The 71,252-nt window shown below is 40.0% G+C and overlaps 4 protein-coding genes across 5 annotated transcripts; all 4 read left to right on the forward strand.

Moving 5' to 3' along the window:
• The first annotated feature begins 17,620 nt into the window (after positions 1-17,620).
• On the forward strand, positions 17,621-39,973 carry pxb. The gene is made up of 5 exons (XM_017153722.3): positions 17,621-18,032; positions 22,998-23,395; positions 30,535-30,647; positions 35,952-36,186; positions 38,090-39,973. The coding sequence occupies exons 2-5, from the start codon at positions 23,174-23,176 to the stop codon at positions 39,425-39,427; spliced, it is 1,908 nt and encodes a 635-aa protein (XP_017009211.3). The 5' UTR covers positions 17,621-18,032; positions 22,998-23,173; the 3' UTR covers positions 39,428-39,973.
• Positions 39,974-45,114: 5,141 nt separating this feature from the next.
• Positions 45,115-46,051, forward strand: LOC108065531 (uncharacterized). Its single transcript, XM_070217465.1, has 3 exons — positions 45,115-45,309; positions 45,370-45,827; positions 45,925-46,051. Exons 1-3 carry the CDS (start codon positions 45,172-45,174, stop codon positions 46,040-46,042), a joined length of 714 nt encoding a protein of 237 aa, XP_070073566.1. The 5' UTR covers positions 45,115-45,171; the 3' UTR covers positions 46,043-46,051.
• A 1,122-nt stretch (positions 46,052-47,173) lies between these two features.
• On the forward strand, positions 47,174-48,764 carry LOC108065492 (uncharacterized). Its single transcript, XM_017153491.3, has 3 exons — positions 47,174-47,400; positions 47,824-48,260; positions 48,328-48,764. The coding sequence occupies exons 1-3, from the start codon at positions 47,281-47,283 to the stop codon at positions 48,413-48,415; spliced, it is 645 nt and encodes a 214-aa protein (XP_017008980.2). The 5' UTR covers positions 47,174-47,280; the 3' UTR covers positions 48,416-48,764.
• A 9,789-nt stretch (positions 48,765-58,553) lies between these two features.
• On the forward strand, positions 58,554-62,334 carry LOC108065735 (sodium-independent sulfate anion transporter). Of its 2 annotated transcripts, none has more exons than XM_017153869.3 (5): positions 58,554-59,133; positions 59,915-60,135; positions 60,191-60,512; positions 60,573-60,734; positions 61,296-62,334. In XM_017153869.3, the coding sequence occupies exons 1-5, from the start codon at positions 58,659-58,661 to the stop codon at positions 61,997-61,999; spliced, it is 1,884 nt and encodes a 627-aa protein (XP_017009358.2). In that variant the 5' UTR covers positions 58,554-58,658; the 3' UTR covers positions 62,000-62,334. The 2 variants fall into 2 exon arrangements, with proteins under 2 accessions (XP_017009358.2, XP_070073726.1); XM_070217625.1 differs by lacking the exon at positions 58,554-59,133 and adding an exon at positions 59,533-59,692.
• Positions 62,335-71,252: the final 8,918 nt, after the last annotated feature.

Below are 71,252 nucleotides of genomic sequence, written 5' to 3' on the forward strand. Positions count from 1 at the left end.
TGGCCAGCGTTCTTGAAAGGGAACATTTTCAAGTGCTTCAGTGTCTCAGGGATATTTCTTCTAAGCAGCATGGGTTTTTTGGATTGATTTATCAATAGGCTTAATGCAATAATTTGTTTCTAATATGTGGTTTTTAACAGAAGGCAGGTAGTCCAAGTCGGGGATTTTTCGAGAGGCCGCCAGATGGAAGAGATCCGAAATCCGATGGGTTCTCCAGCTCATGGCTTAATTCTGCATGGATTAACTTTGAGGGGAATAGAAGTTCCTGATTACACTCTTACTTCCCGATGACCTGTCTGACTTTTCAAGGCGCCTTCCATCCTAGTCAAAGCAATTAAACCCGACACCGAGATACATTTATGAGGAGCATTGTTTAGCCCTAGGGGCCACACACGTGCAGTAGGAGGAACAGAAACCCAGCCCATCCCATTTTATCCCCAAGGTGTCCAGCGTCAGTGGCGTCATCCATTGACACACACGTACGGATCCAGTAAACCCAAGTTCAGTTCCCCATGGGGAAACGCTCCCTTCGAAAGTTCCGAGGGGAAGGAAGAGCCCCCTCTATCACTCACCGACTCTCTCACTCACTCACGCTTTCATTCATTGCTTTTCATTTAGGTTTTATGCACGGTAGTCAATAGAAATAGGGGTATATTCAATATACTATATTGTATAGAACATATTTTTTTAAAGGGAAATTCCAAGCTATTTATTTTAAAAACGGATGTGTTATTAATATTATGTAAATTGTAAAGTTTCTAAATAAAATATATTAAATAATAATATATTAAAGGGTATCACTTGTTCAATATCCCCAACATTTCGTACTCACTTGTTGTTACTGTTTTCATTTCGCTTTCAAAACGTGCCCCCTTATTCCTTTTTTCCCCCTGGAGCGGCAAAAACTCGACGCACTTTTCCAGTGCGTTTTGACAAACGACTGACATTCATCAGTGTCAGGGCAGTACCATCCCCTCTCCCTCCCCCTGCTGCCCTTCACACCACCCTCCCCCCTTTCACCCACCGCATTGCGGAGCCCCAACAAATCAAAGGCGCATTCCGGCCGCACTCCTCTCGTTTTTGTGCGAGTGTCTGTCAGAGCATCTGGAGCGCATTAATCGACACATTTTGTACGAGTTGATCAGGCGGCACACAAGGGTAGCGGGGATTGGAGGGGTGGTGGGGGGTTGGGGGGTTGGAGCTCGGGGAGCCACTAAAAAAACCAACGCACATCCTGTACAAACGCTTTGAAGCCGCCCCCCCGAAAAAAATGGGAACAAAATGAAGCCGAAACAAAAATTATAAAACATTGCCGCATGAGCCGCACAAGCAACTTTTATTATAAACAAACGGGGGCAGTCCCTACAACACCCTCTCCCCTTCGATCCCCACACCCTTTGGCAAACGCGACTTGGAGCGGCAGTAAATTTTTGCATGACAAATTGCCGATAAGATCAGCGGCAAGCAGCCAGCGACAACGGCATCCCATCACTTCCACCGGCATCCAAAAAAAGAGCAAAAATTATGCGAAAGGTTTTCTTTGAATGTCCTTGAATACCCTTTCCATCATATCATATCATATCATATCATATCATACAATAATGAAGAAATAAAATATGAAATCTAAGATTTCAGAAATCCTGTTCTTAAGTGAAATATTTAATAGTCTGTAAATGAGTTTCGAGAAATACCTTAAATTAATGTTGAGTTTTTGGGCAATGATCATCAAAAAATATTATTTTACAAGGTAAGAGAGTCGATAACTTATATAAAGTGTTAAGAATGAATGAATTAAAATTTTAATCTCTATGAAAATTTTAAAAACCATTAATATTATAACAATAATATTTTGAATTGAAGTATAGAATCACTTCCTTTAATTTTTAATGGGTTATGATACCTTTATACCTTTATTTAAAAGGGTAATCCAAAACTGAAGGGCCAGAAAAACTCTCAGCGAGTGTGACGAACGATGAGTGCAAGTCGCTGCTGCCTTCACTTCTTGGGCTATCTATCTATCTCTTTCCCCTCCCCTGTACCTGTCTCTTTCTCTTTCTGCGAGTGCTTTGTCGTGACGTCGTGTGCTGTGTGGGGGCTTTTGATGCCGGTGTTTCTGCTGCGTGGTGCGGTTGTTGTTGCCCAATGCAAACAATTTTGCAGCAGCTTGTTGAAGTGCTGTGGTTAAAAGTCTATTAAAAAGTAAGGAAATTAAAAACCAACAATATCCGAAAATTGTTTATATATATTTCAATATTAACTGTGGCAATATCAATATGCATTTTTCTTACATGATATTAAAATAAATAAATATTAATTTTTTTATAACTTTGGATAGGATAAAAACTTTTTAAACAATTTTTTTCTCAAGAAGATACAAGTTCATTTAAATTGTAATCGAAAATTGACCCACTGTGCTGCAAGTACCGCCTATCGGAGAGCTACGTAACCGTTTTATGCCCTGGGCAGGCGATGCAAAAGAAGGGAGCTCGACTCCGAAGACAAGACGCAACCCAAGCGAGTCGCGATTTGCAATTCCCTTTAACGATCGCTCATTTAACGCGTTTGCTGTGCATCGTGGTTTTTGATGAAGACATTGAGCCCCTCTTTTCCGCGCCTCTGCCCCCCGCAACTTATGCAGGCAAATTGAGACATTAAAAACGCCAGTTTCGCTCGTTTCTTCGGGCTTCGTGATGATCTTCGTGTGGCCAGGAAATTTCACGGTATCAAAAGAGGAAAAAATAATATGTAGAGGGGGAAAACCTGAGTGAACGGAAGAAGGAAAGCAGAAACGAAGGGAAATTTAATTAAGGGCGTTTGCATTTCATTTGTTTTCATCGACGCGAGATCCGCGCGGAGTGTATGCCACATCCAGCTGCATCTTATCAGTGGACAGTGGCGGTTGCATCATTCAGGGCCATCCCGACATCCTCAGCCACGTCCACATTCACATCCACATCATAATCATCATCAGTTGGTCATCAATATGCTATCAATGTTTACGCATACATTTAAAATGTATATTAAGTTACGCCACCCTCGATTACACTGGAAGAAGTTATTCAGTTGGTAATTAGTTAGAAAATAAATGAGTAATTAATAGTCACAATGTGTAATCTTTAATTAATTATAAATATTTAATTCTAATTTTAATAGAACAAATTCTAATTTAGAGATTATAGGGATTTTCCTTATATTTTTATAATATTTTTCTCTGTGTCTTTAAAAACAAACTCCCCTTCTTGTCAGCCGCCCGCAGATCTCGCCTTGGTCCTCTCTTTCGCAGGGCTAGACATTAACAAATGATATTTGATTATGAGACAAATTGTATGATGCGCCGACAATGTGTGGATCTTGCCTCTCTTTCGCTGCACATATCCCCGTCTCTATCGCTTATCACTGGCCTATCTGCTCATCCTCGTTCTCCCAGCCTCCTGGGGATCATCAGACACTAGATGTTTGCTTTTAATTAGGCAGCGTGAAGTGATAGACGGGGGGATGGGAAGCCGCGTTAACGAGAATTTATGGGAAATTATTTTTTGTTGTTAATTTTTAATATTTCCCTGATACCAGCCAGCGCTTTTCCAAACCAAACACCCCTCGACCATCTTTTGTTTGTCGTAGTTTTCGTTTTGTTTGTTATCGCATTAGGAAGGCGACGGGGGCGTTTGCTGCTTGGCTTTGCAATTAAATCAATTAACGGCGGCCTGGGTCAAATGCTTGCAACTTGTTCTCGTTGTGGTTTCGAGTGGGTTTTGTGCAACTGAATTGATATTAATGCTGGATTAATATCGCAATAAATCACAAATAAAGTGCTATAAATGCGCAGATACAATAAAACAGTGGGTATCTTTTGAAAACGATGATCAATAAATTAATGGCTTTAAAATGAAGAGTTTGGTTCATCTTGTTCAATGTAAATCATTTTCAAATTGGTGTAACATTTCCGTATAAGTTTCTGTGAAACGATCGATAAAATCAGCAATTTCTAGGAAATGATTTGTTCTACCTTAAAAATTGCATTTAGGCAACCTTCCTGTGATATACAACCCAATCGGTTCACCATTAAACTCCAGAACTGTGTGACTAACGCGAATTTGGCTAACCATAGACATAGAGCCATATGGAACGGGGATATATCGCCAGGGACTTGACCTTGTCACCTCTGGAGAGGTCGGTGGAAAACCGTAACCAAATCGGAAACCAACTACCCAGCTGACAGCCACGCCATATGATATCATACTGTTTTAACCGTCGATAATTTGTTTATGCTCGGTCATACCGGCAAAAGATGGTTCCAGGTTCCAGAAACCAGAATTCCTTCAAGGCTGCAGTTTAGCAGCATCCCAAGGTCGTAAATGTGCAAGGGCAATACGAATTGGCAACTAACTGGGCTCATAGAAACCGAGGACAACCTCATACTGTGCCTAGGTCCGATGGATTTACGATCTTCGCCACGTCATAAACCATTTGGGTTCTTTTGCGACGAGGCCAAGCAGCAACGATGACAAAGACCATAAAAATCAATTACGACACGTTTGTCTCTCAACTTTGACATGACCATAGAGTCTTGTATTTTCCACTCCGTTTCTTTTCTTTGCCTTTCCTACGACTTCGACTTCATCTTCATTTTCATCTTTGACTGCGACTCTGACACTGAGGATTTTATGACAACTCATCATAGCGTGACATGGCTCGGCATATAGCGTATAGCCCGTCTATAATTAGCCATTAAAGCGTGCATTGTGATCGGGGATTCAGCGATTCGGGGAGGAAGAGATCTCCTGCTTTCCGTTCTATCGAAGATCTTGTGTGATTAGAGCGGATTGTAAACCCAGAATTGGAATTGTGGCAGTCGGAAATTTTAAAGTCACTTTCGGCAGAGAGAAAAAAGGATTTAACTAAACGATTGTTACTTAAATTTAATTTTGAAATATTGTTTTAGTTTAAAAATATATATCATATCAGTGGTGGAATATATTAAAATATTTTTTTATTTATAAAATATTTTTCTCAGTGTCTTATCTTTTTGCTCATGTCATGTGCTGCAATGAGGGCCAAGTTGGGGTTGGGTTGGGTCGACCATCGACGTTAAGGTTGTGTTGCGTGCTGAAGATTGCCTTGGAAATTCTTCACGCCACCATTATCTTGGCATCGACAAGTTCACAACTCAATTGGCGATAGTTCTTTTCTCGGACGGTTTAGCCATGCTGGATTAAGTTACCAGACTCCGTTTGAGTTTCGGTTCTCCACGGTTTCCTTTTTTTGGCCAATATCCTGGTGAGCAGCGGGTCAGCGACTCTAATTTGCAGCTAATGACGTCGGTCGACCGTCGATAATTGAGTGTGAACATTTTCCCAGGTACCCGACGCGGTCAAGGACATTTTAAAATATACGTATTTCCGAGTTCCCGAAAATTTCCCGCTGTTTTAGGCCAGCCCTCAAAAACTCTCAGAAAAGTTGTTAAAAATCATTCTCGGCCATTAATTCGTTGCGGTAACAAGGTCAAAACGTTTTTAACTCACCCACAACTGCTGTTCCGCTGCACTCGAGGTCTTAATTTCATAAATCCTGCGCCATAAAGTTATATTTAAACATTTTCGAAAATCAAACTAAATCCCAGGGATTCCCGAGGCCCCTTTGGGAGCCAAATGTTTATGGCTAATGCTGCCTCCATCGTTGGAAGCAGGGGCTTTGGCTTCGGCAGCCCCCAAAGGGTTGTAATTACCAGTCATAAAAAGCGACCTGACCGAGAGAGTCGACTGAAGCATGCTTTTGGCATTTTGCGCCTCGACTGCGTCAAAAATTTCCAAATATTCTGACACGGTCATGGAGAGAACACGAGGAGTAAGTGTGGTGCACTGAACGAAATAGAAACCATTTGCATCTCTTACTTGTTAGGGATTTATTTGAAGTTTATTTAACATTTGGTTAAACCTTATGTTTATAGGTAAATAATTTTCCCTCTCCTTAATTTGTATTTTATAATCCATAAGTAGTTTAATTGATAGAAAATTAGTATGTTTAGAATCCGTTTGCATTTTATACTTGTTTACGTTTTATCAATAATTTTTATTCAACCTTTAGTTAAGCCTCTGTTAGTTTAATCTTCTCTAATTGAAGTCTTATGAGACACTCTAATATTACTACTTGATGTACTTTAGAATATACTATTTGTTTTGTTTTAAAGATATTTTTTGTACTCCTTTACCATTTTGTATATACCTAGACTAAACAAGAATTTTTTCCAGTTTATAGTACTAGCTCACCTTGCAACTTCTCGTCAACGTTGCTGGTTAGCATTGGCCCCCTTTCCGCTCCAGGATGCTTTAATCAAATTATGCTACTGTAGTGAACAGCGGTGGCCTTGCAAGCGGCATTTTCCGCTTTTCGCGGGCCAAACATTTTTGCCAGCGCGGACATCAATTTTAATTATTTGAAGGAGCGCAGGTTTTGCATTTCACACGACCCAGGTTAGGGCAGTGGTTTTGGAGGTTTTGAAGGTTTTGGAGCTTTTCGGTGGTTATTCCAACCAAGCTCACCGAAATCTGCTCAAAGGGATTCCCTCGGAGTGCCGGGAGATTTCCCAGGGAAACGAAGAGGGCTTCTAAGGCTGCCGCCAGCCTTATAAATAGTTTTGAGGTAACAATTGTTTGTTTGTTTCGCAGTCAAGCATAAACATTTTGTGACAAACAATCAAACAAACGGGCTAGAGATTCGGCAACAATCCGGCCTTTGATGTTGGATCGGGTCCTCTGCTGATTTCTGGCGAAAATCTTCGGCCTCAGAGGAGCCGCCGTTTGCCGACGATATGGATGTGACTTGGTTTCATGTTTAATTGTGCCAATTTCACAATGAAGTTTTCGGCGACTTGTGTCCCTTTGTGCACTCGCCTGTGAAAGTGTCCTTTGAGGTTTGGTTTCGGTTTTATCCCTACCTGTTTGCCCACCTTTCTGGGCCTCAGATAAACGCCGCCTTTGGTCGAGATAGTAGGATGATGATGATGTCCCACAATGACATACAATGTCTCAATCGAATGCCGGTCGGTCTTTGCTGTCTTTGACCCCAGAATAGAGTTGTCTGGCTGGCGGCAGGTTAAAGGATTACCTGCTTATGTGCGGACCGGCTCCCAAGTCAGCACTTTTTCTATCCGACTATCATTTGTCAGGGGCCCAAGCAGCCAAGTCGCCTGTCACCTCCGCTGCTGTGGTGACACCATAATTTCTCGGCTAACTCTGAATTGTGGCCTTAATTGTTTGACTGACTTGTGGAAATGGGTAACAAAATCAATGCAAGTTGCCCGCCGATTGTCTACTGACCTTTGAGCCCAGCCGACAAAGCCGATCGATCAGTTGGATGCCGTTTAATGGGCTACTTTAGGGCCCGCAAAGGATTAGAGATGGGGATGCGGAAGGAGCAGGAGGAGCATTATCCCAGTCACATTGCCGATAAGGTTGCCTAATGAGAAGCACAGGCAGAGACACCTTTGTTCTCAGACCCAAGAAAATTAAGGTGATAATCAGACTCGAGCCGAGGACAATTAGGTGGCAAATCAATCGCTTATAATTCAAGGATTATTTTGTTTGGCATTTAGTAGAGCAAATGGGGAGAAAATTGATTGGATTATTGGGAAGATTAGGATTTTGTAGGGGGATATTTCAAAGGAATTTGAGAATTACGTAGGGAGAAGGTGGTATATATTTTGAAAGGGATTTAAAATATGAAAATATTTTATTTTATTTAGTATTTATTCTTAATATTTTCTATGATATTTGGATCTTCTATTAACAGTTATATTTCTGTCTAAATAAATTACCAAGTATTCAAAGAAGTGAGTTCCCAACGAGTAAATTGCATCAAAGCAATATCAATTACCAGCTTTAATTCCATTTCATTCAAAGCAATTAACCCACCAAGGAAATGCGATTCCTTTTCCCCGAGAGACTTTCCCTTTCATATATTTGGCTCCCCTTTTTTTCAGGGGGAAAAGGAAAACTCTTTGTGCGATACTGTCTCAATTTGACACTTTGCAACTTTATTTCGCATTGCCAACTCAACTCAACTCGAGTCCACCCCCCTTTTGGCCCACCTTGCACCCCTTTTTTTCGGGCGGTGCACACTCCATTTGCCGGTACAATGTAAAGTGCCGTTGGAAAAATGTTCGAAATTTAATTAAACTACGCTACTTGAAGAGTGTTTGCCTTGGCACTTGGAAAAGCCCGTTTTCCCCGTACCCGCTTTTCCAGCTGTCAGTTTTCCGCCCGCTCCACCTCGGCAGCTGTTAAGTGAGCGTTGCCAATTTCTGCATGCGTCACTCAAAAAGCAGCAAAAGCAACACCAACAGCAACACCAACAGCCAGCCAACAACTCAACTCTTTTTTTCCGCAACCCAGCCCCCGGATTTTTCCCTCTTTTAGCCAATTTGCCGCGCTTTTGTTGTCCAATGCGACAGAAGTGGCAATTTCTAATTAAATTATTCAGTTTTTTTTGGCCCCGCCAGCGAAAAAGAGACGTTTTGAGGGGGGTCGAAGGGGCGGGGACATCGCTGCGGGTGGTCCAACTTCAATAGCCGGTTTCTCACTTGCATTTGAGAGACAGTCCAGCTGTTTGCCAAGTTTCCTTATTTTTTTAATTTGGCGCTCCTCAAATTTTTATGAAATGGCTTCGTGAATATTTTTTTCGATTGCCTTCTTCTGTTTGAAATTCTCAAGTTTTCTTCGTTGGTTTTTAAGTTTTGAAGGAATTTTTGTATTCTTTGCTTAAATTTTGGGTAATATTAAAAAAAAATTTAGCAAATTTGGGATTGTAAGACTTTAATTAAACTTATAAAGTACAGTACTAAATTTTCTCTCAATGCTTGAAAAATAAACAAAAATAAACCTAGAAGTTTAGAGAGCTTGCTACGGAAACCATCATTATATCCTAATTAGATTGAAATATCTAACAATTTCCACCGCAAGCCGTTTACTGCAAAAAATAGACCAAAGAAACTTTTCTTATCGCATTGCCAAATAAAGGAAAAGCGAAAAAAGTGGAAAAAAGTAAGGAAAATTAAATTCAAAGGAGGAGTAAAGTAGAGGCTAAGGGTAGAAATGGCGAAATAAAATTGCAGACGCAGTTTGAAATTGAACAACAAAAATGCATTTAGAAAATATGAAAGGGAAAGAAGGGGAAAAGGGAGCCAAAAAATAAAAGGGAGGAATTCGAGGCAGAAATGGCAGATAGACAGGCAAACTCTGGGAGGAAAATCGAGAAGGGGCGACTGAAAACCCACTGCCAGTTGTCAGATGTTGGGCCCGAAAAGTGTTTTCCACTTCTACTGTTGCTGTTGTCTCGCCCTGGTGCGAATATTTCCGTTTCCGCATTTGCCAAATATGTTTGCCTTGCTCCCTGCCACGCCCCTTCCCGTTCACCGCCCCTTTCGCTCTGATGAGACAACAAACACTCGCACTTTCAAACTTGCTTCCCCGGGATCTCTGGATTTGAGGCACAAACTTTTATGGCCATGCATCGCACATAAATGAAAGGTTTTTTTTTCTAGCCCGATCCTGGGTGCTTGTAAAATGTTGCCAAAGTGTCTTGCAAATGGTCATGTCGAAGTCCCAAGCGGAGGGGAGTTTTATGTTAGTTGCAGTTCAGCCCCAGGGTCAGCGGTCAATGGGAGTGAGTGAAATCAAAGCTTTTGTCAGGCAAAACAAGAAGACTGGGTTGCGGAAAATAATCGAGTGGAGTGAGGACAAGATTGGGTAGTGGGAAAGTGGTTTTTAATGCGGCTTAATGTGGCTTAGAATAAAATTAAATAGTTAGGACTCTAATCTACCATTTTAAATATTTAGATTGCATGAAAGCATGTGGAGAATATATAGAAATACTTCATCTAGACTAATAAAATAACGCCTCAAAAAAATGGGAGGTAGCTACCGCAGCCAAGAGGGCTTGATACAAAAATTTAAACAAAATTTTATCTAACTAAAAATGTAGGGGAGTGTAGGGTAATTTGACGAGTAGGGTAATGTGACGAACTCGTCGAATCTCATATATGACGTCACGACAAAAATTCCAAATAAATGTAGTCGTCTCCCCTTATCGTGTCGACAATGTATTTACAGTAATATTAATAAGAAGTCCCGTAATTTGTTCGTGAGGTAATTTTCGCTAAAAATGTGGTGCTCAAACTAGCAAACCCATTCAATTTACTTGTGTTTCAGCAGTGCCAGAGCAAAGATGAGTGGAAAATAAAATCAGGCAAATATATGCACGTATACATGAGATCTTTATCAACAGTTTTTGGTACCTCGCGTTTTTTTCTTTTGCGCCGTTTGAGAGTGACGCCGTTTTTGCTCCAAGTCTACCTTGTAGGGTATCGTGACGAACTTTTTGTAGGGTATTGTGACGAACTTTTTTTATTCAAGAATTTTAACTGTTATCGTTGATTATTTGTAAAAAAAATATAATAATACCAGATAACATTTACTGCTGCAGTTTTATTGTTGTTTTTAATAGTGACGTCAGTTTAATTTAATTTAAATAAAAATGTGCACTTTGACCATTTTTTTTTTGTAAGTTTGGGTATTACCTTATTACTTCTTTCTTTTCCTTATCGAAAATAACCTTTCCGTAAATAATATATAAAAAAATGTATTTTTTTGTTTGTAAAAAGGATGGTTTACACCAAACGCTGTGGGATTTGGCTACGTTGAAATTTCGAATCCAAATTTTTTTAGAAATATGCTCAGTAAATGTAAGCAACTTTCTGCGTTTACACTTTTAAAAAATATTGATTTTTGGAGAAGTTACATTAAAGAACAAATCGTTCGTCACATTACCCTACAACTTTTGAAAGTGAAAAAAAAGTAGGGTTAACGCCAAACGCTGTGGGATTTAGCTGCATTGGAATTTCGAATTTCGAATTTTACAGGGATATGCTCAGTAGATGTAAGCAACTTTCTGCGTTTACACTTTTGAAAAATATTGATTTTTACAAAAGTTACATTCAAAAAACGAATCGTTCGTCACCTTACCCTACACTCCCCTACCTAAGAGATGAACAAGAACTTTGTTTGTCATTTAAATTAACTAATTAATCATTTATCATATAATTTTATAGCCCCGTACATTAGAAGTATATCTAATAAAACCTGGCCAACTTGTAATGCTTCCTTTTAATGGCAAAATGCACTTTTAAGTGCGCTCTAATCCATCCAATTGATGGCAAACTTCGCTGATGTCGTCACATATATCTTTCTTGGCCATCTACCGCTTCTCCCTCTTACTGGGTAATAATTCTTCGTTCCTCCCTCACCGATTGCACTTCAATTACACGGCTGCTCCACCTTATAAATTCTTAACACTTCCTTCTTCTGCACAGGTCAAGTCAAGGTGGAGAGTCTTACCACACCCACTTCCACTTACACTTCCACTTCCGACTCATCCGCCACTCACGCCCCCAACTTAACTGGCCGCTCCATTGAGGCTTAATCGTTTAATTGCCTGGCATAATTACGAAATGCAGCTCATCATCAGATTTCAGCTTGATTTCTTTTCACTCCCTCTTTTCTCAGGCTTCCTTTCCCGGCTCTTTTTTCTCCTTTCCACGGCAAAGTGGCTCGGATTGCAAATTGACCCCACAAACTCCATCCACACCCCCCGAAAAAGTCATTGAGCTAAATTGTCCTGCCGCCTGGGGGCTTCGCTTTGTGATAGAAGAGCAGCTGCCGGAAAAGGAGCAGGAAAAGTCCGAGGTTCATAACTCACGTCGATCGGAAAAAAGGGGGGACAGCTTATCTAACTGCAACAACTATAATTTGCTTTCAATTGATTTTGCTGGCACTTTTTCCTCTCCTCAGCACATTTCTCTTCATTGATTTCCTTCGTTTTTCCTTCGGACATTTTCATAAATCGTTGTCATCCCCTGGTGTTTTCTTTTTTTTTGCCAAGGGTGGGGCTTTGACACTTGTTACAGTGTGGCCAACCCACACCAGATTTTCTCTGGCCAGGACAAATGTGCATTAACGCCTTTGACCTGCATTTCCCGGCTTTCCGTTTTGGGGGTGGCTTTTCCTTTCCTTCTTCTCGAGGGGGAGTGATTGAATTTTGGTTGTTTTCGCAAATATCCTTCTGCCTTGTAATGCACAGCCGACAGCTGCTTTTTCTTCATTAGCCAAGTCAACCCTCGGCCTGGATGCTAGATTCCATTTCCCCCCATTCAAATGGAACCCCCAGACCAACCAACGTCTTTTGTTATTCCTTTCGGTGGTGATTTTGAGGCGACCTTTTAAATTAGTTTACATGGCTGCTTGTAATGGGTTTTATTCTGGGCCTGCTTCACTCGGTTGGGTGGCAACTCTGGGCGCCTTACTGTAATTTCATATGTCTCAGCCACAGGCGGTCTTTTTTCGAGGGGGTGGACTAAAGGCCAATGAACTGTAACTAGTTTTGTGGGCAAGTGGCCAGTTGGTGTGGCATTATCTTACGGGTAGAGGTAAACAGGGGCTGCTTTTGTTATGGCTCTTCAATAATTTGTTGTGTCTCATATTCATTACATGCCCTGCAGCCCCAAACGGATGTTAATGAGGGATCAACTTTAACTGAAGATTAGATAGTATAGCATTTCAATCGATTTATCTGATTATAACTACTAATGAGGGGTTACCAAGGTGATAACTTAAATCTATAAATATTTAATAAAATATATTAAAGTGCCAATAAAATTATAAAAGAAATTTAAAATTAAATTCCCGATTCTTAACTGCAACTCCCAATAGATCGGGCTCTTAGCACTTCCACAGCCCCCATAAACTGCTGCTTTCTGGATTTCTTTCCAGCCAAGTTCGCCATAAATACCAACTACTTACAGGACATAAAACACACCTCTGTGTGTGCCTGACCCCGAACAATTTATGGCCGCCACGATAGCAGAGGCGCAGCACAAAGGGGCCTTTTCGGGGGCCGAGTGGCCAGTGTAATTATCAACGGCATTAACACCTTTAATTACGGCCAACTGCAGTGTGGAATGTGGGCCAAAAAGCAGGCTGGGGAAATGGGAAAAGTGGGTGGCTAAAAGTGGACCAGCTGAGTATGCAAATCACTCCCCCACCCACTCCCACTCGCATTAAGGTCGCAGATCGGGCGAAACAATAAGGAAGCGCCAGTGCCCCACATGGATATTAGAATAATGCAACAAAAGCGTATCAAGGATATGCATGCAAATGCTGCCAGCGGCAAGAAGAAAAACCATTGGCAAATATGCTGAAAACTGGACACAGTTGGAGAGATTTCTGGCCCGACTGCGAAAATCCCCTCGACGGCCCCCACACAAAGGTGACACAGTTGGGCGCTGATTTATGAGCCCCATATATATCTGCAATATATAGGGAACACACAACTATATAGGATATAGGTGTGTGTCTATCTATGCGAAGGCGCAGAGGAAAAAAAAGATTTCCAACAGCCTATGAAAAAATATAAAATCCATAAAACTAAATAAAAATTAATATAAATTATTCTATATAAAAAAGGTACATTTCATTCTACAAAAAAAAATATTACTTTTATTTTTCTAAAATTTGTTCTTCCAAATACCTCGAAATATTTTCTCAGTGTGCTTATTCTGCGTGTGTTTTCCGCTTTTGGTGACTTTGCATATTCCACTTGGGCGGAAATTTATTAGAAGAGGTCGAAAAACTGTAAAGTCATGTGCCGAAGGACGTGCAGGACACACTTGCACACCTCCAGTCGGCAACCTGTCCACCTCCCCCCTCCCACTTCCCTTTACCGATCCCGATCCTTGCCGCACCGCATATATATCTCGGCGCTCTTTGTATCTTCCTGCCACTCATGCATATGCAAATTGCACTGGCTGGCCATGTGACCCAGTTTGATTGTGGGCGTGTGGCCTCCGCCCCCTGCCTAGCCACCCCCTCGTCCTTGCCCCCCAAACACCCACAATTCGTGCCTCGTTTTGTTTGCGTATTTTTCCCCATTTTGTCGCTGGAGCCTGCCGTTTCGCATTGTCGATTGTTTTTGCCTGTTGATGTTTTTGCATGACAAACAAAAATTATAATTGCACTTGAAATTGGCACAATGGGCTGGGAGGAGGGTGCCTTTGTGTTATCTCACACGGGAATTGTGCGAAATCATTGGAGAGATTATTTCAGAGTTTCATTTCCATACTAGCAATAAACAGAATATGTAGAACCTTGAACTACATAGATTGGGAAAACTCAGAACATGAAGGTCAGACTGTTTGTGAATGATAACGATAAGATGTAAATTTACCCAGATATACTAAGGTAGTTCGTTATCTTAAGGCTAAAATTTAAAGCTTCAAAAATATTATGATAAAATTCCTCTCTGATAAATCTTCAAAACTAAATGATTTTAAACTTATAAATTGGTATAAAGAATAGTTTCAAATTCTTGACTATATTGCAATGAAACCATTTACAGGAATTCAGGAATATTATTTCCAGGATTTTGTGGAAAAATAATATTTTTTCTAGACCTAATGAAGTTGTTGCAATAAATGTCCAATAAATTTGTGTCATGCCCTCCTTGAACAGCTGTAAAATAAACAAGATCTGAATCGAAGAGGAGAAGGGGATGGAATGCTGGATGTCCAGCCCAATCATTAACAGGACCTCCGTTCTCTACCATGGAAACTCGGGTCCAAACCCAATCTATAAGTATTTATGCAGATGGTTTTGGGCGCTCAGTAAAAATATTGGCTGGCTTGCTTTTTCCACACACAGATTTTAATATTCACATGCGTGTGTAGGTGTTTTTGTGTTTCGGTTTTTGTCGAACAGATTTTTTCCTTTTGCCGTTTTGGACCGTATCACTTTGACAAACATGCAGATTATCCCGGAATTATTAATTATTGTATCTGCAAACACGAGCCCGGCCGTCAGCTGTCCTGTATCCTGAATATCCGTGTTTGAATTTTCGGGCGAGGGAGCTGCCATATAAAAGAGCATTTGGTATTATGAATTTTTGGCAACGGGGCAGAACGGGATGACTAATTGGTAAACCACGTGAGATTTGTTAACTCGGATTTGGAATTTAAATTAGAATTTAGACAAACTACAGAGTAATATGATTTATTTACTTTTAATGTTTTAAAACGATTTTACTTTAATATATTTGATATTAAATATAACTATTTTCTTGGGTTGTTTTATGATTTATTTTATTCCTTTAATTTCACTTATTCCTAGCAAAATAACTCTCTTTTTGCACACAACGAAATGTTTCCCAAGTTTTTGTGCATGAAATACTTTGGAAAACTATTGTACTCACGAGATACTTTTCAGCACTCGCATTTTCGTCCCAAAGATAAATCTAAGCTTATGAGATTTTGGGATCTTCTGCAAAATGTTTGTTTCGGTTGCAACTAAAGATATTCTTGTGCATTTTGCATGTACTTTCCAACCGCTCTACTTTTGTATCTTTGGTCTTGGCCATTTCTCAAGAATGCCGGCAGCCAAAAGATACTTTTCAGTTTTTATCTTTTTGCGGCTGCTGCCGGGAAAGTTCTTGGAGTTTTCCGAATGTGAGTGTGGTCGCCATTTTGCAGTCCCCTTTCGTCGGTCAATCACTTAATGCGCCTTTAATTGTGGCCCCCAAGTTGCAGGGAATGAGCCGCTAATGTGTTTCGGTTGGGTCCCCGGGAAAAAGGCAAAGGCAAACATATCACTTGACGCGCCTAATGAGTCTGGGAGGGGGTGGTGCTACCACTGTGGGGGATTTCCAGGGGGGTGGGTTTTTCCGGGGGGCAGATATTACCGTTAGCGACTTTGACTAAGCTGCGCCACCAACATTTGTTGCTGCTGCTGTCGACAACTAACTATTTATAAAGAATTTCCCTCCGTTCTGTAAACAACTTGTGGATGCACTGGAAGGAAATATGTGTGAAAAGTACAAAATGGTTTAATATGTTAGTTTATTTTTGATCTTGAAAATATATATATAATCTAAATATTAAATATAATCTTATGAGTTAGGTACTAGAATTTAAAAATAGAAATAATGGTATTGGCAAAATGAAAAATTTTCTTTATAAATACAATTAAATAAAGTTAAAATATATTTTTGAAATATTTTAAAAAATTTTATTTCTATCTCTGTAGACCATCTTAAAGATGGACCCCCACTTTTTCCTCCCCCACTTCATTTTTCCATCCTCTTTCAGCAACTGGCACAATGGAATTGCATTGAAAACAAACAGTTAAGAATGTTTATAAACAAAACACAGAAAAAATGCGGTGGGTGGAAGGCAGAAAGGGGCGGGGCTGGGGCTGGGGCCAAAGTGGCGCAGAAGGTGAAAGTATAGCGTTGAATGTAAACAGTAAGTGGAGGTGCGAAAAAAATGCGTAAACAAAAATTGCATTGCATGTGCAACTTGCAACATGTTGCTAAGCCAACGGCAACATCAACAAAATATTGGTGAGAGTAAGAGAGAGCACAGAGAGGGTGGTGGGAGAGCAGGAGTTCATTTTCGAACTTCGAATTTCGAAGAGAGTTTTTCTTTCTCGCGAGTGTGATATGAAAAATAACATTGAATTTTCATGCCGGCTGCTGTTGTTGTTTTTGCAGATTTTACATGCAGCTGAAAAACAGCAACAAAGAAGAAAAAACCAGGGAAATGCTGAAAAGCGCTACCTCCCCTCCTTTTTAACACTCACCCCACTCCCACCAGACATTGACCTTGATAGTGGTCGTTGTTGTTGTTGCTGTTCTTCGGTTGATTGAATGGCAAAAATGTTGTTGTTGTTCTTTTTGGCTACCGATAAATACTGATTATAATGGAACCCGATATGGCTTTATTTAATAATACTAATGATACTAGAATGATGCACCTTTAAATGGGCAGGTGTGGTAATTGATATCTCGATGAATCATGAGAAACCATTTGTTAAATCTGTTTTAAATATTGTTATTTCTCAAGTAATGAAAAAAAGAGTTTATAATGATTATAGTGATCATACAAACATTATGTGTTACAATATTTTTATTATGGGCTGGGTTTTTCTGAGATACGATTATGGTGCTTATCATTTTATTGTTTGTCATTTTATCACAGCTAAGAAACTACCTTTTAATGGAATTTTCCATAATTATTGTAATGGGTTGGTTTGTTTGGTTAAAAAAAAACGACTGTAAACGTTTTTGAGAATTTCCAAGCCAATCACGAGTTCAATGGCAGCAGCAATGCAATGTTGTCAAAAATTAAACATTCTTTACGTAAAAATTCTAGCTGAGCCATTGTAATTTAATATAAATATTTGTAAGCAACATTTTAAATATATTTTGTTGTATGTTTATTTTTTTGGCAGTCGTCGGCAGCAACATCAACAATTTCCCAGCGCCAGCGAATGGCGACTGCAACGAAAACCTGCGAAAAAGCCGATTAGAATGAAGAGCCAGAATGCGTTCATCCGCTCTCTCGTTTCTCCCACATTCTCTCGGGAAACCCGGGGAGAAGTTCATTTTCCCCGAACTCTCTACTCTCTCGCCTCGGCTTCGAGCAACCGAAGTTGCTGGCGTGCTGTTGCTGCTGCCGCTGCAGATGTTGCTAGTTGCTGCTGTTGCCGCCGACGAACTCAGTCGCTCGCGACGAATTTGGAATTCAGTTTTTGACTCGCCGTCACTGAAAACGGACGTGAGCGTCTCGCGTGTTGTCCCAAAAATCGAACTGAAAATTCTGAACGGAATACGAGACCTTTTTTCAAGTTATGTGAAACACTAGCGGATTATACCAAACAAAATACAAGAATACCAGCGAATATCTAATACAACCCAAGCAATCGATTCGCGCGCCGTGCAAAGCAAATAAATGTTTTGAAATATAATACCACAAATATTCTGTGTTCAGTGATACACCACAAAAAGTTATCAAAAAGCAAACCGAAATTTCAAAAGCAATACATTGGAATAATTGGCTCGAATCTGATTTGATTACCTAGCAAAAGACAAGCAGAAACAGTTGAACAAATCACTTGACAAATATCCGTTGGAGTATAAAAGCAGAAAAGCGGGTAAGTGGGCAGGAAAATGGAAAAATCAAACCTGGATTTGCCGCAGAGAAATTGAAAACTTTTACGCAGCGGATTACTTGGCGATTTGGGTTGAGCTTTTCTGTAGGCGCTGGTAAATCTTCTTAGCGAAGATCAACGGAATTTCCCTTTGATTAGGGAGTTACCACATTAAAATATGTTTAGAGTTGCGTTTTCTAATCTTCAAAGTGCGGTGACTAATTGAAATGGAACGAAGAAAAGCATTCAAGAGGAAGTCAGGCAGTAAAAAATAAGATTTATGGGAGGAAGTTGGGAGAACCGCGGACGTGGAGAATTATTCAAATAAGCAAGTGAAGGATTATATCTGATTCCAAACAAAATTCTTAGAAAGCGTGCGATGTGTCTCTATCAAACAGATATGTTTATCCATATAGAGTTTCGAGTGATAAGTGATTTTTGTGGAACTATCCAACCAGATATCAGTTGTTGGCTTTGCGGCTACCCATTCGGCTCCAAGAGAATATGTAAACAAATCATCTCTGGGTTTCGCTGGGGCTGCGGCCTATCTTGGGGTCTTCAAAGCGAAGAAACCGCCAGAGACCCCAGAAAATAAAAGGGAAAAAGAAGAGAGAGACCTTTAATTATAACCAAATACCAGTTGAGGCGACACCTTTGTTTGCCTGTGTTTTTCCATTCTGTAAATTTGTTTAAATTATTAGCAAACGCCGAGCAACAAGTGCACTAAAGCGAAGTTCATTATTTTTCCCCGATTCTCTGACGCTGTGTAAATCCTTTGGTAAATAAGTATCCCCCGCCTGTCGGCGGCGTAACTCATAAATTCACGCAAAATAAAATTTATGTATGTTTTTCGACTGGAGTCGGGGGAAAACCGATGCCGGACAAGAAGATGTACGAAAGATCGCGATAAGATCTGGTCTTAAATGAGTTGTTAAACGGGAATCGTGCCCGCCATGGATATAAATAATAATAACAACTCAATCTGGAGTGGCGTGGGTAGCTTGAAAAGTCCCCGGACAAGTGAACTAACTCTTTATGCGGTCACAAAGGTTCTCAACTTGGAATCGAAATCGGTATCGTGTGAATGGGAATGAAAACCTTTCTACCTGTTTGGCAAATTGAATTTTAATTCGGAATTGAGTTGTACACATGTCGGCCCTTTTTCACAGGATTTCCGCTTGCTGTTTAGCCTTTTTTTCGAATGAAATCCCTGGGCTAATTAGTATGCCGAACGAGTGCCCATGAAATTTACAAGCCAACTGGCTTTCCTACGTAGTTGAAACATAAATTTCACAAAAGTGTCGTCTGCTCTAAGGCACTGAAAGAAATAAATTTATCATAGTTATTTTCTTTCTGTATTAAAGAAGCATCAAAGAGCCAAGTTCATTGAATCGGGCAACTTATGGCATATGCCTAAGCTACTTACAAGGTAAACTCCAGACCCAGACTCAAACGGAAAGTATCTTATGCAAATAGGTCTTTATATGGGGGACAGAAATAAAACATTGGCAGAAGAATATTAAGCAGTAAGAAATTGTAAACACAAAGCAAAATATTTGTTATACGCTTGTAAATTTATCGCGGCAGAAAAGTCCAGGGAAAAGCGAAAGGAAAAGGAAAAAGCCGGCTGGCTGGGGGAAATTCGGGAGGCTGTTTTTCACGCTCAGCTGCCCGGCGGCCGAGGAAGAGGAGCTGGCAAAAAGGAGCCGAGCCGAGAATAACAAAAAAAAACTTTATCGCAGTGCTCGCAGGACATGAATTCTCCCCTCGTCCTGCTTCGTCCTTAATGCTGAGTGACATTGATGTGACATGCCGTCATCTTGCCCTCCCCCCACCAACTTTGCTTTATTTAAAAGTTTTTCTTTCGCTTTTTTTTTCGCTTAACGCCTCGGGGGCGTGGCAAGTTTTGTTTGGTTAGTAGAGCACACACACCTTGTGGAAAACAACGCCCCCGGGGGATCGCCGGTCGGGAAGCCAGGGACCCTTGGCCCTGGCAAATAATAAATGATATGTAAACTAAGTCAAAAGTTGCCGTAGGTTGGGTAAATCACAACTTACGGGGGACAAAGCCGAGCCCACATCGCAGTAATTTGTGCGTGTGGCCAAAGCCCGAAGGCATTTTCCAGAGATTAAAGAAGAAAAACTAGGAAAAGCCGGCTTTAATGTAATTTAAAGATGTGATGAAAAATTCTATCTTTAAATCCCTGATATTCTCATTAAATTTTTCTATCGGATAAAATAGCAGTAATAAAATCTAAGAAAGTTTTATGAACTAGTTTTAGATAGGACTTATCTTGAGCACATAAAACCCTCAAATAGATTTGCTCTCACAGATTTTGCAACCATTATTTCCGAGGATAATTCCGACTGTCTGCCACATTTGTTCCACTTACGAGTCCGACAATCCCCCGCTGCGATATCAATGCCCTAACTATAACGTCTCAATATGCGAGCCACAAAAAAAACGAGAACCAAGAGATACAAATTCTTACCTGAGCCGAGTTTTTCCAGCCAAGGCCCAGACAACTACGACGCACCCATATCAATTTCCTCTATGCGACCCAAAACGAATTAAAATTACACATTGACTGGCGGTCAAAAAAAAAATAAAAAGAGAGAGAGGTAGTTATATACCCTATAGACAGTAGGGATTTCGGAGATCCTTTGCCTCGAATCCGAAGGCCTGTCGCCAATGCCCGGAGAACATTTATCATTCGAGCTAATAAATGCGTTTCCCTTACCTGACCGACACGAACCCAATTCCAATTGAGTCATATACCATAGTATAGCTACCCCCGATATGAGGCCTGACTTTTGGGCTGTGTCCATCTAATTTTACTTTTTCCTTTCTCTTTTTTTACTATAACAATTTCCCAATCAAACAATTCAATTATGGGAGTGTATAAATTTCAGCCAGCTGTTCTTGTTCTTGTACTTGAACCGCAATTGTCTTTTGTCAAGTACTGGAAGAAGTTCTCCCGAAATAAATCAACGAGGAGTTGGAAGTGCGGAAAGTGAAAGGAGAAATGGGAGAAATGGCATTTTCTATTTTATATCGTAGGGAGAAATGGAAAACCCTTTAATTGGGCTTGAAGTGTTTGAGTTATGATGAGGAGGGGCATTCAGAAATTCACAATCTCAGAGTCCCAAAACCAAATCGATGGCCAGACAGCTGTCCTCTAAGTATGCCCAGGCTTTAAGGCAATTAACCCAAGTGTGCCCAGGCTTTAAGACAATTATCTAAGTGCTTTTAACCCCCAGCCTTTGATTCCGATGGCGGATCCATCCGTTCTTATCGAAACGAGTTGCCCACGCTAATTGCCCCCCGCCCTCGAGCACCTGATTCGGTTGGGACTTTGATTTCCATTACGCTTCCTTTTGAGCCTGTCCATAACATTTCCGTTTTACGCTTCAGTTAAGTCCGTTTCTTGGCTGAAAAGGAAGAGGGATACGGATAGGGATGGCATCCCAACCAGTCGACTTAATCTCAAAACAAATCGATTTCGTTGACTGTCTGTCTTCTCCTAAGGGTTCCCTCTTTTTCAACACGATTTATTTCATTATTCTCGGCCTTTGCTGCTTTTTTTAAGTTTTTGTCTGCTCAAGTTAATCACCCAGGCCAGACAATTCAATCGATTTGCTGAGGAGAGCCAGCCGAAAACTAAAGCTTTAAGTTTTCTTGAAACCCAATCTTGTCTTTGGAGATTTCTTGTCCCGCTTTTATTTCGGTCTTACTTTTATTTTCGTCCGATTTCTTTTGTTATTTATTAGTTTGGTCTGCGCTGAAGCTGGACTCTTCAATTCAATTCAATTTTCTTTACAACATTTCATCTTTGACATGTTTTGTGTGTCCGTCCAGCCGTCTGTATGTCATTGTGTGTTTATATATCCCAGAGTTCCTCCGCTGCCTCCTCAGCCCCTCTCCTCCCCGCGTTTCCTTCTCCGGGCCGTTGTCGTCTTCGTTTTTAATATCTTTTAATCTCCAATGTCAACAGCGGCTTACATTTGATTGCAAGACAACACACACACAGATACTGTATACTGTGTATATATTTTTTTCAAGATCTTATCAGGCTGCAGTGCCTCGAATCGAGACTCTCTTCGCCGTTTTCCTCTCGAGAACTGTCAGCTAATTAAACGAAACCAACTGGCAACATATGTTGGGTATGAGAAAGGGAGTCGGAATCGGAATAAGAATCCAGATTCGATTCAGAGTCGGGAATCAGAATCACAGAACCAACCTTGGACTTGGACTACCCCACACAACAGCTGGGGAATTCTTAAGCAACTGTCAGTGCAACTGAGAGACAAGTCCCACAAACAGCAGCCATACTTATATCCACCATATATCATCTACCTACTGCGCCTTATAGCATATCCGATTGCCGCGCAGGACCATCAATCATCGGTCCTAACTCAATCGAAACCCCGAAAACCTTAACGCCGAAAAAGGTTTCACCAAGTCAACCGTTTTTTCTCAATTATTTTGTCAGCATATGTGTGAAGAAAAAACACAACCGCAGCGAACAAAAAAATGAAAGGATAATAATAATAAAAGTATTGAAAATAGAAACAAGGAGCACACACGCTGGAAAAACTCGGGGTAAAACAATTGCCAGTGAGTCGACGGAAATCGGGGTGCAAAGGGATAAAAATAGCAGCGCTCGCCAGAGCAAAGTAAATAAAAATAAATAGCAAAAAATGGAAACGCATTAGGGAAAATCAATAAAAATTAACATTTGGCCACAGCGAGAAGGTCGCTTTTCCGGGGGGTGGTTAGGTGGAGGATTTTATTTTTTTTCGGGATTTAGCGGACAGTCGTGCAGGATCAGGCCAATTGAAGATAGGGAACCAGAGTTACGTGCCCGAACATCCATGTGTGAGATAATTAGCACACAAAAGGAGACAAGGCCACATGCTGAGTACTTTTCAACTAACCAGAGTCCTTTTCTCTATTCCTTTTCACAGCTACAAGGCCGCCAATGAAGGCTGTCCAGATGACAGCGATCGGGCAGCGAATTTGACACGCATCCAAAACTTCAAAGCGATACGAAACCGAAGAGGGGAAACCCTACATATAGATAATCCCCCAGCAAACCCCGAAGATCGAAACCATCCCCTCCAGTCGAAATCTCCCGAATTCAATGTGGAAAATGCTGGATATGATGGAACTGTCCGAGGCCGAGCTCTTCATGTTCGACTGCGACGACTGCTCGGGCACGCCCCTTGCCCCGCCGCCCCAGTTCTTCATCCCCCCGCCCCCAAGGCCGCCGGCTCTGGCCGAATTCACGGTGGTGCCGCAGGATTGCAACGAGGAGCAACTGGCCCAGCAACAATGGGAGAGCGATGTCTGCCAGGCAATGCCGGTGAGTTGAAAATTCCATCTAAAAATCTCAGTTTCACACTTGGAAAATTAGCATTGCATACTCTTAGACAGCTTTTTAGGTGATTTCCAATCCAATAATCCTGAAAATCACTTTATAAATTAGCATAGCATACTTTTAGACACCTTTTTCAGTGATTTAAAAACTCTCTACAACATTTTCCTTAGAACTGAGATTTTATCCCTGACCTTAGGTGACGAATCTCTTCCCTCAGTGCAGCTTAGGCTGATTATAATTTCGAGGGCGTTGCAAATGGGATTTTCCCAACCCAACCCCCTATGGGTGGATGATTATGCAACCCTCTCCGCACTTTGCCATAATGAGGCCTGCATTTTGGCACAGCTGTTGGGATTTTCCCCCGGACTGTTGATTTTCTGCTTCCCGAAACGAGTAGCAAGTGATTTGGCTTTTTGTGAGAGGTGTCAGAATTGTATGTTGCCTTATTGAATTATGTGCTCTATGCATATTACAACAAACAAAAGCCTTCGTGTTCGATTCTCAAGTGGTGGGTTGAGCCGAAAAGGTAGGCGTGGCCGGGGGGCGTTGATTATGAGCTGGTAGTACTGAGCATAAATGTTGACAGTTGAGTAGGCACTCCAAAAATCGCAGCAATTGATTTATTGACATAGGAAAATTGCGACACCTGAGGGAAAATCTGTTCGATTTGTGGTCTGATACGATAATTGGTGGATTAATATTATTGAAAACCTTTTCTTATATCTAGAATCCTTTAAACAACAGTCCACCTTAAACTTAAGTGAACTCTTCAACCTCTTTAAGGCCATTTAATTTTAAGTTAGCCACCCAAACAAAACATACCGAAAGGACTCGATGAAAAATTGCCAACATGCCACGCCCACTCGAACACACAACGCCCACATTTCGGGTGCCGGTCGGGAACCGCAAGGAATCACTTTAAAGCAAAGTGAAACAAATTTCTTTTCGTTTCAAGTCCTTTTGGCCTCCAGTTGCCGGAGCAACAGCTGTTGCTCCTGCCCTCATCATTATAAGGACGACTAAGGACATCCCCTTGGACAGTTACAGCTACAGAAATTACAATAACAATGAAAAGTTAAGCGGCAAAAAGGACAACAAAAAGCATTTTTCGGCCGCCAGTCGTCCGTCGGCAACATATGGCCCACAAAATCAACCCTCAACTTTAAAAGGTTGTCAGCGGTTGCAAAGCAACAGAAACAGAAAAAAGTAGAATCAGAAAAAATAGATATTTCTATATAATTTTTTGTGCTGCCAACAAAAACAGGCAAATAGATAATTTTTCATGTGGAAAAACTGTAACTCGGCACTCGTCTAATCTGGGGCAAGTGTTTGTTTAGGTTCTCTGTGGTAAAACAAAGATCAAATTCCACATATCAACACCGCCAGCGGTCATTGATAAAATTTCACGTGCCCCAAAAGTAGAAAAAAAACTCCAACCCCCGAATCTTTTTCCAGCTCCAAGTCGAGTGTTTTCCACTTAATTTCCAACATGATAAATTTAAATAAATATAACCGAAAACGAAAACGAAACGGGGACAAAAGTATCCATATAAGCGGGATCTGTGTGTGGTCCCCCGTCATCTTAGAGCATTTTCTGTGTGGGCACTTGAGGCTGTCGCCCCGTTGATTTATGCTGACAAATCAAACGTTAATGTTAACATGCAGTTTATGTCGGAAACTGTATCTCACGGTCCTAAAGTATTCCAAAATCCAAAACCCAACTGAGAGATTATTTTAGATATTAAATCGTTGCGATGGAGAATTGCAATTCCCCCTAAATCGCAGGTAAACACATTAAAATCTCGGCGAAATCAGCTTAAAATCAATTTCGAGCAAGCGAATCAATTTAATGGATTAGCGTTGACGAATAAAATTCAATGGCGGAAAGCTCTCTCGCCCATCAAATTGATAAGTTTAACGGGAATTGTGCCAATTTGGGGGTGTGCGTGTGTCAACTGGGAGAAGGGAGAGCTTGAAAAAATTCGGAAAAGCAAGGAAAAGCGAGGAAAAACCTTTAAAAGGCAAGCGGAAGTGGCATCCTCGCCAGACATGCGAAATTAAATTTCCAGCGAGTGTGTGTGCGAGCCAAGGAGCAAAAATACTTGACAAGCAGCTTCTGATTTGCTCCAATGGGCGTGGCAGCAAATAATCCTTTTTCCAGCTTTCGCTTCCTTCTTCCTTGAGATGTATATGTATTTCAGGAGAAGCGAAGAGAAGCTCTCCTTTAAGCAGACGAGAAACTGTTGAAGACGATGACAAGGGGAGAGTTTCGGGGGGCGAAGGACATCCAGACTTGGGTGTGTAGCAAATAGCATGACATTGATATCAAATGTCGTGAGAATGCGAAATTCCTTAGCTGTTCATCCTACATATATATATTAGAGCCCTGCATGAATCATTCAATTTTTGTTTTATCATAGTATGCCATGAAATTTCTGATTTGTTTATTCAATTCTATGTGAAATAAATTGAATGTTATTCTAATTCATTTAGAAATGAATGAATTGAATGAATTATTTTATGAATTTTTTGAATTTTCCAGATTTTTTTTGTGCTTTCTTTTGAGAACAAAAAGTGGAAAATTTTTAACAAATCAATGTTAACAGCATAGTAAATAAAATTCATGCAGATTTAGTCACAAAATTATGGCCCTTTCTTCTTCAAAATAAATTGTCGTTTGAATTATTTCGGAATTCATGCCATTCATTCATTCAATTCTATTAAACTCAAAATTCAAATTCTTTCAATTCTATTAAACTCAAAATTCTAATTAATTCATTCATATAAAAGAAAAAATTCAAAATAATTCATTGAATCCATTCATGCAGGGCTCTAATATATATACCTATATATAGCTAAATTTTGTTGCCTTTGGCTTTTGTTGTAGTCTGCTTTTGGGCGCTTTGGCTTTTGGTTTCCCAGGAATGGGATTTCGGGTGAGTGGGTGGTGTTGGCTTAGAATGACAAGGCCGTTGTTGCTGTTATTGTTGCCGCTGTTTAGTGTTGATGTTGTTTACAGTTGACATAGCCAGACACAGCTGCAGACAGTCGCAAAAATCGGGAAAGTAGGGGAAAGTCGGGGAAAGGGAACCGAATGAAAAATATTTGTGTGCACAAAAATTGAATTTTCATGCGAGTATAAATATCTTTTTGCTCGAATAAATAAGATATATTTTTTGGATGCAGAAGGAAAAGGTCTTTTCCCTTTTACTCAATCACTTGAACTCTAGATTAGCCAATTTAAATTCGAAAAAAATCTATATTTAAAGAAATTCCCAACCCTTTTCGATTTCGAGTAACCCCACTGCATTTTCCATTTTCTTTTGCACCATTATCGGCGCCATCTTAGCCGCATCGGCCCAACAAGTTTCGCAACTCATTACACCCTCCGAACATCTTATGGGAATGGGGCTCAATCACGAGCTGTTTCCAAACAATTGCACTGCCAAGTGGTTACCGAGAACCCCGGAGAAAAAGAGGAGGAGGCTATCCACCAGGTCGATTCTCGATATGCACGTGCAATGAAATCGAAGTTGGGGTGCTAAAAAAAAAGAAGAAAAACAGAAACAGAAAGGGGAAAAATAAAGGAGCCAGCCACACATGCATCGTATGTTCGGAAAACTTTTGCCATGTTATCAAAGCAGCCTTTGTTGCTGTTGCTGTTGCAAAATAGTTTTCATCCTGCAAGTGGCACGTGCTTGTTGCTGGCTTTTCCTTTTGTCGTGTTTTGATGGTGAAAACTTTTGTGTTTTTCTCATCAGGCACGAAAATGAAAACGCGCTAGTCGTTGACTTTGCGAGCGAGAAAAGTTGTTAACTTTAAAGTTTTCCCGTGAGCGGTGAGAACTTTTCTTCAGGTGCTTCTGGTAGTGGTAGTGGAATTCATTTTGACGACTGATTTTGATGACTTGCCAAACGGTCCCCCCATTTTCTACATTGTTGTTTGAGCTTTTTTATGCACTTTGGCCACACTTAAAAATTGGGTCAAAGGCAGGCATTTCACTTTATGGCCTACTAAAGCCGCCTGCTGCCTGCTTTCTGTTCGCCCTTGAGCCTGGTGATTTCTCATGATTAAAAAGTTGCCACAAGGCCGGGAAAACATTCGCACACTCCTCCCGCACAGCGAACAAGGAAAACTCGCACGCATAAAAGTAAACAACATCTTGCAGCTTTGCGTTTGCTGCGTTAATCTCACTTTGCCTTATTCCCGCTTTTTATTATTATTATTTTTTCGGGTGGGTGTAAACTTTAAGCCATAATTTTATATTCCGCCCCACCCGAAAGCACCGAAAGACCCGGAAACTCGCCGACTAATGGCTTTTGTTGTCTGCAACTTGAAGGAGGGCTTAATTATTTTATCGGCCAAGTTGTTCTGGAGGCACTGAGAGAAAATAACCATATTTTGACCTAATAATCGTAAATAAATAGAAGAAGGAGATGGCTTACTTATCAATATTTATTTTGAATACGTATTGAATTAGCCTATTTTTTCCAAGTGCCTACTGTTTGTATTTCCCTTTATTCTGTATTCCCTAGACATAAATCGTTCAAACTCTTATCGTTATCTTGTGTTTACATTGCCTACTCCTTTTTTCCCTGCCTTTCTTTATTTAATTTAATTTATGGAATGCCCAGGGGCCAGGGAGAGAGTGTGTGTTGTTTAGCGAGGGGTGAGCGGTTATTATAAGCGGCCTAGATGGAAAGCCTTCAATCATACCGGTGGCACTGCTTATCTGAGCAAACAGCAACTCTACTTCTGTTGTTATCGATAATGCGACTCTGTTTGCCTTATTTCTGTGTATTTCTCTTTTTATCTCAGGGCTAATCCGTGGGGCAGCTGGAAGCGTTTCGGTGGCAATCAACAACTGTCGCAATGCGCACAGTTATTGCCCCCGCCACTGCCACTCATTTATTTGTTTGGCCCCAAAATGAGCATTACAAATAGGTAAACGCCTTTTGCTAGCTCCACACAGTAACACATGTATGTATTTTAGATTTATCGATTATCAACGCACAAGCACGCAGGCATAGTCACACACAATGCAGTTCAAAGTTGACTGGAAAATGTGTGAAGCGTACGAAATGAAAGAGGGAAATGTTTCCAAGGCGAGACAAAAGGAAATTGTTTCATTTTCTTTTCACCGACCACGAAAAAAAATTGAATGACGCAAGTGTGATTTCTATAAATTCAATTGGGAATATGTGAAGAAAAAGAGGGGTGAACTTATATTATTGTAGGGGAATAATTGTGGCATTATCGTATTTATGAAAATTTTGTAAAGAATAAAAAAAAAATATTATATTTTAAATATTTATTTATAGTAATATAATTTTTTTATTATTCAAAATTTTTCTTTATTTTTCCACATACCTTAAATATTTCGTTGTTTTGCTCCGCCCTTGGCAATTCCCCCAGCACTCTAACAATGCTCCACATTCAACCGAAATGATATGATCGAAGCCCAAAAGAAAAAGACAGAGGGAAAATCTCGTGTCAGGTCTCATTAATCAATTTGATTACGAGCATTCGGGCAGTTCCCCCGCCAGATTTCGAGCTTTTGGCGTTGCACTGCGCACACATGCCAGGCATAATTGTTTAATTTATTATTATTTGTCTCTGAATGGGTTTCCAAATACAAATTTCTTAATTTTTATTTGTGTGTGTTTGGCTTGGCTCGGTGATAAGCGATCCAAATGGGGATTTCGCCCCGCATCTCCCCCTTTTTTCGATAATTTAAACAATTTCGCCATGTGGAAGGCGGCTGTTGGATGTCAATATTTTAATGGCTTATCTCTGGGGGCTAGAAATGGAAATGCTCTCTTGTAATTTCTGTTTGTTTACGCTCTCAATCCGCGTGTATTTGTTGCTCTCAATGAAATATGAATAATATTTATATTTGCCCCGAGCGCATGATTAATTACTCACTAGCTGATAAGCGTTTGAATCGCTTTGTGAGTGAGTAGCAGCGAGTGCTTCCGCATTTTGCCGCAAACTGTGCCACTCGTATTTGTGTTTGATGTGCGCAAATAAATCAGAAAATCGGAAAGTTGGAAAAATGCTTTTAATAAATTAGTAAATGCACAAAATGCATTACGAATTAAAGAGTAACCTACATTCGAAAACAAAGAGAGCCAGTTAAACACAAACAAACAGCCGGCGAAATTATTTGCACAGCTGTCAAAGTTTGACCCCAATTTCCATGTGTTTGGCGAAGCTGCATCCTCTCTCTCTCTCTTTCTCCTTTGCTGTCTCACTCGCTCACAAAAAAATATTTTCCATGTTTTTGAGTGATTTATGTACGCTTGTGTGTGTGCCCCACGACAGGTGCATTTGTGAAGACTTTTCCACACTTCTTCGTCTTTTGTTTTGGCTTTTTCCAGTTTGACTCTCGGGTCAAACGCCCAACGAAACTGAAATAAAATGGGAAATAAATAAAAATACTTAATGAAAAATATTTTTGAAATTTAGGCTGGAAAAAAGACGGTTTATCTTCTTGTGACAGTGACAGGTGAGAGGCGGAAACCCGATAGGCAGAGTTGTCAGTCGAAAGAGATTAGAAAAATGTTGGGAAATAAAAATGTTGTTAAAAAATAAATTAAGATTTTTTGGCATATTCCAAAGAAAGATTTTTCAGGAAAAAAGTACCCCGCAACTTATCAATCTTTATTCACTTTTCGTATCAACTGATTTCCCTTATTTATCCACGACTTCATCATTTATTTGGCAACTTTTTTGCATGCCCAAGCATAAATTCAAAGGCAAATTGCCCGCCTTATCCCCATTCAGCTGACCTTAATTTCCTGGGTCTGGTCAAAAGAAAAAAAATAAACAAAAAGAGGGAAAAAGGTAAAACGCCCACACTTCGCAGTCTGAATTTGAGGAAAAGCCAAAGTAACCGAAAGGTTAACAGCCCAAGTCGCGTGCGCTGCGCTTTTGTTTGCATTTCGTTAGGCATATTTACGAAAATATTTTCCTCCTGCCAATGGTTTTCCTTTTGGCCTCTTGTTTATATGCAAAATGGCTTTGTGTTTGAGTTGAGCGTTGATTTACTCACATTTAACTTTTACTTTTACTCTTAGACCCCCCAAACTAAGACCTCTGTTTTCCCCTCTTTATCTTTGCAGATCTTGGATGCCAGCCTGTACAGCAGTCAGTCGTTAGCCACATCGGCCATGATAGCCGTGTTCTCGCTGCTCTTGGTCTTGATTGTCCTCATCTCGTCGCTGTTCGTTTGGAAGTAAGTACACTTGAAAATATTAATATTATTATTGAAAAGAAGGGATCAAAAACAGGTTTTAATTTATGTTTTTTAATCACATTAAATGTAGATTATTCGGTGCTATATATTTTTAAATTTTTAAAAATAGTTCTCCTTCGATAGCAATATTTTTTTCCCGGTGTCCTAAGCAATGACTCAATTACTTGGCCTGGCCCACACACACACCGCACTTTTCCCTCCGACAAACGCCTTGTGTGGCTTTGTCTTGACTATTGCAGCGGCTTGTCCCCTTCTGGCAACTATTTTTTCTTGCTTTTCTTCTCTTTACTTTGCCGCAGTGGAAGCTGCAGACTTTTGAGGCTTTAAAGGAGGCGTTAACCATTGCCTGCAACAACATGTTGCTCTTTTGCCTTTATGATTTATGTGGCTCCGAACCGCAGGAAAAAAGTTTCCAGTGGTAGATAGCTGAGATGCGATAAAGAGGCGGAGTTCCTGCATTTCATAGAGATTTTTCGGCTTGCTGAGGGGCCAAAGAACGGGTTAAAGTTTTTAAATTTTTTAAATTTAATCCCAAGAAGAACTAAAATAATTAAATTTCAATGGTAAAAAGAACCAGTAAATATTTTGGCACCCCCTAAAAAACTTAATCAACTCAGGCAGCAGTTCAGAGGATAATAAATTCTCTGCCAGCAGTGGCAAATAAAATTCAGTGCAGGTGAACGCAGGTAAAAACGCGGTGGCCAAAAGTGTTGGGCCGCAAAAATGTTCACGCCATATGAAAAATGCAAGCAATGCATAAACATTATAAAACTATATCAAAAATGTATGTAAACATGCGAGAAAAAATGTGGAAAAATAGAAGAAAATAAGCGGGAGAAATAAAAACCCATTTGCTAAAGCTGTCGAAGGAGAAAGAGACGGGTGAAGAGTAAAAGAAAGAGAGGGGAAAAACGCGTTGGCAAACGAAAATTAATGTAGACTACTTTTGAGCGGAGCCACACTGACCTATATGGCAATGCGAGTGTGTGTGTGCGGGTGCACTTAAAACCGAAACTAAATTAAATTGAAATTTTAAATAAATGTTGCTGCAGTCGCAAGGCTACAAGAAAAAAGCACGTGAGAAATGGTTCAGGCACACACACAAATCAACTTTTAGTTGGTTTGGAAAAAAACACAACCCCAACATACACACACAAGTAAAGATATAAAACAATTTACTTTTACAGTCTCCGCAAAAAAAAACACTCGAAAAAAACTCAGTGAGATTGCAAACGAAATGAAATCTGCTGCAGAAATAAACCACAAAAGAGGAGCAGAAAAAAGGGGGCGAATGAAACAAGCTCTGGACATTGTTTGCATGTAATGCAGTGTGGAAACACAGGGGCAGGAAAAGCAGGAAAAGCTGGGAAAGCTGCAAAAGATTTTTGCACGCACAGCAGAGTAGAAAAGAGAGGAGGCTAGATAATGGCTATGGGCAAGGCCACAGCTTTACACATATATATCGCTTTTTTTTTTTTGCCTGCCTACCCCAGTCTTTAAAGGGTTAAAGCTGAACTAAGAGGATGTGTGGGATCTCTAAAGGATATACAACAATATAACCGAAGGTCCCCTCATTAACATCAACAAGTGTTGAAGTAGCAGGCTCCCCGGAAAACCCAAGGCTGTCCCGAAAATCGATTTTCCTTTCAACAACAATACGCAACTTGTTCGGAAATATTCATGGGTCTATGGGAAAAACGAGGGGAGGAGTTATGGCTACAAGCGATTTTCATACATATTCATTAAAGTTTGCTGACCGCACGCACGCACAGTGGGCGGAAAATGGTTGGGAAAATGGGTGGGAGAATGTTGTTGTTGTGCTTCATCATTTTTGAGGTTGTTCCTGGCCATAACAAAGGCAGCAAAAAAAACAGGACAAACGGGCATCTTTATTACATAGTTATCTATGCATGCATGTGTGTGGGTGTAGCTGCTTTAAGTGTTCAACCCCCCCAACCACCCAAAAGATGTGTCTGTGTTCGTGCCATTTTTGTGGCATTTATGATGTGGCACATTATTTTTGCTTTTATGTGCTGCGTGTCCTGGACCCACGAAAGGAATAGCAAAAGAAACACATAACTATGAAAAGCCATAAATAAAATAGCAACTAATTTTATTTATATTTCTGTTCGAGCCTCAAACAAATCAAATAATCACAACGCAATCACTGCAAGAAAAAGTCTGCGGCTTTGTCATACGGAATTCTTGATCCGCCCGCTTTGTGGCCTTTAAATTCTTCATAAATAATTAATTAAAATGCCCCGACAGATTGCCCCCAACCGATTATCATATAAAATTCAAACCATAAATTGCATTTATTATGATGCATTCAGCCCTTTTTCTTTTTTTTTCCCCGATTTCCACCCCGCTCCATTTCCGCTGGTAATTACCTTAATTATTTTAATAAACCGCCAGAGTGTTTTCAGCACTCTCCGATTGCCACACACTTTGCTGCAAATGTTTGCATATTGGAACTTTATTAATTACACGAGATGCGAGTGCCGTGCCACACCAAAAACCATATGCAACATGTGTGCGTAAAGTGACATAAAATGATGGAAAAAATCTGAAGCCCTTGTTATTAAAATTGTTAACATTGTCGTCAGTTAATAATATTTCAATAAATGTATATGCTTAATTTGTACACAAATATTTCGCCCCTGGTTGAATATTTAACAAATTTAAGGCCGCAGCAAAGTCAAGGCCTCGGCAGAATGTTCATTCATTTTAAATGAGCGGGAAAACCCTGGCAACCACGAGAAGTAAAAGTTATGGCAGCATTAACATTGTTGACTGTTAAATAAATAAAATCAATTTTACCTGACGGCGGACTTTTTCTGGAGTTGAACACGTAAGCTTGTTGCTATCAAGTATGCAATAACAATCACAATTCCATCATATTAAGGAAGCGTAGGTTGTCTTGGCAATTTCCCTTTTAATCAAATGCAACCGGGGTCTTCCAGAGTTGCCACGTTACTGTGTGACTCATGCCGTTTAAACAGCTGTTCCTTCCTCTTTTGGCTGCTTTTGGTAATTTGATGCCCAGTCGAGTCTTGCCCTGCGGTTTTGTCTTTGCGGTCAGTTTGTTTGTTGGCTGGCTGGTCAACTGCAGTGAAATTATGCAATGGTCATTCCGAAGGGGATTCAAGGGGGTTTCGAGGGGTCAGGCAGACCACCAGAGTGGCGGTGTCGGTTTTGTGGCCGAAGTAAGCAGTCAAATAGCATTTACTTTGACTGCAGTTCAAACGAAATTATTGCCTGGGAAAATGCATTCATTAAGTGTGGTGAACAAAAAATGCAGGAAATTAGTTGGACTGAAAAGCGGGTTTCAAACCACTTTGTTAATATTTTTTTACATTTATTGATTTTAAAAACAAGCCTATCCAATTTCTTTTCCTCAATTTGCATATGTGCTCTGCCATTTCTTTTACTGCTAGAATCTCTTTTTCTGCAATTTCCATATCAAAGTCTTAACACGCCCGCTTCTTGCATCCAACTCCCCCATTTCCCAATGCCATGGGAATATTTGTAGTACTTCTCCTCATTCTTTTTCCCAGTTCTCTTCGGCTTTGTTCCCTTTGTAGTTTTACTTTTTTACGTGCCGGGCTTTAGTCTTTGCAACCCCCAAAAGTGCGAATCTGCAGACCAGGAACTTTAGTTCAGAGTTCATAAATAAAAGATTCACTTCTTGCCAGGCAGTAACTCCCTCACACGCACACAGTAGCAAATAACATTGTTGCCCCTTTGGTTTCGTTGGCTACTTTTTATTGTAAATTGCTTATGCCAGAAGGAGAGACCTGTGTCTGTGTTCCAGCCCCCCAAAGGTATTTCCTATTTGGCATTTCGCATTTGGCTTAAGCTCCGCTTCAACTTCAACTTCCACCCCTTTCGGTTTGCATATATCGAGCATACAAATGGTTTACTTTCTTGCCAAATTGTACGACGCTCTGGGGGATGCCCCCGGTTCCTTTGGCCTCTCTTTACGGCCAGTTGGCCATAACGCTTAGAAATCAAACAAGCCTCTCAAAGGGTTAGGCCACCCCTCCTTTTCGCCTTTCGCATTCATTCTTGATTTCGTTTTTACGCCTCGTAAGTGAAATGAAATGAAATCAAGTGGAATGGGATATCAAGGGGCAGGGACAAAAGTCGAGTGCGGAGTGCCTTGGCTTGTGGCATGCCACATTATTTAATTTACTTTTAAGAATATTCCAGCAGGCAGACAGTTGGCAAGACGTTCTACATCCTCATCCTTGTCTTACTCTCACCCGAAAGTCAACAAGCTGCTCTTGAGCAGGCTAACATGAAATGTGAGAGGCGCGTGTGTGTGTGTGCTATCCTGCAGGGAATCTGGGATATAGCTCTTGCCACACACAGTTTGCCACTCATCCAATAAAGACTTGAAGTATTTAATCCGAAAATGCCTGAGAAGCTCTCTTTTTAATTAGATCAATTCCAGTTTACCTTCAAAATTATAATACTTTGAATCTTTAAGGTAATAGTTAAAATTTTCTTTTTTATTATATTAGGTTAAACCAAATTCGTATATATTCTCTGGTTTTCTCCAGGCCAAACCCCTAAAAGTAGGCAAGCATTTTTAATGTCTTCCCACAATCAGTTTCCACGTGTGCGTCTGTGTTTGTGTTGGCTGGGAGTTTTTACGAGCGACTTCCGTTTTGACATCGCAACATGTTTACCTACAAGACATTACAAGGATGTCGGGCTCATCCTTCCATTTACCATTTGCCAGTTACGTGGCGTGCCGTCAATTTAATTTCACATTTTTCATTATGCTTATGGCTGCTCGGGCTGCTCAAGGCTGTCTGTTTTCTTTGCCAGGGGCAACACTTAATTATGTTCATTATTTTCATGGCACGCGGTTGTCGCTCCTTGGGAATCCCCCGGCTCATCAACATTCTGACATCGTCGACAAAGCATTGAACTCATTTAAATTGAATTTTCTGCTGTGTGTGCGCTGCTTTGGCATTCTTTATTAATCAAATTGTTTTTTGGGAAAAGCTTGGCCCTTGGCTTGTTTACCTGACATTTATCAAGGCTGCTCCAACGCCCAGTTGGTCATTACAAATCGATTTATCTTGGGCTGAGGCCAAGAACTTATGGCTCTATTAGCCTGTGGGTGGGAAGGTGCAAAGGCAGCGCTAAATGTTTGCCAAAGCCGAGTAACATCATCATCATCATCATCAGTCTTGTTTAGCTAGCTAGTCTTGAAGTACCTGGCCACCTACATATTTATTAATCTCCTTTCTTCCTCTATTTTCCTTGCAGAAACAAGCGGAAGGTGCAGAATCTGCTGCCCTGCAAGACGCCCACTCGAGGACCTTTAAACGGAGCCATGCCCTTGGGCGGCGGAACTCTGGGATCGGCGCACCATCATCACCATCACGGGATGTACGAGGATCCCGATGCGCACTTGGGCCACCACAGACCCCTGGTGATGCATCGGCATCATCATCACCAGCAGCTGGCCCACCATCATCACTATCAGCAGCATCACTCCGAGGTTAGTAGAGACATCTTCACATCCTTCTCATGGGATCTATATCCCTATCCTTTCCCACCCTCACTTCATTCAACTCACCAAAACATTACGACAATCGCTGTCAAAACATTGCGCAGTCATTGTCTCGAGTTCAGGTTACTGGTTATTCGACTGCTTTTGATCCTGTCACATGCAATTCAATTGTAAGACGAAACCACGCTTCCTTCTCACCAAGCCAAGGATATCCCTTTCTGCATATTATTCATTTATGTCTATGGCTCTTTATGCCCATTGTACGCCTCAATTTACACTTGAACTTGACATGGCACATATATATATATATAATATACGAAGATATGCGACATATCCTGTGTAGTATCCTACCCCCAGTCAGCTTAATTTCAGATCCTTTGTGTGCCTAAATATTTTACGACTCTGACGCCTCGAAGGCTTTTTCTTTTTCTTTTTTTTTTTCTGACCCAAAACGTGTTTTCTTTATGGGCTCACCCTCGGTTTTATTCCATTTTTTCATATTTATACCCGTTACTCGTAGAGTAAAAGGGTATACTAGATTCGTGCAAAAGTATGTAACAGCTAGAAGGAAGCGTTTCCGACCCCATAAAGTATATATATTCTTGATCAGGGTCACTAGCCGAGTCGATCTAGCCATGTCCGTCTGTCCGTCTGTCTGTCTGTCTGTCTGTCTGTCTGTCTGTCTGTCCGTCTGTCCGTCTGTATGAACGCTGAGATCTCAGAAACTACAAAAGCTAGAAGGTTGAGATTTCCCACACATATTCTTTGGCTTCCTACGCAGCGCAAGTTTATTTTAGCCGAGCGCCACGCCCCCTCTAACGCCCACAATCGCCCACTAACGATTTTAAAATGGGTCCTGCGCCCACATCTTTAAAGATTTCCGAGAAGTATAAATGCAATTTTGTTGTGTATATTTATACCTATCGAAATGTAGAAGACATTTTTCAAATCGGACAATTCATTAAAAAGTTATACGCAATCAAAAATTATATATCTATCTCCCTCGCACTCCCTTTAGCTGAGTTACGATTATTAGTCGGGACACCAACCCGACACAGCGTTCGCACTCCCTTTAGCTGAGTGACGGGTATTAGATAGTCGGGACAACAACCCGACTATAGCGTTCTCTCTTGTTTATGTTCGAGTTTTGCGCTTTTGGAGGGACATCCCAGCCCCATGAAGTGTGTGTTTATTTTATTGTCTGATAAACAGCTCCTTTAGGGTGCTTAATACGAACTGGCGGCTTAAGTATATCCCAGTTCAATTAGTTTTTATACTTAATCCTTTTCATTCTGCTTAGCATTCATTTCCCGCCACAATTTCCCATTAGTTGGGTATTTGCCCTAGTTTTTAAAGCTCAATTGGTGGAAGCAGCGAAGAACCCTTCAACTTTTACTCTTAATACTTTAACTGGGGCATTCTTACTTCCTCGTTGTTTTTTTTCTTACGCATTTTTAACTTCTTCTCCTCTTTTTTTTTGCCTTTGTCAGCTTTGTTCTGTTTCAACAACTGCTTATGCTGCTCGGCTGCCTTCCCTTCTTGCTTCTTACTGCTCGAACTTGCCCCTTTTTCTCCTGGCCTGTCACATTTCAAAGTGCTGCCCCAGGGTACGTGGCAGTAAAGCGGCTTACCAGGAAAAAGAAAAACCTTTTCCCTTCCCGCAAAGGGGGTTGCAAATTGCACACGGCGCATAAAAACGGCATAGTAATGAGTTTAAAATTTTACAAAAATTTATTTCTGATTTCTTAAAATTATAATAACAGTTTTTTCTGCTGTGCATTCCAAGAAAGCGAAAGTAGGGCCAACCCTTTAACCACCCCCTTATTTTTACTTCTCCCTCTTTAACTTTTCCTTACAATAACTAACTAATTTATTTTTCTTTTTCTTACAGCTGCTCCAAGGCAAAAGCATTCACTACCCCAGCGGCTATCCTATGACGCGTTCGCCACCCTTTTTGGTCAGCTCCTCGCCAGGACCCGATCCCTATCGCTCCAACGACAATGTCTACGAGGAACTGGGACCGGGACGCGTTGACTCCGATGGCGAATCGGAGCCGCCACTGCATTCCGATGATGACTTCGCCGAGGACGAACTGTCGCTGCCGGGCGAATGCAGTTTCCAGAAGGAGAACAATCTGCCAGCTGGCGCCGGTGCCACGCCCTATCACGAGAGGGCGGCTGGTAGCAGCACAGGAGCATCGGGAGGAGCAATGGCACCCACCACATCCTCCAATCTGCCCACCCAAGAGCGACACAGTGTCCTCAGCAGCGGCTCCTCCTCCGGTCAGGATGCCTCCACGGCCACCGCCTCCTCGGCCAGCAACAATAATCACGAGTTGGCTTCGTCGGGACCCAGCAGCAATCGTCGCACTGCTCGCACGCGACGTTCTCAGGATCACAATCAGGATCAGGATCTCAACAACAGCACCTCCACGGCGGACATAGCTGACCTGGCACCGCTCTACGACAACCGCAGCAATCTCATGTCCCTGGGCTACATGGCTCGCTCTACGGCTCCTCAGTTCTACAATACCCTGGAGCACGAGGTGGAGCGTAGGAATAGGATTAACGCACAGCTTAGTAAAGCCCCAGCTCCTCCGCTCTCCACAATTTACAGGGAACGCATTCGCTATCCCACGAATGCCAGCCAGCAGTATCCTTCGAGTGCAGCCAGTGGTTTAATGGCAGCCACCATGAGGGCGAGGACTCAACCCAGGGTACTGGATCGTCGATTGGCACCGCATCAGCATCAGCACCACCGCATCCATGCCGCTCCCATGGCCCAGGAGCCATCCTACTGCTATGCGGAGCCCATGTACAATGCGAACTATTACTACGAAAGTGCTGGGGGAGCCCGGCCCTATGCCTCCACCCTTTTGCCCTCTGCCGCCGCCGATTACCGTCATCCCTATGGGGACTCGAGCTTTGGTTCCGATTCGGGATATAGTCACCATACGCCGGCCAGCTCGATTGGTCGACAGGATTACGACCTGGCCGAGCCACAAGTGGTAAACCAGCCGCCAAAACCCAGCAAACTGAGTTCCGCCCTGAACTTCAGTTGGAATCGCAACTCTAGGGTTAAGGGATCGACTCCTGGTGGAGCTATTGCGAAAACCTCGGGAAATAGCAGCAATAGTAGTGCCACCAGTCCCAACAACAACAGCAGTGCCTGCTCCACCGTCACCTCTCAGCTGGAGAACAACAATGCTGCCAGTCTCTCGCCGGCGTAGATAAACCAATAAAATATATATCCTATATATCCTTGTAAATAGGGGTTACAGAAAACTCAAGAACCCTGTACAGTTAGTCATATCTCCTAAGCTAAGCATACTGAATATCAAAACTGTCCTGCGTGTACATCGTCAAAGCAATAGCTATTTAACCTATGAATACTAAAAACTCGATGCAGAGAGCCCAAAGTTTCTTGGTAGGACTATCAAAATGGGATTGCCATACCAATACCACCAGGTTTTAGCTCTGTTTCAAAAGCAAAAACTTGTCGCAAAGCAAAGAACTTATAGGTCATAAGTGTTTTTCCAATGTGATTGCCAAATTCTACAATATAACGCTAAACTAAACTAAAAACTGCGAAACTAATTTATAATCTAGTTATATTAAACCTATGTCCACAATGTACTCTTAAGTTTAACGTTAGTTTTGTTTGTTATTTTAGTTTTTAAGTGGAGTATAAGAAGAGAGAAGAGCTGCTAAAGAAAAAAACGTTGAACAGAAGGTCAACAAAAATATACCAAAACATTATAAAAATCAAATCGAAATCTATGAAGTGGTTTTTTATTTTTCAAATTTTTATGTTTTCTTTTGGGTTGTGTTTGAATTTCTTTTAAAGAAAATTTCTGGACGAGTGCTCTTTAACAGAACAGAATCCTTTCCATTATTAAAAGGGGAGTAACAGAAATATTTTTCAACCAAAAAACGTTCTAACGTATTTGAAGATATTTCAGTGACACACCCATATACTTCATTTTAAATTATGTAGCGCACTTTTAGGCGCCTCAGGAAATTCAAAGACAATATTTCATTTTTGTGTGCATACTTTTTGGAGCAACTGTAAATGTAACATGCTTAACAGTTGTGTTTTCCTCAGTTAATTAACAGAGCATATAAACTTTACTCACATTTTATTGATTTAATAAATTTAAAAATTCTTTCGGAGCAGCATTTATATGTTAACGTTAATATTTTATTGCAGTGTTGATTTATCTTCGTTTTTGTTAAAAATAAATTGCAGTATTGCATTTAACCGCAGCCTTTGATCAAACGACAACCAAAGGCTCTAAAAAGACTGTTTACATATAAAAGAACAACATATTTTACTTATTACCGAAACAATAATAAACTGTATAAACTAAATACTAGTTGGTAGAGCTTTGTAAACTATATCTTGATGAAGAATCCAAGCAAGAAGCGAATGAGAAAATCAGATAAAACACCCATTAGGTATGTCGAGTGAACCATTTTAGCGGGTGCCCTTGTCAATGAATCCCCGCGATATAGAGAACACTTCCTAGGTTGTATCAGAACTGTAAATAGCAGAAGGGGATCATTGCCTCCCCCTGCCACTTAGCCGGTAAAAACCAAAAATATCCACTAATAGTCTCCCCAATCCTCCCTCCCATTTCCCATTTTCCCCCAGCGATGTGTGAGAGGAAGCGAAATGTTAAATTTTCTTATATGAGCACAATGCAATGTATCCTATAAACCGTAGTCTATACATACATACATATTCGTACGTAGAGTACACATAGCTTAGAATCGAAAATGAAAACATGAACCCATGATGATAAGCTTATATTGATAAGAGCCGATTCCTAGACCTCCCCTCCCACGAGTAGCAACTTAAAAGGATAAAAACTTAGCCTAGATTAACTTCTTCAGCCATCAGCCATATGATATGCAATAATTGCTTTAGATCAAGTTCAAGTCGTTGTGATTTTTGGAAAGCCGCCTATAAAAATCGAGGTCTCTACAAACAATATAAGGCGTATATACATAGATATGAATATGGAACAGACCCAGATAAATAAAATGCAGTAGCACAATCATCGAGCGAGTGACAACAAAAACGAACAGCAGCTTACAAGGACTAATACTAATCCTAAAAATTAACTAGATATATGGTTCTCAACTTATTATTTCCGAAAACCAACTGACAAATTGCAAAGTAGTGTTTCCATTCCCATTCAATATTCCTTAATTTTTTCCGAATGGTTTCCATCGTTAACAGACTCAATTTCCTTACTTTTCTTATTTGAATCTTACATATCAACGATCGTATTTATGTAATATAGCACACCTGGTTTCTAATACTATCAATATCAGTACAAACACTATATTAAAGACAACTTTTATCCTAAACTTAAACCTTCCAAACCGAAACTCGATTAGAACTTATTCTCCATCGCAAGTTGTACATACGGACGTCAATAAGAAACTTTTGCTGTAGTTCTTCCAAAAAAAAGCAAACAATAAATGTAAAATGTTAAAGAAAGTCTATGAAAACCTATGTAAGGCATCAAATTAAATTGAATTAATTTGTATTGTGTGTAAATAACTGTTTTCCTGTTAAGTTACTAAGAAATTTTGGATAGCATATCAAGCCAATGACTCCATTTAAAGATCTTTCGTATACCAACTAAATCATTTTCTACAACTGCTTAGATTTTATAAGAACTATGGAGGGAATCTTTTCATTTAAATGCAAAGGAAAAACCAAAAATAGGAGCGATTTAATCGAATTTATAATGTTTAATAGCAGTTAGTCGAGGTAAACAGAAATCCCAGTGGTAAAAACCCTAACATCAATATAAATATCAATTAAATTAACAAAATGATTAGTAATTAATTATGCCCCAACAGCTAGTTAGTTTATACATTTTTTGTAAAACCAATTAAACAATTAGTTTCACCTTTGTCTATAAGCAGATATGGATAATAATTAAAAGGATGAAAAAGAAAAACCAAAAAACAAATCAAATTATGAAATATAAAAAACCGGGCGTTTTATTTTCTACATTTAAGCGGGGGTGGGTATTTTAATTGAAATGACCACAAAGTGTAGTATTTATGTAGGAATGGAAAAAATGTTTATGTCGTGAGAAAGGTGATAAAGGGGTTAAATGGAATGGTGATGTCTATAAAGAGTCTAAAAAATATAAATGAATTATTACTTTTTAGAGATTGTTTCCTTCATTTTTCTCAGTGCACTAAAACACTTTCCCTGCTCCTTTCTCCAAATGCGACACCATCTCAAGAGGAGGCGTAAATCTGCATCAAATTAAATATGCGCGCGTGTGTTCCGAGGAGAAAAGGGGGCTCAAAATGCGGATGAGGGGCCGGGTTTGTTTTAGCGCTTGTGCATGCAGTTAATGTGCTTATTTTAAAATTTAAATTGGCTTGCGCAGTGCGCACTTGAGTAGGAACTCCACAAAAGAGTGCGATGAAGGGGGGATATATGTAGCAAGTAGCATGTGTGTGCGCACTCCTTACAGGATTCGCTTTAATAGAAAGTTTGCACTGCTCTTTCTTTTTCTTGGGGTTTTGCATAAAGCTCATGGTGTAATTAACAGTCACTTGCAGTGGCAGCAATGGGGAGCCTGTGCCAGGGATATATACATTCCCTCACATACGCCTGCAATAAGATAAACAACCTAATTATTTTCGCAGGGCGAACGAGCTGCACTTTTGCTGCGGTTCCAAAAAGCCGGAAAAGGAAAAGGGAAAGCAGCCACATCTCATCGTCAAGTGTGTTTGCTGTTGAAAGCTACAAGGCTTCAGCGAAAATGATGTAATTAAATGCAGTTTGCCTGGAGATTTATAACAAGCTCAATCAAACTAATCAGGTGAAGAAGGAAGTTAGTTAACCGCATACTAAAATAATGTCATGTTTATTTCGAGCTTTCTTCGGGTCTATTGTCAGACCTAAACACGTGTCGTCACTTAAATGAACCCACACAATAGATTTAAGTAGCTGAATTATTTTCAGCTGAACTGAAGCCACTTAATTGGCGGTGAGCCATGATATCAACAAGGTTCAAGTTCACCTTCAAATTTATGATAGAACTGACCTAGCCAACACAGAAAAACCAGAGCTATTGTAAGAGCCATTGAACTATAGAGTAAACTAAATATACGAAAAAGTAGAGTATTCAAAATAGAAATATTTTAAAATTTTGAAAAATTAATTTATTTTATTGCAGAAACTCATTCATAAGCAAAGTCAAAAATGCATAAATGTTTGTTTTTAAAAGTGACAATATAAAATTAGAAAAGTTAAAAGTTGGAGTCAAAAAGTTAAACGAAAAATTAATAACTGCATGAGAATTTTATTGTTTGTCTTTCTAAAAAAACATTTAACTAGCACTGCACTATTGAGTGCGATGGCAATTAGCTCGGTCTCCTGGAAGCCTCAACTCTATTTTGCGTTAATCAAAAGTTTCAGTGTTCTCTCAGCAGTATTCTATCCCCAGAACAGAACTGAACCCCTCACCTTTTAACAGCAAACTCCAAAAGTTATGCTGGCAGTTGTGCCGGAGAGCGTTTTGTCATTCATTACAAATTTTCACACATGGCCCAATTAAATTATTTAGCCCCATACACACACACTCGCTCTCTCTCACCCCGAATAGTTTTAATTAAATAATAGATACAAGCTACCTAGGATACCAACTCTGGTTGTGGGCGTGGCACCATTCTGCCAGCTGCTTTTTTCCTCATTTGGTAGTCAACTTTTGGCAGTTGGCAAAAGTTTGCCGGGATAAAACGACTCCCGAGACAAAAGCCTATGGCCGAGTTACGGCGAATGTGTGTCAACTGTACTCCAAAATGTTCGTTTTCGACACACGCAGGCAAACTAGTGCTATCATCTTCCCCTCTCTTTCGCCCAACTATCCCTTACTCTTTCTCGGGGAGCTTGTAAGACATTTAAAATTAATGTGCTATGGAGGCGTTTGAGAGCTTACAAGACAAGTCGAAGACAACTCGAGGACATGCAGCCGTTAACATAATCGCTCGAGCTTAGAGCACACGTATGCCCACCCACTACATGGCGCTTTTCAACACTGTTCGAAGAAGTGGAAAGTTGACAGTATCAGCACAGAGAATAAATCATACAAAGGCTGTAGAGATTCTTGGCACATTTTGAGGTGGGTCAACTTTAAAGAACAGCTAAAAAAAAGTACCTAAGGTTTCGACAATATGGGTCAGTGTTGAACAATGAATTGAAAAGCGAGCAATCTTTCAGTTACTCACCGCTTGAAGTGGTGTAAAGTAAAGAGTTCCCTTAACAAGGCAGTTTCATTCAAGAGATTTTCTTGCTAAAAATTGAACAATGACCTGAAATGTGAACAAGTGCATTTGTTTGCTAAACACTCAAGGTGTTGTATGTCACAAAGCTCTTATCGCTATCTATCTGACCGCAAGATATCGCAGGCACATGTTAGGTAATTATCATTTGCCGGGGGTTACTAGTAATTGCGTCCTACAGTAGCCATAAGTGTAATAGACTCCTAGATACATTCACCAGTGCAACAGAGTCACAAATCATGTGACTTACGAGCTATAAAAACGGGACTATCCATAAATTAAAAAAGGGTAGGTATATTGGTTTAGGCATTTACATGTCATTTAAACACAGATAATTATCTGTGTTTTCCAATGATTCATCATTTTTATTATATCTTGCTTAAATTAACAAAGGGATTAGAAAGTAATTTGGTTCTGGAAAAACACAATAAAATATGTAAATGTTTTCCGATGAGTAAGACATGTAAATGCAAAAGTGCAGCCCTGGACATACATTCTTATAATTTATTTATCGTGATCACGCAGTCATTAGATATCATTTGATTGATTACCGACTTAGGTCAGATAATTACCTGATGACCAATGGTTATATGTTCACGGCTTCAGTTCTTGATCTGCGGCCGAGTCACAAGCAACCCACCCATTCGCCATTATGTCAGCTAGGACTTATGCCTTGGGCCTCCTTTGCCTCTTGGTTTTTCTTCAAGGAAGTTTTACAGCCCAAGCCCAGGCTGGCGATTATGTGGAACTGTGTAATTTGACCGAAAGCATCGCTGTGGATCTTAGTTTGGTGAGGGAACTACAAAATTGAGGTTATTTTCTAAAGGTTAATGGGAAATTTTCCTAATAGTTCTCTGGCATTTGGTGGGAGGTGGCTCGTCAGCCGGCTGGAGGAGACTTTTGCACTGAGGTAAACATAACAGTGCTGGCAAATGAAACCCAGGATAATGTCCTGATCGACACCACCTACGCCGTATCGCCCGATTACCCATGGGTGAATCAAACCATGAATGCCACCCTCACAGTGGTGAATAATTCCGCGGCCGTGGATGGCTTTAATTTTACCTACTGGAATCCTCCTGGCTACACTCCTTATGCTGTGTACAAGGTTCTCTACACTGACTACTCCGATGTTACCCTACTTTGTGGCTACACAAATCAGACCGATAATAGCACCTCCTTCGGCATTATCCTCACCAGGGATCGTACCCCCACCACCGATGCTTTAAATAAACTTGAGAGCATGGCCTTTGGTCTGTCCTCGAACTTTTTGAATGGCACCATGTCGACAATAACTCAGGGAGGAACGTAAGTGAATGTTGAAATGTGATAAATAATAAAAAATATTTATTTAATATTTCAATTGATAATATTCATTCATATTTATTTCCAACTTATCTTATAGTTTTTTTCCTTCCAGATGCTATGCACCATCCGCAGCCAACCCGTTTGCCATTATCTCCATGATGTTGATTGCCATGGCCTTGATTCTGGCCATTTTTGCTGACCGTCAAATAAATTAGTTAGCACTAAAAAAAAGAAGTTAATTTCAATTTGCTTTGTATCAAATTTTAAATTCAGAGATCAAATAAATAAAAATCCATTCATATTGATTTTTATGATTTCTAAATTTCATTTTTAATGACTCATAGAAAAATCTTTGCTAAAATATAAAATGATTCCATATCTGCTGAACCTTTCTTAACATTGAAAAAATACATTTCTCTACCAGGTTGCTTATTAAAAATGTTTCTTTATCGCCATTCGGCCTTCTTTCGTCTCTGATTCTGTTTTTTTTATGCATTCTTGTTATTGTTTTCATTAGTGACTCATTGTCTGTCGGCGATAAAGCAATTTAATCCAGAACTGAAGACGTTTCCTCCCTATATGTATATTTTTATTGGGGTGATAGATCACTAAAATGTTTAGATAAAACTCCGCGAGGAAGACTTCAATTAATTTAATACATGTTTCTGGTATCTACGAGTAATGATAAGACCACTTACCTTGTTTACGGCATGGCATTGCCGAGTGTAAGAAATGACTAATGGGAAATAGTACAACCGCTCTCAGAAGGGAAGAAGAGTTCGATAAAACCACAGAAAAGTTTCTGATATCTATAAAGCACAGAACTGACTAGTCTAAATATGAATAATGGATGAGTATATAATCAATGAAACAATAAGCATAATTATAATATTCGTAATAATATTCTCAATGAAACAATAAACATTATTATAATATAATAAAATTCGAACAAAAAAAAAACTAAAAACTTTAACTATCTTTGCTGCAATCAAAGCGGAAGTTTAGATGCAGACCAATTAAATGGCGACTGATTTTTTAATTTCTGGCCAGGAGAATCATTTCCCGGAAAATGATGGCAAAGAGCTTTGCAGCTAAGACAACCTATTGACCAATGTGCAGGGGAGTTTTTCGAAGGTGCAAGAACAAGAGCGGAAAGCAATAACTATTCTGGGCCCAGCAATCAGAGTCCCGGGGGATTAGTCATTCCACGGTAGGCGATAACAGACGTCAGATGTACGTAAATCGGTGACAGAGCCCGGGCGCCTCCACAAGTGCAGGCCCGTCGATAATGGCTGCGAAAATACGGGAAAAAGATACCCGCCTATAAAAGCCAGTTGCGGATGCGAAGCCAGTTCAGTTGAACGACGCACTCACAGCGAACCGATCGCAGGACCGGAACCAAAAAGCGGAATATACCTTACAGATAAAAGTTACAAAACCACCCAGTGACATCATGTGCAAGAGTGTGATTATTTTCCTGGCCATCGTGGCCTGCATTTCGATGGCTCTAGCCCAAACTGCAACCCCACAAACCTGTGCCCAAGCCCCTAGCATTAGCTTCAACAATACGGAAGTGAGTGAAGAAATATCATTAGTATTATAGTACTATTAGTATAAGAAATGGTACTAAAAAATCACTTTGGATATCGGCAATCTAAACTGAAATATTATTTCCTAAATAATATTTTAATACATTATAGCTCTGCTAAAAGGATAACTGATGTTCCCAATAGATTTTATTTTTTAAACGAAAACAAAATAACCTGTCTTTATTTTATTTATGCTTTTTTATTTTATTTTGTTATTACCAAATTGCTCAAATTTAATAACTTTCTAATCTTGTAGTTAATTTTTTATATAAATAATTTAAATTTTAACTGAATTGATAGTTAAAATATTTTTGAGTAGAAATATTTCATATGTTTTCCGATTTACCATTGATAGGTGAAGCAAAGTCTTAGTTCCTTTATAAAAATATCCTCTTCTTAATTTCCAGCTGACTGGCAGGTGGATCGAGTTGGCCCGCAATCCAGCCTCGAATGTGGCCTGCATCACCCTGAACGTGGCTATCTGGAACAACTCGAATGTGCTGGTCAATGTCAGCCATTCCAGCAACAACCTCTCCACCTTGGTGGACGTCTATGAAACGGCGAACATCACTCTATCTGCGAGCAACAACCTGGTCGGCTACAATGTGTCCTTGGTGAATGGCCAGAAGAACGAGTATGTGTACGTCAAGCTGCTGAGCTATGTGAACTCCACGTACCTCGTGGGATGCAGCTACACGGATGCGAACAACGCATCGACCAGTGCTGGATTTATTCTGGGCAGATCGAATTACACAACCCAGGGCATTAACAAAGCCAACAATGATGCCTCCACGAGCTTTACCAACTTCCAGAACAACACCTACGGCAATGTCACGCAGTTGGAGTGAGTTAGCCCCCAAAAGTCCCTTAAAAAAAATACACTAATTTTGTAATTTATCCAAATGTTTCAGTTGTCGTGCCAGTTCTGCCGGACAGACTGTGCCCCTGACCCTGATTTCTGGCTTCCTCGCCTTCGTCCTGCTGCTGATCAAGGCCTAAGAAAAGGGGAGATGTAACCTACTTACCATCCATAGAAAAAAAAGAAGAAAAATAACCAAACCAAAACCCAAACACTTGCCTAAGTTATTGCGTCATTCTCTTTATTTAGTTTTTAGTTGACTTTAACGGCCAAACGATGTCAATAAAAGTAAACCGAAGTGGGTGAGGGCCCGTAAAAAGAAGTCCCACTCAAAAGAACAAAACTCGATAAAGGTGTAGAGACAGCAGACGAAAATCAGGTGTCTCAATACTCCGCTGCAATCAGCGCTTTAATTTGCTGGCAACTTGTTCGAAGGTATGCGTGATAAGATAAACGTAAGCGATAGCGAAATATATGACTGTGCCACCATTTATTTTTGTTCTTTTTTTTCCTTGCCTCGCTAATATCTAACAAGCAGCTCATAAATCAATCAATGGCCGCGTGTTCACAGGCAAAAATATCCGATACGTTTTGCCACTGATTAATTGATTGACAAATCACTTCACTTCACTCTACCGTTTGCAGTTGGCTAATTACCCTGGTTTAGGGGCAGTTGTGTATTTTTATCGCTTGTCGGTGGGATTTATCTATTTGCTTTCATGGCCCAATGAGGTGATTTTGAGATACTGGAACTGCAGGCACAACTGCGATTGGTTTGTAATAATGATGATTACTCGATTAGCATGTAGAACCTATAAAACTAGTGCCGACTGACAATTATTTTGACACTCTTATTACTTTGCCCTTGGGAACGTACAATAAAAGCAGGCGTAAAAAATTATCTTGTGTTCAGTATAAACAAACAAAAAGACAGCGCATTTCAAATTGATAAGATGAAACATTAAGTAAACCAACCATTTATAAAACCATCTTTGACTTGTCGTTGGTACTTACGAGTATTGATAAGAATGTTTTTTATAAAGATAAAAAATGTCTGGCCATTAATGCGGGCTTACATAAATAATATATTACACAATTTTTCTTTATCAATATATGTATCTTCTTTGGGATTTCATATCGAAAATTATTTTACTGTAGGTAGAAATATGAATAAATATTTATTTCCTTCGTCAAGGGGCCCTCAATCTATTCATATCCAAAACAATTTCCTCTCGAACTCACCACTCTTACAAGGCACTTGGTCAGTTGTTGGAAAAGTTGTCAAACTACAATGAAAGAAAACACCGAAATCCAGCAGACACTTAATTGTCAAGAAAATAGAAAAAGATAGAAGAAAAGCCAGTTGGAACAGCAGGAGAAGACAACTCAGTTAACGCACATACTCGATTCAATACGATTCTGTGATTTGTTTGCCACCCCGCTGCCGCCGCCGAAAACGAAAAGAAAACACTTAGAGTCCTGGCCAAGTCTCAAATCAGATACAAAATCCCCGGGAGCTTCTGCCTCTTACACACTTATCGAGCTTCTGACTGGCTGTTGCTGATTTCTTGTTTATTTATTCAGCTCCAACCCAATCAGCCCACCCACACACATCCTCATCCGATCCTGATGCAAACAAACCCACACGAATGTAAACACAAGGCCACTAAATCACTGAACACTCTCAGCTTTGGCATTTACACCACCATCACCCACCCCACCCATCCGAAGGACTTTCTGCTCCTCATCCTTATGATCCTGCGACTTCTTTTGTTGCTGCGCTTGACCCGCGGCTCCTGTCCCTTTGGCCCCTCTGCCCCTTTGCTCCTCCTCAAGGGTTTGTTTATGTTTATTTGTTGGCACAATTTGGTTACATTGTTTGCTTACAATCTACTCATTGTTTGCAGGGTTCGTTGTTGTTCTTGAAATCAAGTTTACATCGATTAAGTAGCAGTAAAATCTGTTGCCAAGAACAACACAAAAAGGGCTTACCCCGAAAAGGGGGCCAAGGAACCTAGAAATTTGTATAAAAGTTTAAGAAATTTTTCTAGATTTTAATAGAAATTGTAATATAATTTTAAAAAAAATTTAAGAAATCTTAAAGAAGAAAAATATTACTTACCTTGCATAACTACCAATTTATTTCCATATTTAACCATCACACCATGAAATACCTGTGAATAAAGCTTGGCATTCTTGCACCTAGCAGAGGTATTCATGACATTCATCCCCGGCCAAACAAACAGCCAGACAATAATTATACACTCTCAAGTGGCTAATCATCCAAGAAGCCGGACTCAGCTCAGCTCAAGCCAGACCAAAGTCAACCGCAACAAAGTCCGGGGCCATAGAGCTCCTGGTCAAATGGCAGACAAACAAAGGACGCCTCCAATCAATGCTAATAGCAATCGTCCTGCAATATCCTCAAAGTGCTTAGAAAACCGAAAGCCAAGAACCACACACATTCGGAATGTGGGGGGAAAAGGGGGAGTGACGGAGTGGGTGAAAAGGACGAACCAAAGGAGCTGGAGCAGACAAAACTATTAATTAATTTCCCAGTCACTGCAGGCCATCGACTTTGGGATAGGAACCTACCGCATGCCGTTGACATTTCAGTCAATTCTCAGTTCTCGCAACTGATTCCAATCTCATGGCAAAAGGTGTGCGGCAGGCTAACGAATTTGCCAAATGGCGTAAGACGTAAGAGGAGTTTTTATTTGGAGTTAAGGGAAGGGAAAATTTGCTTAGACATTCATTCAACTTGTTCTTGTGTAATTGCTGAGGGGTGGCTGGGGATTTTACTGTTATCATATAAATTGAAATCTTAGCCAAGTTTGTGGCACTCAAGTCTCAAGTATTTCACAGTGGCAATCGTCACTCAAGTGTCGCTTCTCCTAAGCTACTCAGTAACACTGAGAGAAATATTGGGGGCCCTTAGAAGAACACATAGCCAATTAATATTATTTTAGAATAAAAACCTAATAAAATGGTATTAATTCCCCATTTATATTTGTGTCTAAATCATTCTGAAATGATTTTCTTTGTTTAGATATTTTCAAAACCGTAGGAGAATTCATTTTCTTTCACTGCATTTATTTATGCTAATTTACTCATACCCATAAAAAGTTTATTTTATTTTAAAATCTTCTTTAATCATTTAATTTTACTAACAATATAATTTCTTTCACTGCCTCATCTACCCTGCGAATCCTCAATTTATGCTGATCTCTGGCCTTTCGCCTAAGCGCTTTCACATTTGCATAGATTTCCCAAAACTCGGCAACAAAAACATGATTTGATTTCCACATCCACAGCTGATAATACTTCTCAATATGCGTATATATGCATACATATATGTGTTTATGCGGTGCCACAGGTGGGGGTAATTGAATGGAGGTCCTCCGTCATTTACATTCAATTAACAGTTGTAGGCCAGAGCGAATTGCCATCTATGAGATACTTGTATGCCTGGGCATTAATACTTGACCATCCATAAATATTCATGGACAACAGCAGAGTCGTAGAGTAAAAGGGGTTCCAGAAAGTAAAAGATGCCTGAGAACCTAGGAAAATAGGTTATCTACACCTTTATTATAGCTCATGTGCTTAAAATAAAAATTATCTAATTTTAAATGAACGTCTGATAAGTTTGTAGTCATAATAAAATTCGAACGATAACAAATTTACCACGAAATAATTATAAATATTTGTCAATAGTCAATTCATCAATATTGATTCACTAAAAACCGCCCATTAATCATAAATAATTATCGTGATAACATTAATAAAATTCTCAATATCTCTGTCCCTTTGGAATGCCGCCCCTGGGCAATTTACATTTGGGCCTAATTTATGCCACATGAACTTGGGCTTTTGTGTAATGGAACTGTGTTTTGTCTTTAGTTGACTTTGGGCTAATGCATAAGATAATTACTGTTCCAGAGAAAGTGTCGTACGGATTACATATTCATCAGCCTTTGATGAGTACTGATGAAGCTCGAGTTATGAGCAAGGGGAATTAAAGATGAGCCAGTGATATTTATAGTAATAGGGTTGAGCGGCTTCAGAAAAAATTTCTGAAGTTTTCACTCCAGCCGTTGCATTTTTCTGATCCATTCCCATCTTACTCCAGCCAATGCCGCCTACTACATACTTGTAGTCTTAAAGACAGGCGTTTAATAGCGGGCCTACTTTTCGTGAACGACTTAATTATTGGTAACATTGATAGTCCTTTCCTATTGAGTTTAATTACCTTTAATGCCCCAGCCAGGAATCTCCGTACCATGGTCCCTTTTTTTGAAAGTGCTGCTAGAACCAATTATGCTCGGAATGAGCCACTTTTAAGGGCTTTGCGTTTATTTAACTCCCTACCAGCCAGCATCCGGTTATGTTGGGGATCCAAGAAGGATATGCTTAGGCAATCACTTAGGGAATATTTTTTATGTAGTTCTTAGTCTTAGTTTTAAGTTTATACTTACTAGCCAGATAAGGATTTAATCCATTGGCGGAATAAATAAATAAATATATGTAAGGAAATTCATATCCTAAATAGGTATATTCAAACTTGTTACTTGACGAGTTATTTCTAGTTTTATATTTTAGTTTGTACATATTTTGTAAAGATATATATTATTTACAGAATGAGTAACCCACCTTAGCTTAACTCCTGACAGACATTATCAACCCTCTCGCAAATCCTGCTATCACACTTCGTTTTCTTAAACGGCGAACGTGTGAATCCCCTTTTGACAGCTCGTCACATCTGCAATTAAAGCAATTAATTAAGTTGGTCTACCTCAACCCACCTCAGCCGCAAAACTCGAACTGTAAAGGAAAACGATAGCCGGGCGAACAAGAGCATTCACCTTCATTCAACCCATCCCAGAGGCATTATTTTAAATGCCAATTACAGTTGGAGCTGGAGCAATGGGTATAGGTATGGGTTTTGGGATATAGAAAGAGTGTGCTGGCGCAAATTGCTGCAAATCCATGGCGGATGGCCACCATTCCAGTCGATTTCGAGCCATTTCGTCTCTATGCGAGTGGGCCGGAGTGTGTTTGTTGGCACAGGCATTATTCGTAACGAGCGACATGATCATAAAAATAAACGCAAAATATAACACAAAACGCAAACACAATAATGGCCTGGGAGTGCCTTAGTTTTTATTTTTACACCTGTTTACAAACAAAGCAACAAAGCAAAGGCAAATGGAGGACGGAGGACGAGCAAATTTGACTGCTCCAGCACGCACACAATTAAATTTCCGGTACAACACCTACATGGGAATCCCCCGAAAAACCCTCCAAAGCCCTCGAAACCCCCTTAAAATACACTTTGATTTCCGTGCCGCAACTTTCTGTCTGTGTGTGTGTGTATGAGTTAGTGTGTGTGCAGCGTGTTTGAGCCATTAAAATTACGCCTAACGGAGTTGCAAACGCACCCAAACTCACAGAGAAAAATACACTGAAAAAATCAGAAGAATTAAATATCTTTAATACTAGATAATAAGCAACTTTAATAAAAATTTGTACGAATTTTTGTTTTTTTTTAATCACAAAATAATGATTTATTGATGATTCTTTTAAAAAATTTGAGTGAACGTTTCAAAAACTATATTTATTCCAATTATATTTTTTGTATATTATTTTTAAAAAAAGCCATTTAATTCCGTTATTTATTTTTCAGTGCACAAATAGGAGACGTAAAAATGTACTAGGCTCACGCGGCGTATGAGTATTTTTCTGACTCACTCTAGCTGCTCCAACACGTTTCATTTGAAATCCATGGCACGTTTGCTCCAACAACACCACCAGCACCCGGAGACACGGAGCAATTTTCAATATTCCCGACGCCCGGTGGGCGGCAGGCAGGTGGGCGAGGGTAGGTGGGCGTGGCAGTTGGCGGATATAATGCGGCGACGACAATGCCTGAGTTGCTGTCAAAATTGGCAAAAATCGACGAGGCCTCGCGTTGCGCTAACTAAAAATCAAAGGCATCTCGGCCCAGCACTTCGATTCCTTGGAGGGCAGCTACGTGTGTGGGCCATAATATTTATGCTGCTGCACAAACACCCTAGCACTCCCCTGCAAACTTAGGAGGCACACTCGTACGCACACGTTGCGTATACGTAATATTTGCTCGGGATTATTACAGGCTGGCACTTGAGACGCGCACACGTCGCAGCCCCAATAAAAATTTATATATGTTTATGTATGTGCCTGCACTTAATAATAAAATTTCGTTTAATTTCGAGTTTTGAATTTCATTTTTATGATTCCTTTCGTTTTTTTCCCATTTTGCCCCGCTTATTTATTTTCCCCGCCAGGTGTTCGCCGTAACGTGATAAAATTTTAATTATATTTGCTGCCAAGTAGATTGGATATTTATTTTGTTGCTACTCATTGTAATTTGATTTTTTAGGTTTCTTACCTTGTTTATTTGGTTGCTGCTCATTGTAATTTGATTTTTTAAATGATTGTTCTTTTGTATTTAAACCAAACTGGAAGCTGGTTTTAAATAATAAATTAATGGGTTGCAAGCATACATGGAATAGCCTAGAAAGTTCAAATACTATCTTTAACTTTCTTATTATTAATTTAAAATAAATATTTCCTATTAAATGCTTATCTACCGAAAATATTATTAACAATCATCACTCTCATTTTTGATTTTCCCAAACAAATAAATACAAAACAAGAGAGAACGCTATAGTCGGGTTGGTGTCCCGACTATCTAATACCCGTCACTCCGCTAAAGGGAGTGCGAACGCTGTGTCGGGTTGGTGTCCCGACTAATAATCGTAACTCAGCTAAAGGGAGTGCGAGGGAGATAGATATATGTTGACAATTTATAAATCGTATAACTTTTTAATGAATGGTCCGATTTGAAAAATGTCTTCTACATTTCGATAGGTATAAATATACACAACAAAATTGCATTTATATTTCTCGGAAATCTTTAAAGATGTGGGCGCAGGACCCATTTTAAAATCGTTAGTGGGCGATTGTGGGCGTTAGAGGGGGCGTGGCGCTCGGCTAAAATAAACTTGCGCTGCGTAGGAAGCCAAAGAATATGTGTGGGAAATCTCAACCTTCTAGCTTTTGTAGTTTCTGAGATCTCAGCGTTCATACAGACGGACAGACGGACAGACGGACAGACGGACAGACGGACATGGCTAAATCGACTCGGCTAGTGACCCTGATCAAGAATATATATACTTTATGGGGTCGGAAACGCTTCCTTCTAGCTGTTACATACTTTTGCACGAATCTAGTATACCCTTTTACTCTACGAGTAACGGGTATAAATATTAATTAAAAACTGTTCCGGTCCACTTTAATTAGCAATAACTTAAGGCCAGCGCATATCTTTCCAGAAATGCATTTCAGGCTTATAAATTTCATTAGGGAAGAGCGAAAACCTTTTGACATTGATGTCGGCTTAGTCTGTCTAAGGACTTCGCTGGACAGACAGACTTGTCTGCTGCTCTCTGTTTTCTGTTTTGTGTCTGATGTTTGTTTATCTCCCTTTTGGCTTTGCCTAATGGACGCCTGCCAACAGCTGGCAGGACACTTTGAGCAACTCGACATCTCCTTTCTGCTGCCAGTGGAAACGAGTGGAAACATTGTATTCGAGTCAGGTGCGTTGTGAATTTTGCTGCAACAGTCATTATAATAATGCCACAACGAAGTGTGCTCGGAAATAATAATCAAGTTGGTCGGGAAGAGTAAGGATGGTGGATGGGTGGCTTGCGAGCACAGCTGCTGGCACTTGATGGTTTCGTGTAGGTTGTAGACCAGCCAAGGCACTTAAAATTTCATTTAAATATGGACTCCTCGTTGAATGTGCAATCGTGCATTGTTGCACTTCTACCGTTGCAAGTGCAATAATCGCCTCAAATAATAACTTTAAGTGCATAATTTTATAAAGTTCTTGCTGGCCCCGTAATAGCTATTCTTGCCGCTGAAAGTACGTGAGTACATTTACCGAGAACCATTTTAAATTTGAGTCAAGGCAACGCAAATAAATACCTTTATGTTTTTAGTGTTTTGCGTTGCAAATTTTAAGGGTACACACAAAAAAACACGCCGGGATCAAATCGATATGCGCATGGTTAATACCGATTTCTATCTCTCGGATTCTCGGAGATTCTCTGACTTCAGAAAAGGGAACAATAAGCAATATGGCGACATAAATTACGTGAATAGGGATAGCGCTTAGAGTTACATGAATAGGAGAAAGACATATTTTATTTCAAGTCAAAATTGATACCAAATAAAATTAAATCGATCATCATTTTATTCCAAGGTTTTTTTTCGGTGTAGTTATCCGCAGTTTAATCATTGGATCTAATAGCCCGAAATCATCGAAACCTAATCCATTTTGAACACAAATTTAGCGTCTGAAAATCCCTTGTGTCTGGCAGTTGCCATAACATTCGATTAGTTCGGCTGCCTGTCTGTTTCGAGTTAGTGATTTCGGGGTTTCCTTACCCCACCGCATTTGGATTTAATTGATTTTGTGCTGCCATTGCTGCAATTCAGCCAGCAAAAGTCGACCCTCTACATAAATTCAAAACTTTTTACGCAAACGCATTTAGCGCTAATTGTTCGCCTGTATAAAGTATCCTTTTTCAATCGTTTGCATAACAAATCGCGAACCCAAATGGCGAATGAGTGAGTGTAAACTGTTCGCCGGACGACAATTTATTTAAATATTTCTGACACGCACTGCACAAATGGCCGGTTCTGATTAAAAACAGATTTGTTCAGATTGGTTTTATAATAACCTTGCCGCACAGACAATTGACGTTGTCAGGCTGTAACAGTAACAGTCGAGCTATGAATTGCAAATTGGTTCTGTAATCGCTAACAGACTTTATTTTAAATTATTTTATTTTTCCACAGACGATGGATGGTTTTCCACTTATTACAGGAATAATTTTCTTTGAAAATATATGTTTTAAACGTTCTAAATCAAAATACAAAAGAAGCGTAATTTAAAATATATTTTTCAATTTAATATTCGTTGTTCTGTTATAGAAAACTTATGACACACAACAAATGTGAACAAGTTTAAAGTCAATCAAACTTTTTTATTTTCATTTACATTAAAATTATGCTGGCATTTATTTGCCTTACCATTTCTTGGTGTCGCCCGACGCTTTGATAAAAATAATTTGCATACAACAATTTTTCTCGCTTCGCTTTCCGGAAAAGTTTGCCTTTTTACATTTGCATAACTCAACATCTAGACAAACAGAACTGGAAGGAGAGTGAAACCTAAGTGATAACATTAAAAGGGAAAGTCACGAAAAGCAAATATGAATCATTCGCCATGTGTGGCAAATGCGATGAAACAAACATTTTCGGGGCAAAGTAAAAATAATTTGCAAGAATAAATAATTATGCACGGAATTAAGGGGAAAGTTTGGTAGATAAACATTAATGGGATCCTGAAGCAAAGAGGAAGAATTTCCCAGTCTTTAAAAAAAATAAACATATTCAGTAACCGGAACTGAAATTAACAACAAGATAAATTCACTAGGAACTTTTTATGAATTAGTGTAAAATTAATTTGATATTTATTAACAAAATATAAATTAACCTGGGTTTTATCAAATTTATTCATTATCGCTTTTGCTATAGCTACACATTTATTTAACCTGATATATGGAGCCTACATAACTCAATCGGCAAATAAACAATTCACGTGCTAACATCTTCGCGATATCGTCAATTGTTATACTTTTTAGCACTTTTTTCTTAAATAAATATTAGCTTATTGTGATTTGTTTGAAATGCGTCTAGATGTGTTTTAAAGATCTGACAAGACTTGTATGGGCTATAAACCCCTTTTGAAAAGTAAGATTAAAGTCTTAGAAAATAAATAATTTCGAGTATCCTTTGTTTTTACACAATACACCCCGTCTTGACCCACTGGGTTAATAAACTATCCAAGTGTTAACACCTTCGCGATATCGTCAATTGTTACACGTCGAACGAGCAGACTTTTTGGCACATTTTTCCAGCGTCTAATCAAGATATTATCCAATTAACAGGTCCGAGATAATTGAGATGGCGTCAAAATGAACAATCCAACAAGGGGGTTTGAACTAGATATATTTTATTACAGCCCCCAAAAACACACCCATCCAGTGAGAGCGAGTAGTAAGTCGAGCGAGGCGCGAGAACCCAAGCAACCCAAAGTCACAATGCCAATTGAGGCTCTGATGTGTAAGGCAAACACAGTCCACAATCTGTGATGTGATGCGAGATCATTATCAGTGGGATGATCTCGGCCGGTGCTATCATTCGACAGTTGCGATTTGTGGCGCACAGACGTGTACGATTGACTAAAGTAGTCCTTATCTTAAACTAACGATGTATCCGCAACTGGAAACCGAAGCCGAGGCTCTGGAGAATGCCACGGCGCGGGCTCTTTTACCGGGTGCCATAAGTAAACCCGCCAGTGAGGCGGGAAAAGCTCCAAGGACGAGCAAATGGAAACGCCGCCTGCATCGCCACATTCCGGTCTTCCAATGGCTGCCGCTCTACACCACAGAATGGGGAATCGACGACTTTATAGCCGGCATTACTTTGGGACTCACAATCATTCCCGAGAGCATGGCCTGTGCTTTGTTGGCCGGTCTGCCGGCCCGATATGGTTTGTGTTCGGCCTTCATAGGCCCTCTGATCTATCTGCTCTTTGGCTCCATCGACAAGGTCATCATCGGACCCACTAGCCTGGTGGCTCTGGTCAGCGTCCAGTTTACCGTGGGACGACCCATCGAATTCGCCTTTCTGCTCACCTTTCTCAGCGGAATTGTGCAGATCATTATGGGCACTATGCGAATGGGTGAGTTTAAAAGCAGTGCAGGAAAAATATTAGACTTGACAGGAAAAAAACCGTTCTTTAAAATTACATAAAATATTAGCCAACATCAACCAGAAAATCGGTTGGACACATACCTACTTAATTTTCCAGGTAATTTGTAATGACGTTTTTTTTTTAAATCAGGAAGTCCAGAAGCACCAGAAAATATTAATTTATTTTTTATATACAAATATTCTTACGATATCAAGTTTTTCCCCAAGTGCATGGCGTCTAAGTATCAGCTGTATTACGTGTGATCTCACTGCTAAATTGACTTAAGTGCGACATGTGTTACTTCCCCCATGAACTTGGTCACAGTCCGAAGCCAATTGAATTGAAATAGATCCGCTTTAAAGCTCGCTTTAAGCACCTAATTGAGTGTGCTGCACGATAACTGTTATGCGGTTTGGTCGTGATTAGCACTATTTGGCTCAATTAACACTTCTTCGGATGAGATTCGATGTGTGTGGACTTGTATACGGAACTAGAATAGATCCGTGAAAACATTGAGTGGGTGTTTTGATAGGGCAAATAAATACAGGTGATTAAGCATCTTTCATTTCCGGAATTTGCAAATTTTATTTGTGTTTGGTCTCCAGAAAAAACCGGTATAAATTTGAAAGCTAAGATTGTTACTTAACTGTCCTTTATAATCCACTTATACAGATTTATTTTCCCCCTGATTGTAGAACAAATTATATAAACTATTTTAGTTATTATAAAAATGATCTATAAAAATAATTTTAAAAAATTAATTTTCCAGGTTTTATTTTCGAGTTTATATCCATGCCAGTGATTAAAGCTTTTTCCTCGGCCACTGCCATCCTGGTAATAGAATCTCAGCTTAAAGTCCTGCTGGGCATCAAGTACTTAGTGGCGGGTCTTCTAAACTCTGTTGGAATGCTGAGTTCCCGCATCGAAGAGTCCAATATGGCTGATCTCACGGTTGGCATTTGTGCCATTGTTTTTCTGCTTTTATTGGAGGTAAGTTTTAAATTAAAATCAATAGGATATATTTATAATCTTTTATTTTCTCCAGCTACTGGATCGTGTAGCAAACAATGAGAAGCGAAGCAAAATTTTAAGGATATGTTGTCGATACTTGTCCACCTCTAGAAATACTTTGATCGTACTCATCGCCGGAATTGTCTCCTATGTTTGGATTCACAAAAGTGGTCAAGTTCCCTATGCCCTCAGCAAGAATGCCCTGGCCACCCTGCCCAATTTCACAGTGCCCAGTTTGAATATCGTAACCCCTGAGCGTAGCTACAGTTTTTGGGAGGTGCTGAAGGAACTGAATATCGGCATTATAGTCATTCCAATTGTGGGCATACTCACGAACATATCGATTGGAAAATTAAGTGAGTACGAAAAGGAGAAAATAGTAAGTATATTTTATTTAATATTTATTTTATTTGCAGCTCCCAAGGGTTTGGTGGATACCAATCAGGAACTTCTCACCGTGGGCCTGTGCAATATGTTCGGATCCTGTGTGCAGGCGATGCCTTCGTCAGGGGCCTTCACCCGGTATGCCATCAGCACAGCCTGTGGACTCAGGACTCCAATGGCCAATCTGTATTTGGGTGAGTCCAGCGGAATGTAAAGGCATGAAGCCAGAAATCAATTTCATTACTGCTTTATAGACCGAGAAAAAATAATATTAAGTTTAAAATTAATTTAAAAATTATATTTTCTTTGGAATCCAACAATTCTTTTAATCTAAACATTATAAATAAATTTGGTTGATAAATTCAAAGAATTAAATTAAATTATATATTTTAGAAATTGTTACCAATGGTACCGGCATTTTTTAAACTATTAATTGTAGAAAATAATTTTAATTCCTCGCATTGTAAAATAATATTTTATTCAACCAAGATTGTTCTTTTTTTGCATAGATATTTTTATTACCTAATATTCGCCTTTAAATTGTTTTAAAATATTGTCTAAATATTTTTTAGAAGGTTCATTATTAAATGATTTAATAACGTATAGTTGACTTCTATTTCCTACAATTTAAATGTTTTTCCATATTTCTTGAGTACACACAAATTTTTAAGAATTGGCATTTCTTATATTCCTTGTGCTTTATTTTGCTTAACAATTACCCTACTAATTTCTCTGATTTTTTTCTCCCTGTGCAGGCATTATCGTGCTGCTGGCCCTGAGCTACCTGAGTCCGTACTTCAACTACATCCCGGAAGCGACGCTGGCGGCCATCCTGATATGCTCGATATTCACGCTGCTGGACTTCAGGCTGCCGATGCGATTGTGGCGCGACTCGAAGCGCGACTTTGCCACCTGGCTACTGTGCTTCTGCGTTTGCGTGCTCTTCGGCGTGGAGGTGGGCCTGTTCGTGAGCATTGTGGTGACCGCCCTGCACCTGCTCTACCTGTGGGCACGTCCCGAGATCCGTGTGAAGATTGAGCAGCTGGAGGAGATGCAGTACATCCGGGTGACGCCGGGCAACGGTGTCTACTTCCCGGCCATCAATTATCTGCGGGAGCGCGTCCTGAAGGCCTGCACCCAGGCGGACTTCAAGATTACCGTGGTGATCGATGGTCAGCGCATCAATGGGATGGACTACACGGCTGCCCAGGGTATATCGAAGCTATCGAGTGATCTGTGCCGCCAGGCAGATGCCTCCAGCTCTACGCTGCTGATCCTCTTCAGGTTTCCGGAGCACCTGCAACGGCTCATCGATCACACGGACAACCTGGTCTTCTGCGAGAGCGAGGGAAAAGTCAAAGAGTTTTTAACTCAAGAGTCTCTGCGTAATGGCTACATCAACCTGAAGGAGCACATCAGGGCCTCCATCGATTTGGGCTATAAAATCGACATCGATTAGGGATATACTCCAACTCCGCCCCCTAGTTAGCTGCTTGTGTTATTTATTTAAGTTTAGTTGGAGAAATTGTCGTCGTCGGTGGCTGCAAATGGAAATAAAAGTGAAGGAAAAGTGGAACAAATGCCTTGATGGCAGCAATTTATAAAATCCCCCCAAACCCAAGCCCAAGCCCAGCAAACCCGACAACTGACCTCTGGAGGAGTTGGAGATGGGGATGGGCAGAATAGATGCGGTGCCGCTGGCGACGCCGTCAATGATTGCCAAGCTAATGGATTTCTGTTTACTTTTTCACTTAGAGCGGGCGCCAAGGAGGAAAAGCAGCAGGAAAAGCTGGAAAAGCAGCAGCAGCAGCTGGAGCATAAGGAAAAAACAAGGTTTTGAAAAATAGCGCAAAAGAAATTAGAGAAAAGCGAAAGCGCACAACTAACTTTTCTAACCAAAAAAAAAAAGAAAAGAAAAAGAAAAAAAAAAGGTGCGCTGGAAAAAAAGGAAGAAAAACACAGTTGAAAAGAAACTGCAAGAAATTAAACTAAAATCCTAGCGTAAAGTGGATCAAACGCAGTAAAAACAAGCCATGGCATAAATTAAATTATTTAAGAACGAAAACCAACTACTCTTTCGGTAATAAAATGCGAATAAATAAAAACATTAAACGAGCATAGGAAATAGCTTAAACAAATAAGTTTTCGTACTGGTGGCGAATTTTAAATAATACTTGAGACTTTAACCAACAATGTATAATTAAAATGACATATTCTGGAAGAGTAGTTCATATTTATTAAGATTTCCCTTGAGTAAAATTGAAATACAAACTTTTTTATAGCTAAGAATACAAGTTTTACAAGTCAATTAAAATAAAAATGATAATGGTAACTACCGTAATCTTTATTATTTCATATTATTTTATGGAACTATCACAAAACTTAGACTTGTAAAATGATTTCTATATTTGTTAGTTTATTGAAAACAGTTTCCAAAAATTTTAACGCTGAACGGTCAGTTGATTTAATACAACTTATAGAGCATTAAAGGCTAAGCAGTAAAAGCCTCGCCAAGGCGATTTAATTAGGTAAGGTTAAGAGAACTAGAAAGAGACGGGCTTACGAAACGAGAGAGAGAGAGAGAGACAGCGCAGGCTAGTTAGACAGAGCAACTACGAGCGGAGCAAGTCGGGCTTCTGAGTAGATTTCCAGCACTTGAGGCGGTGTAAGTGAAAAGCGGGGCTTCCCCTTCTTAGCTGTTGTTGATTGCATTGGCAAACGAAGTGAGCAGATTTAATGAAATTTAAAACGCTGTCCGGAAGTTGTCCACTGGAAAAGGAGGTGGGACCGTGGCACAGTGCGGTTGGAGCAGGCTTAAACCGAGGCCAATGCAAATTTTCTGAGCCAAACTCGGACTCGGACTGTTAATTATTTCAATGGACTCTCTATTTGCCGAGCATTTCAGTTTGACTGGCGATTTTCTGCATTGTTGGGCTAATGAGAATTTTAGCTTTCGGCATTCGGCAAGTAGAGCATAAGAAATTAGGGAGAATTATAAATAATATGCTAATCATACGAATTGATGGAGAAATCACTTAATGGCCAAAAACCGAAAACCAATGACCATAACAGCGTCAATATCCTGCCAATATCCATGTCGACACACCGCAAAAACCAAATATCATTCAAATTGCGGTCCATGCAATCAAATTTTCACACACGACAAAAAAAAACCACCCATATACAAATTATCAAAAGCGTAACAATTTTTGAGTTGCATACTTTTGCGGCCGTGGGGATCAAACAGAACTTGTTGACACAACCCGCCCGATTTTGCCAATCCCCTGCGATAAACAAACACAGAGCCAAAACAAGCCAAACCGCATTTGTTCTGCGCCTGTTTATTGCTAAATGTGCAATAATTTTCCCTTTTTATACCCTTGCAGAGGGTATTATGATTTCAGTCAGAAGTTTGCAACGCAGTGAAGGAGACGTTTCCGACCCCATAAAGTATATATATTCTTGATCAGCATCACTAGACGAGTCGATCTAGCTATGTCCGTCTGTCCGTCTGTCCGTCCGTCTGTCCGTCTGTCCGTCCGTTTCTACGCAAACTAGTCTCTCAGTTTTAAAGCTATCGGGATGAAACTTTCGTAAAAGTCGTATTTCTATTGCAGGTAGTATATATGTCGGAACCAACCGGATCGGACAACTATATCTTATAGCTCCCATAGGAAGGATCAAAAAAAAAAACGTAAACAAATTCTAGCTCCGGTGTTTTTTGAAATTTTACCTTCTACTCTTGGGAACATTTTTTTTTATATATTTCTGAATTTCGGTTTTTTTGTCTTTTAAATCGGATCACTATATCATATAGCTGCCATAGGAACGGTCGAAAAATTAAATGGAAATTAATGGGAAAACAATTATATCTTTGTTGGTTTTTATTACAGTTCCTTCTACTCTGGGATATGACTATTTTGAAATATTTCCGAATTTCGATTTTAATTTTTAAAAGATCGAACTACTATATTATATAGCTGTGATAGAAACGATCCAAAAATTAATGTGAAATAATAAGAAATTTAACATTTTTGCGATTTGTAAATTAATAGAATGATCTGCAAGGATATATAAGCTTCGGCTTGCCGAAGCTAGCTTCCTTTCTTGTTTTGCCATGTTTTCAGATGCAAAATTTCAAACCAGATGAAAGTTGGACGTGTAGATCGCGTAGGCTGGTCTAATAATATTTATTTTCACATGCGGTTAGCAGCATGAAAATCATTTGCTTTGTGCTCAGTCAGGGAAAATGCTTTTTTGCTAAATAAATAGTAACAGTCTTTGTTCAATTTCAGTGCAGAATAGTTAGAAAAAACAAGAGAGAATGCAATAGCGGACTATCAGACTATCAGATACCCGTTACTAAGCTTCAGGCAGTGGAATGCTTTCACTTCTTGCATTTCATTATTTGATCATGACTTTTTAATCAATGGTCCGATTTTAAAATTTTCTTCTACATTTCGATGGGTATTAATAAACACAATAAATTGGCAAAATTGTACTCCACGACCAACCTTTGTCTACTGGACTACTGCAAATGATTTTAGTAATCAATATTGTGTGTACATTATTTTTTTAGATACCAATTCCGAAGAGAAAGCAGACATCCATGCACCCCCCAGTAACAAAAAATACAAATTAAATTTTCATATGAATTATTTTGCTGGTCACGTAACTTTTGGGGTTGGGGGTTGGCCTACGGATGGGACATGCGAAGTGGGGCCCAGTGGGGAATTGACCATTGATACGTATTATGTGACTGGCTGACCAAAGCACCGACCAAATTTCATTTCCTCTGACTCGGCCTCACATTTCCCCACCCCTGTTCTTGGGACAAACTCCCCCCCTTTTTTCCACCACCAGCAGCAACTTAATTGCTTCGCCTACGTCAATGCGACAAAACGGCAAAAGACATAATTAATAGCAGCGAGGGACGAGGAAACTCAAGTCTCTCGTTTATCGATTTTCAGCCCAAAAAGGAACTCCGCCAAAGGCCAAAGAAACTCAGACTCACTCAACTCGCTGGCAATTGGCCTTTGGCCATAAAGCGTTTTAATATGCGCTAAAGTAGTCAAAGCTTAATGGTGGCAGCCCAGGGAAAGCGGAAAATCGAGGGGAAAATGCGGAGTAAACAACCTCGTGTTTGCCCTGTTTAAATTGTTTAAAATGTCAACTTGATTGCGCCTAATTAAATGCCCGAAATCCTCAAGGACAACAGACTCGAAGCGCAAATTCAGAGGGCATAACGAGGCATGGCAAACAAAACAAAAACTTTCATAGCAAGTGCTCGTACAATGGAAATAATTAACAATTTGTACAAAAACCCAATCGAGAGGGCAGAAGGCCAATGAGACAGCAAAATTGCTGAGGGGATTTCAATTGTTAAGAGCAAAACATCGCTTGAAGGGGTTGTTTACTTAAGTGCCTTGGTTAGAAATTTAATTCCAATTACAAGGCGATTTGTTTGATTGATTTAAAGTAGCCCAGAAGGCGTAAGTAATGAAAAATGTATAGTTTTCGGGGTGATTTCATTTATTTATTGCATAAGTGTTAATTTAATAATTTTATTTTAATAATAAATCTTAAAAGCCGTTCGGATTTCGGATTAGGATTATTCAATTATCTTTAAAGTTGAAACTATATTTTATCAGCATTAAGTGCAAACATTCTGTTATGATATCTAATGGAAAAGCACTGCATTAAATGTCGATTACACGAAATCTATCAAAGTAAGGACAGAAGATATACAAATTGCGGCTTGATAAAATTATACCTATTTTAATTAAACCTGAATAAAACCGAAAAGTAAAATTTTAAACTAGTGCACATTACTTTACCTTCGACAAGTGCCAATTTATATTTACACATTTTTTATTTGTTACAAAACAGACGCACAAAAAAACACTCATTCATCAATCAGAGAGGCAATCAAAATGTTTGCTAAATGTGAACAAGCGGACACTTAAACTTGGCAAACATCTGCCACATTATGAGTGGAAAGCTTTCAGATACAAACTGCAACAGCTTGGGGCGATTGCACTTGAGTTTGAAGGCTCGCTCAGTTATTAGAAGCGCTCGAAACAAAAGTGGGGCAATCAAAATGTGGCCTAAAATAAAAGTTAATGCCAGGCAGCAGTTGCAGTAGCACTAACAGTAACCCACTCGAATGTACGTATTTTATACATATAGAGTACCTCTTAAAGATACCAACCGCACACAGCTGTGGATCGTCTTTATGACTGCAGCCACCCGCCATCTGCCGTAAATTCCCGCTTCTTTATTCTTTTTTCTTTATATGCCACTCCTGGCTTTTTTTCCTTTTGTGGCTGCGTCTTAAAGCAGCCAAAGTTAAACGAACATCAAAAGCCAACTAATTTGGCTGTAAAAATAACATTAAATCACATTCAAGAGCAACGAATAAAGGAGGACGGTTATATATATCCCACAGCCGTCTATAGATAGAGGAAAATCGAACACACATGTTAGGGTTGTGCTGAGGTAACCACCATTAAGGTAAGAGAGGCACTCCCCTTTCGCTTTTTCGCCCCATCACGATTTGGTCTTTAAGCTTATGTTGCACTTGACTGAGTTTTATGCTTTGATGCTCAATGATTTTATTATTAAAAGCAACTTGTCCCGGTCCAAGGATTCTCCCCCCCGACTGTCTGCTTCCCTTTTGGGGGGTGTCTTTCTGAGAGCCACCCTCGATGGTGGCTAGACTCTAGACTCGGGAAATTGCCAACGGCTTTTCCGGCTGCTCCTGCAGCACCTTCACCTTGGGAGTCGCTTGGCTGTCTAAATATGTCACTTGAATTTGATGACGGCCACTTGCGTAGCAGCAGGAAAAACTGTTGCCTGTTTTCCAAAGAACCAACCGAACCATCCAACCCACCCACACATACGATTAAGTTTCTCCCCTCTTTTTCTGTTTTCTTAAAATATTAGTTCCCTTTTTTTCTGTCGCTTTCCCTTTGTTTGGTTCGTGGCTATGGGGAAATTGTTTTGCTGCTTTTTATTGTCATCTTTGTTATTTGTTATGGGCATCCCTCCCTTTTTTCCGCTCCCGTATTTCTATCTGTATTATTTGCTCAGACTCCGTTACAGCCACCTCGGGCCAAACTCGCACATACTCGCATTTGAGGGCCAAGAGCCAGTTGTCATGAATAATGAAAAAGCAACGTGAATATATTTCCTTAGGTAGTTCGGCAGTGTCAAGGGATGGAAAGGGGGGAAGGAAAGGCGAGTGGGGAAATGAGTGCACAATGGATGGTATTCCACACAGAGAAAGGTTCATATCGGGGAACTGTAACTATCCCATTTCTTACATAATTAAAAACTCCTTTTCCTCTTTCTGTTTACTCTTCGAATTTACCTTTGACAAAGAAGTTAGTTCCTGGGTTTGTGTAAATAGGAGAATTGTAATTCTTTCGGTAATTAAAAAATATTTATCTTATTTTTTGAATGCGAAAGTTCTTATCTTATTGTAATTCTTTCGGTAATTATAAAATATTTATGTTATTTATATATTTTCCTTTATTTCTTACCATTCTAGTTTCTTGATATTTTCCTTTGGTTATTCCCCAAAAAACTCAAGCTGTTTGTAGAAGTTCTTCACATCTACCACCAAAGGCATTCCTCAATGGGTTTTTCCCTCTTGTTTTTTTCCTTTTTTCCCAATTGTTGTCCTTTCGATGGCTGCGTTGCTGTTTGCATTCCAAATTCCTTTGGCCACTCGTTGATAAAATCGAAATCAGCAAAGCAAATAAACCCTCAATAAAGGAGCCGAAAGTGTCAATCGATGGGGGATTCTAGTGATACAACCAGGGGGTTGGGATGAGAACGACTAGATAAATCTCGATGCTAATTAAAAGCGAGCTGCGTAAACTTTAAATGAACTGCCAGCCAGAAAGGCCAAATGACAGTCAATGTCAGATGAATGCAAAATAAACAAAAAGCAAGGAATATTTTTCGCTTAATGAAAAACTTGGCCCAACGCAACGAAAAGTTCAATTCAGGCAAATGTCAGCACAGACAGCAAGAACAACAACAACAGCAGCAACAGCAGGGCCCCCAAAATGAAAAGTTTTCCCCACCCAAAGGAAAACGGCGATGATATTCGAGGGGGTGAAGACCATGGGAAAACGGAAGGGGAAGGTCGAAGGACTGCAATTTTAGCCTCAAACCAAAGACAACCAAAATGAGTCCCGGATGTGGTGCAAACAAGAAAAACAAAAATGCTAAACCAACAGTAGGATATCACAACAAAAACAAGAAACCGAGCGAAAGATGTTGCTGCTGTTGGCCCTCTGTTCAAACCGCAATACAGATAAAGGCCAAATTACTTTCTGGCCAAGAAGCTGCCGCCACGAACCGCAACTTGAAAACCATCGGACAAACAAGAACCAAACAAGAACTGGGAACCCAGGGTCATGTTGTACTTTTTCCGATGGGTTTATGGGCGGCGATCCTTCGGGGAAAACTTCTCAGCCAGCTGAAAAGTCCGCCCTGGGGATCGGGAAAGCGGAAAAGTCTGACGCAGATGGCTGCTGAGTTGGTGAGTGTGATTCATAAAGATCTTCGTTGAAGTCGACTAGAGGACGTGAGGGAATCAAAGTGACTGACACACACGAGACACGAAAGTTTTTCAGGAAGTTAAAGGTAGGGAAAGATGGTGAAGTTAATAATAAAGCAGGTAAATATAAAAGCTAATATTTAAAAATTGGGGTAATATAACAGATATTTATATTTCTACTGTAGGTACATTTTATAGCCAACAAGAACACTAAAAATGGTTACATTATCCAGGACCGCAACAAAAACATTACTAAGCCCTCTCCTCTAATCACTTTAAGAATCCGAAACTTTCTTCATCTACTTCGATTAGGAAAGTTTTGCCTTCGAGCTTAACCCGAGTTAAAAACTTCACCTGCAATAATCATTTGCTGTTGGCCATATAAAGTAGACATTAAAGTCACCTTTACAGTCCTCGACCCGAGTGTAACCGCAAAAACTGGCACACAACCGAGCTCCGAGCTTAGAAATCCGAAATCCAAAATCCAGCAGTTTCCAATGGCAAAAACCCGCAAACAGACAATGTTCGTAGATGGGGACAAGAAAACTTTCCCATCTCCCTCTATCTGTTCGCCTCTGTTTCGGTCACAAATTGCAGTTGGAGCTCGGTGACAACCACAAAAATAAGTGTTTACAGCATTGATTACAAGAAATGGGCGGCCGTTGAGGCAGTGCCACAAGCATCAAAAGCAGGAGTGCCACCGTTTGATGTTGATTAGAGCCGCACCAAGCCACAAACATTTTTGCATTTCTTAAGATAGTCTCCAGGGGAGTTTTCACTGTAAGAATAAATTCCTATTTTTGCTATAAGTCCTTAATTTTAATTTCCGTAAACAATATCAGTATATCAACTTGATCAAAATTACCAATTGACGTTTAAATTAGAAAAAAAGTAAATAAATAAACTGCAACTTACATTTTTCTTGCAAAAACCATGATGTATAATGCAAAATTTAAAAAAAAATATTTTTTTAAAATCAACCCGAAAGTGATGAGTCGTTAGGAATTGGTATTATTAATCCGAATTGTTTACCACAAAAAAGGTATAGTCATTATTTAAGCCTTCAACTTATAACACCTAACTAGAATTTTATTGTTCTAAAAAATAATAAACATAAAATAGCTGTGGGGATATTACAATTTAAATTTTACTTTAAAATTGTGTACCTGCATTTAATCAACTAAATATTAAATATCCGTTTAATTTGTGGAAGAAATTATTTGACAAGCTTACAGACTTTCCAAATAGATTTTCTAAATATATATATTTTTTGTCAGTGCACTCCCGCAGTCAGTTAGCGTGTCAGTAGTGCCAGGGGATTGACCAATTCTGGTGCTCGGGGCAGAGGCAACTGGGCCAACAGGGGATGCAGGATGCTGGGCTGCCGGGCTGCTTTGGCTGGTTTTGCGGGAATTGGTTTAGGTGTCAACTCTGCGGCCGCACACAATTGACAAACAGTGAAACCCTTTTTGTGGCACTTCCGTTGCGTTTGTTTGCTAGTTTACAACCCACCCATGTCCCTCTCCCCACTCCTCCCTTGCAATTCCCTTGGCCACGTCCTTGCGCTAGTGCTACTGCTCCTGCTGCCGGCTGCCTGTTGTGACAAAAGTTTATACCCCAAGCATTTGAACTGCATTTCATTACGGCGAGGACCCCGAGTAACTGGAACTGCTTCTGGACTTGTTGGGGATGCGGAATGCAAATGGTGTTGGCGCCATATTGAAAGCTCAGTCGTCCCCCTTTTCCACCATTTTCCCCCCACCCCACCGATTTCCATTGCCCGCATTTGCAGCCGCAGCGTCAGTCTTTTGTGGTTTTCCGCAGGGGCTGGAAAACCCCCAACGAAGCGTATAAGTGGCCCTTATCCCAGCTTGAAGTTGGAGGGGGCGGCACAAACACAACCCCCCTGCCCATCCCCCTCGGCTGTATATTGTATTGGCAAATATTCTCATGACAATAGGAATTTTTATTGAATTTATGCAAAAAATTGCAAATTTCATTTGCCGCCAACAAAAAGAGTTGTGTGTTAGCAGTTGTGTAGTGGATGTAACAAAAATAAAGAAAAAAAGGAAAACATTTTCCAGCAAATTTTGTGTTTATGAAATGTGGGCGGAACTGCAGAGGAAAGTGACACCAAATG

Source organism: Drosophila takahashii, chromosome 3R (assembly GCF_030179915.1).
Source record: "Drosophila takahashii strain IR98-3 E-12201 chromosome 3R, DtakHiC1v2, whole genome shotgun sequence".
NCBI lineage: Eukaryota > Metazoa > Arthropoda > Insecta > Diptera > Drosophilidae > Drosophila > Drosophila takahashii.

What these genes read in the sequence shown, in the direction of transcription:
- LOC108065492 (XM_017153491.3), top strand. Translation starts at nt 47,281, where the DNA reads ATGTGCAAGAGTGTGATTATTTTCCTGGCCATCGTGGCCTGCATTTCG. An exon ending in TTAGCTTCAACAATACGGAA is followed by an intron (nt 47,401 to 47,823) that starts GTGAGTGAAGAA and finishes CTTAATTTCCAG; the next exon opens with CTGACTGGCAGGTGGATCGA. An exon ending in GGCAATGTCACGCAGTTGGA is followed by an intron (nt 48,261 to 48,327) that starts GTGAGTTAGCCC and finishes CAAATGTTTCAG; the next exon opens with TTGTCGTGCCAGTTCTGCCG.
- pxb (XM_017153722.3), top strand. Translation starts at nt 23,174, where the DNA reads ATGTGGAAAATGCTGGATATGATGGAACTGTCCGAGGCCGAGCTCTTC. An exon ending in ATGTCTGCCAGGCAATGCCG is followed by an intron (nt 23,396 to 30,534) that starts GTGAGTTGAAAA and finishes TTATCTTTGCAG; the next exon opens with ATCTTGGATGCCAGCCTGTA. An exon ending in ATCAGCAGCATCACTCCGAG is followed by an intron (nt 36,187 to 38,089) that starts GTTAGTAGAGAC and finishes TTTTTCTTACAG; the next exon opens with CTGCTCCAAGGCAAAAGCAT.
- LOC108065735 (XM_017153869.3), top strand. Translation starts at nt 58,659, where the DNA reads ATGTATCCGCAACTGGAAACCGAAGCCGAGGCTCTGGAGAATGCCACG. An exon ending in TTTTTCTGCTTTTATTGGAG is followed by an intron (nt 60,136 to 60,190) that starts GTAAGTTTTAAA and finishes TATTTTCTCCAG; the next exon opens with CTACTGGATCGTGTAGCAAA. An exon ending in CATATCGATTGGAAAATTAA is followed by an intron (nt 60,513 to 60,572) that starts GTGAGTACGAAA and finishes TTTTATTTGCAG; the next exon opens with CTCCCAAGGGTTTGGTGGAT.
- LOC108065531 (XM_070217465.1), top strand. Translation starts at nt 45,172, where the DNA reads ATGTCAGCTAGGACTTATGCCTTGGGCCTCCTTTGCCTCTTGGTTTTT. An exon ending in TCGCTGTGGATCTTAGTTTG is followed by an intron (nt 45,310 to 45,369) that starts GTGAGGGAACTA and finishes TTTTCCTAATAG; the next exon opens with TTCTCTGGCATTTGGTGGGA. An exon ending in ACAATAACTCAGGGAGGAAC is followed by an intron (nt 45,828 to 45,924) that starts GTAAGTGAATGT and finishes CTTATCTTATAG; the next exon opens with TTTTTTTCCTTCCAGATGCT.